The 72089-nt window shown below is 42.4% G+C and overlaps 4 protein-coding genes across 4 annotated transcripts; 1 reads left to right on the top strand and 3 right to left on the bottom strand.

The window, feature by feature from the left end:
* Window positions 1-13027: 13027 nt before the first annotated feature.
* On the top strand, window positions 13028-19741 carry LOC105039306 (coatomer subunit beta-1). The gene is made up of 4 exons (XM_010915414.4): window positions 13028-15270; window positions 17688-18197; window positions 18994-19079; window positions 19245-19741. The coding sequence occupies exons 1-4, from the start codon at window positions 13219-13221 to the stop codon at window positions 19447-19449; spliced, it is 2853 nt and encodes a 950-aa protein (XP_010913716.1). The 5' UTR covers window positions 13028-13218; the 3' UTR covers window positions 19450-19741.
* A 2029-nt stretch (window positions 19742-21770) lies between these two features.
* On the bottom strand, window positions 21771-22727 carry LOC105039305 (uncharacterized). Its single transcript, XM_010915413.4, has 2 exons — window positions 22252-22727; window positions 21771-22125 (listed from the first exon to the last, which is right to left on the bottom strand). The coding sequence occupies exons 1-2, from the start codon at window positions 22633-22635 to the stop codon at window positions 21943-21945; spliced, it is 567 nt and encodes a 188-aa protein (XP_010913715.1). The 5' UTR covers window positions 22636-22727; the 3' UTR covers window positions 21771-21942.
* Window positions 22728-30995: 8268 nt separating this feature from the next.
* LOC105039304 (auxin efflux carrier component 2) lies at window positions 30996-34474 on the bottom strand. The gene is made up of 6 exons (XM_010915412.4): window positions 33029-34474; window positions 32575-32872; window positions 31919-32004; window positions 31587-31744; window positions 31429-31505; window positions 30996-31338 (listed from the first exon to the last, which is right to left on the bottom strand). The coding sequence occupies exons 1-6, from the start codon at window positions 34230-34232 to the stop codon at window positions 31272-31274; spliced, it is 1890 nt and encodes a 629-aa protein (XP_010913714.1). The 5' UTR covers window positions 34233-34474; the 3' UTR covers window positions 30996-31271.
* A 12894-nt stretch (window positions 34475-47368) lies between these two features.
* On the bottom strand, window positions 47369-48791 carry LOC105039302 (WRKY transcription factor WRKY51). The gene is made up of 3 exons (XM_010915411.4): window positions 48011-48791; window positions 47773-47898; window positions 47369-47674 (listed from the first exon to the last, which is right to left on the bottom strand). The coding sequence occupies exons 1-3, from the start codon at window positions 48664-48666 to the stop codon at window positions 47506-47508; spliced, it is 951 nt and encodes a 316-aa protein (XP_010913713.1). The 5' UTR covers window positions 48667-48791; the 3' UTR covers window positions 47369-47505.
* Between the last annotated feature and the right edge of the window lie 23298 nt (window positions 48792-72089).

Here is a 72089-nt window from a genome sequence, read left to right as displayed (position 1 = left end):
TTCATGGCTCTGATACCACAATTGGAATTCGTATGTAGGGACATGCATGTGTGTTTTAAAATTTTTTTTTCTAAACACTATAACAGAATAGTAGATTAAAATATTTTTAATTTATATCATGCATGCATAAAATATAAACCACAAGGATCTATTTCATATGCTAAAATTATATATATACTGAAATTTAACATGTGATCAAATTACATGCCTGTTTCGTAATTTCTTTCTTCAAATCTGGATCTAAAAGAGAAGAGGCTCTCTCCTAGCCACGCAAGTATCTGATCTCTACAGATATCTACTCAGGATCAGTCTGAAATAGTTTTCTTAAGATTAATTTTTTTTTAAAAAAAAATTCAGCCTGCGAATCTGAACGAAGTCTGGATCGTGATCAACTCTTTGATCGCTTTTCTTGATCTTCTTTTTCTCTTCTTCTCTTGCCTTTCTTCTTTGTATATACTGCTATCAAATATCAGGAACCAACACTCAAAGGGGGATGCCAAAGCCCTTATAGGCATGTGAATTTGGGATGCCCAAAGGTGGGGCATGTGGGACGCCCAAGGGAGAAGAGAAAGGGAGGAGAAGAGAGGGTGTGGGGGGTCTTCTTAGCGATGTGTGGGCTGCTAGTTTGGATGCCTAGAGATCTTAGAGAAAGTTTCTTTAAATAGTCATAAGGATTGAATTCTATTCGATCTCATAATACAAGTCCTATTTGCATTAAGTTTCCTAATAACTTATTTATTCAACTTCCTTTAAGAATCCTTTTAGGTGCTAACTCTTGGAGCCCTTGCACTCACATAAACACACCCCAAAGTGTACCCAAGGGACACCCCATAAAAGGTCTACATGCCCTCTAAAGGTGGGACACGCCCAACTTGATCCAATCAAGGTGGCGCCCCAACTAAACTATCAAGAAATATTAATTAAGAACTTGCATCCTTAATTTAATTGATCCAAAATTTTAGACATCCAATAATTAGAGTTTAATGAATCTAATTTATTTAGATTATTAGTAGATAATTAAGTTTAAATTATCTTATCAAATAAAAAATCTAAATATAAAAAAAATTAGGTCCAATCATGTGCTAACAAGATTATCTTGAACCCAATCAGATTTTTTTAAATCTAATTGATACTTCATAAGTCCAATTACTAATTTCAGACCTAATCTTTTTATTGTGTGACTCCATAGATTCAATTTTATCTAATAGTGAGATATACAATGATCTCTATCAAAGTATCATTGAAACTTTTTTCAATAGATCGAAATAATTTCACTCTAACTTATCAAGGATTGTTGATCCAGAACAACCCTAGTGAGCTCTCACAATCCATCAATGATACCTAGCAGTATGTAGTGATAATCTAGCAGAACTGAAATAAACCTCAAGGTGTAGTTAACGCGTGATTTAATCTCTCTATCGTGAGTTCTGACTAGATGGTAGATCATGGATAAATCATCAAATCTCAACATCAATCATATGAGATCCAATCAGCTCAAGTCTAATTATGATTTCTATAAAAGCTCTTTTCTATCAATAACACTACTGTGGTCACAGATTTTCAGACTTAGTATCTCAAATATCGAAATACTCCTTTCTATCAAGATCGATAGATTCCATCTTGATGTGTATCCTACTCCTACAGTGGATCAACTGTCACCAACATCCACTACAAAGGCTCATTGAAACTTATGTTTATATGTCAGTCAAACTCCAGCAGCCTCACTGTGAGCAGTAGTACTATCTCAGATCAAAGGATCATTTACATAACTACAGCATTGAGACAATTACTGACAATCAAGTAGAAATTCAAGTAATCTCTCATATGATCATACTCAGTATCAGTTGTTCTCTAACAACTATCCGCACTCGTCATCCAGTATCTCTATACTGTAGACTAGAGATTCATCCATCCTGAAGGAAGCGATCTGTGCGTCGGTCTATCCGAATTGATCATCATTCTCATGATAATTCTATAATCGAGAGCATTTAAAAATTAAATACATGTCTCTAATTTTCAGCTGTTTGAGAATATATATCGAAAGTTAATTTCATGGATGATTCAAGGACACATCACACTTGAATAAAAAATAAACTTATCCTTTTATTGATCAAATCAATATATTAAGTATAAAATTATGTCCTAGATTTATTACAATGTGTTAGTCATATTGACTTTTAGGACATACAACTAACAATATATATATATATATATATATATATATATATATAGCTTTCTAATCTGATGTTTGCTGAATAATTATAAAAATAGAACCCTCAGCAAAGAATATTATGAAATTAAAGGCCTCTCTTCCATACAAGAGGAAGACTCAAGCCACCAGGATCGAGGGAAAGAAAAAGTCAAAATCTATCGAATTTAGTCGAGAGCCTGCTACTGTCGACCAAACAATTTCTTCTGAGGTCAGAGCAATTTTGTCTATATCTATGATTACTCCAATCCTGACCGTCGACTCACAAAAAGAAATCATCAGACAGCCTCAGCCTTCCAAGATCTTTGCTCGAATTGAGTTTTCCAAGGAGATTGATGATGATGAGGCTCTTCTCGATGATATTCTGGAGGATTTATTTTTTCAAGACTGGAAGGCCGTCTGAGAAGCTGTTGAGAATTCTATAATTCTAGCAGAGTTGGAGCAGATGAACAGGCTGAGTGTTTCTAGTTTGAAGAAACTATCTTTGACTATGGGTCATCAGGTGCAGCATTTATCCTGTCATCCCTCCTTCCTTTTAAACTTTCTCTAACTTAGTCGATTTGAGATGCAGCTGCTTCATATTCTTGTTAATTTGTCGGACCACTCAACCACGGAGGGATAGGCATGAAAGGCTGAGAAGAAAGCTGAGATGGATGCCTAGATAGCTCAGGCAAAAATTAAAGAACTAGAGATTGAGGCCAAAAATCTCTAGGGGGCCCTTGGGCAGGTGGAGGCCGATCTCGCCCTCACCCAAGAGAGAAAAAAAGAGGCGGAGAGAAGGACCTAGGAGCGCATTCAAGATGCAAAGCATTCTTTAGTCAAAAAATTCAAGGCATCACATATCTTCATTGAGGAGATGACTCGAGCAGTGGAGGCATTTAAGGCATCTGAAGAATACCGCAATAGCCATGTGAGCTTCAGCAAAAAAAATTTTTATCAGGCTCTCAAAGAAGGTTGAGTTGACTGTCGAAAGTCGATAGAGGAGGAGCATCTGGAGCTTGATCTCATCTTTCTGGACTATGAAGATGAAGATGATGAGGAAGTTTACACCACCTCCGAGCTTTCCATCTCTAAGAAGGAGAACATTGCTGAGCCGCCCTCCTCTTCAACTGCTAATGCAGGTCTCTCCAAGCCTCCTTCAGATACAACTCCCCATGAGAAAGTCGAAGATTTAATGCTTATACTTTTTGCTCCTTTTTTTAATCTCTATAAGAAATTTTATTTAATGAAATAAAATTATGAGCTTTTTGAATTTGCTATTTTTCAATTATTTGTACAGTCGGTAGATGATGCTTGCGATATTGGCCTGATAGCTGCTGCTCCTTTACTGGCCAGTCCTCTTCCTTCGATGATGGTGGTTAATATCAAAGCTCATATCAAGAGTCTAAAAAAAAAACTTAAATTCTTCGAAGGAGAGGCCGTCGATCGAGAAGAGAGACTTCAAAAAGCTCAAAAGAAACTTGACAAGGCCAAGAAAGAAATTAATAGACTTCAACAAGAAATTTGGAGAGGAGTTGTGGTACACAATGTCGAGAAGGCACAATTGACGGAAGAGATGTGGAGGGTATCCGATGCAGCGGGAATACAATCCTAGGGCGTGGTGGCGAAATTGATAGTATATCATCATCAGCTTGACTCTGCCCATGAAGAAATTTGTCTTGGAGTCCCTGATCAAGTGTAGAGAATTTAGATGGGTGAGGTCTATATGGACACTGCAACTTCAAGATGAACTCCACAATATCAGAGAGGAAATTTTGAAGCTGCAAAGGGCGTTGAGTGGCAACAAGACCGTCGCTGGTCCCAAAAACATAAGCAGCGAGGCATCCAAGTGTCTGCTCCTATTGCCGACGTTGGCTTGAAAGAGCTTCTTTCGATCTCCTATAATGAAAGATCTTGGTCGGGAGAGTGAGAACCAGAAGGTTGATCTCCCATGGGAGGAGAATGAGCTCCTTCTTATCGATCTCATGAGCAACTGATGGACAGCTCTTAATCGATGATCCATATGATATTTGCTGTCGGATGCCATTTCGACTACAGCTTCTATCAGAATACACTTCGAATTTTGTACCCATAATTTGATCTATCCGACCTACCCAACCCCGAGTGGATATGAAAGATGCTTTGATGCAGCTATGCGAAAAGCGAGCGAATACTTACATATTTTCTAAATTTATGATTCTCTGCAGAGCGTGGCATATCGAAGAGGTGCAGCCAACTGATGATACCCCACCAGTCGAATAGCTAATTTTTTCTTTTCTTTATTTTATTTTTTTTATATCTTGTAATGTCAGATAAAGCTGACCTAACTTACAAATGCTTCCTGTTAGAATAAAGTTACTTTTCCAACCATGCGTTTATGTGTGCATTATTATATTATTTTTTATTTTTTATATTATTATTTTTTGAATCATACTGACTCCATATGGTCGCCATAAAATGTAAAGGTTTTAACACCTCGAGGTCGATCAAAAGTTGAGTTCAAATATAAACCAATCTGAGGCTTTTAACATCTTGAGACCGATCAAAGGTCGAGTTTAGATATAAGCCTATATGAGGTTTTTAACATCTCGAGGTCGATCAAAGGTCGAGTTTAGATATAAGCCAGTCAAAATTTTTTAATATCTCAAGGTTAATTAAAGGTTGAGTTTAGATATAAGCCGATCAAAGGCTTTTAACATCTCGAAGTTGATCGATCAAAGGTTGAGTTCAAATATAAGCCGATCAAAAATTTTTAATATCTCGAGATCGATCGATCAAAGGTCGAGTTTAGATATAAGCCGATCAAAGACTTTTAACATCTCGAGATCGATCAAAGATCGAGTTTAGATATAAGTCGATTTGAGACTTTTAACATCTCGAGGTTGATCAAAGATCAAGTTTAGATATAAGCCGATCAAAGACTTTTAATATCTAGAGATCGATCAAAAGTCGAGTTTAGATGTAGGCTGATCTTAGGCTTTTAACATCTCGAAGTCGATCAAAAGCCGAGTTTAGATATAAGCTGATCAAATTCTTTTAACATCTTAAGATCAATTAAAGGCCAAGTTTAGATATAAGTCGATTAAAGACTTTTAACATCTTAAGATCGATCAAAGGTCGAGTTTAAATATAAGCCTATCTGAGACTTTTAACATCTTGAGACTGATCAAAGATCGAGTTTAGAAATAAGCTGATCAAAAATTTTAAATATCTCGAGGCTAATCAAAGACTGAGTTTAGATATAAGTCAATCAAAGATTTTTAACATCTCGAGGCCGATCGATCAAAGGTCGAGTTAAGACATAAACCGATCAAAAGCTTTTAATATCTCGAGGCTTATCAAAGGCTGAGTTTAGATGTAAGCTAATCTGAGACTTTTAACATCTCGAGACTGATCAAAAGTTGAGTTTAGATATAAACCGATCAAAGACTTTTAACATCTTGAGGTCGATTAAAGATCGAGTTTAGATATAAGCCAATCAAAAGCTTTTAACATCTTGAGGTCGATCAAAAGTTAAGTTTAGATATAAACCAATCAAAGACTTTTAATATCTTAAGGCTGATCAAAAATCGAGTTTCAGATATAAATCGATCTAAGACTTTTAATATCTCGAGGCCGATCAAAGATCGAGTTTAGATATAAGCCTATATGAGACTTTTAACATCTCAAGGCCGATCAAAGATCGAGTTTAAATATAAGTCGATCAAAGACTTTTAATATCTCGAGGTTGATCAAAGATCTAGTTTAGATGTAAGCCGATTTGAAGCTTTTAACATCTCGAGGCCAATCAAAGATTGAGTTTAGATTTAAGCCGATCAAAGACTTTTAACATCTCAAGACCGATCAAAAGTCGAGTTTAGATATAAACTGATCAAAGACTTTTAACATCTTGAAGCCAATCAAAGACCAAGTTTAGATATAAGCCGATTAAAGATTTTTAATATCTCGAGGTCAATCAAAAATCGAGTTTCAGATATAAGTCGATCAAAAATTTTTAATATCTCAAGGTCGATCAAAGGTCGAGTTTAGATATAAACCTATCTGAGGCTTTTATATGAGGAAGGACCGATATTAACAAATCGGAGTGTTCATTCATGTATATACTTCAGTAAAATTACAATATCATTGATGATATATGTGAAGATTAGCCGAGTTTCATAGTCTTTAGAGTAGAGTTCTATCAAGCTATTTTAGTTTATAAGTTTCGAAGCATACTACCTCATCCACTTGATAAGGGCCTTCTTAATTAGACGATAGTTTTTCTTGCTTCATAGGTTGTGAGACTTCAGCACGTCGTAGCACCAGATCACCAACTCAAAATTCTTTAGACTTGACTCAAAAATTATAGTAGTTGGCCATTTTTTGTCGATAGGATGCCATTTGCACAGCAACTCGTTCCCTGCTCTCCTCAACCAGATCAAGGTTCGTTCGCAACCATTCAGAGTTGGTATCCTCATTGTACTCCTTAATTCTAAAAGAAAGAAGCTTGATCTCAATCGATAAAACTGCCTCGATCCCAAATGCGAGGTTAAATGAAGTTTCTTTAGTCAGAATTCTCTGAGTTGTCGGTACGCCCACAACACATGATACAGCTCGTCCACCCAGGACCCTCCAGTCTGATTAAGTCTAGCTTTTAAGCTTTGCAAGAGAGTCCTGTTTGATACTTTAGATTCTCTATTTGCTTGTGGGTGTCCGACTGAGGTAAAGCATCATTCAATTCCAAAGTCTTCATAGAATTCTCGAAGCCATGATCCGCTGAATTGCCTGCCATTGTCAGTTACCAGCACCCTCGGAAGATCATAGTAGCAAATAATGGATTTCCAAACAAAGTCTTTAACTCTAGCTTTTGTTATTTGGGTCAGGGGCTCGACCTCCACCCACTTTATAAAATAATCAATGGCCACCAGGAGGAATTTATGCTGACATGAGGTTTGAGAAAAGGGATCCAGGATATCCATTCCCTACTAAACGAAAGATCATAGAGCGACGATAGAAGTAAGGGGCACCACTGGTTGATGCTGAACATTAAAAATTCTCTGACAGTGATCACACCTTCTGACAAAATCGAAGGCATCCTTTTGTATCGAGGGCCAATAATAGTCTTGCCGAAGGATTTTGTAAGAAAGGATCTTTGTGCCCAAATAATTTTCACACATCTCCTCATGGACCTCTCTTAGTGTATAATCTACTTCGAACGGTTGCAGACACCTCAGAAGCGGGAGAGAAAAGGATCGCTTATATAACTTATCATCATGAAGCATATAGCGGACAGTCTGCTTGCAGATTTTTCGAGCCTCTCAATCGTCAAATGGTAATTCGTTCAATCTGAGATACTTTAGCAAGAGGTCAATCCAACAAGGCTCTTCTTCAATTTGCTAAACAGCAAAAGGTTCTTCCAGGCTTGAGTTCTCTAGTACCTTAATGTAAGTTTTTTTTTTGGACTTCGAGCGGTAGAGAGGCTGCTAGCTTTGACAGCACATCCACCCGTATGTTTTGTATCCTGGGTACCTATCGGATATCAAAGTTCAAAAAAGATGTAGTTAGTTCTTTTATTTTTTCGAGGTATCTCTTCATGTTCTCCTCTCAAGCTTCATATTCATCCTTGACTTGCCCCATCACCAGTTGAGAGTCACTGAAGATCTTCAAGTATTTGGCTCTCATATCGTTTGCCAATCTAAGCCCAATAATTAAAGTCTCATACTCTGCCTCATTGTTGGTGGTTGAAAATTCAAACCACAGAGCACACTCCACCACAACACCTTCCAATCTGATTAAGATGACCCCGACTCCAGATCCCAATAAATTGGAAGACCCATCCACATGAAGAATCTATTGATCTTTAGAATTAGGGTCCACATTTATTTGTTCCTCTAGCATCATTGAGTTGTTCTTCATAGCCTCTGAGCCCTTCTCATTGGAGATGGTGCACTCAGAAATGAAGTCCGTCAAGACTTGAGCTTTGATTGAAGGCCTTGGATGGAACTTAATGTTGAACTCAGAGAGTTGCAAGGCCCATTTTGCAACACGTCTCGATGTGTCTAGATAGTGGAGGACTGCCTTGATTGGTTGATCTGTGAGCAGTACCATTGTATGAGCTTGAAAGTAGGACCGGAGCTTCTTCGCCATGACGATCAGAGCAAATATCAATTTTTTCAACTTTATGTACCTGGTCTTAGCATCCTGAAGGATCTTACTTGAGTAATATATCGATTTTTAGATTTGTCCTCCTTTCCAAATAAGAACCGAACTAATTGCTGATGGAGAAATGGCAAGGTAGAGTAACAATTCTTCTCTAAGTCGGGGCTTGGTAAGCAAGGATGCCGAGCTAAGATATTGCTTCAACTTCTCAAATATTTTCTGATACTCAATAGTCCATTGGAAGTCCCTCAGCTGCTTGAGAGTATGAAAAAAAGACAAACATCTCTCAACCGATCTGAAGACAAAACGATTGAGTGAGGCAATCCTTTCGATGAGGCGCTGGACTTCCTTTGCATTTCTTGGTGGAGACATCTCCAAAATCGCCTTAATTTTTTTTAGATTCATCTCGATTCCTCATTGGGAGATCATAAATTTGGAAAATTTTTCGGAGCTAACTCCGAAGGCACACTTTATGGGGTTCAACCGCATTTGAAATTGACATAGGGTGTTGAAGATTTCTTAAAAGTCGACTATGTGATCTAAAGTGGCTCGACTTTTTACCAATATGTCATCCACACAAATCTCTATGTTGCGATCAATTTGATCTTTGAATATCTTATTCATCAGTTGTTGATATGTTGCCCCAACATTCTTTAGCCCAAAGGGCATCACCCTATAACAATAGAGCCCAGAGTCAATAATAAAAGCTATTTTCTTCTCATCCTCAGTGCCATCCGGATTTGATTATAACTGAAGAAGACATCCATAAAAGTGAGGAGCTCATGCTTAGAAGTGACATTCACCAATTGATCTATTCGAGAAAAATGATAGCTATTTTTGAGATAGACTTTATGTAGGTCAGTGAAGTCGATGCACTTGCACCATTTTTCATTCGTCTTCTTGACTAGCATCACATTAGCGAGTCAGTTAAGATATATTGCTTCTCGAATGAAGCCGACCTTGGTCAGCTTGTCCACCTCCTCAACAATTGCCTTCTAGCGCTCTGAGATAAAGGTTGGATCCACTCCCAAGTGATGAGTCATCACCTCTGAGTCAATGCCAGGCATATCCGCTGCCGTCCAAGCGATCAGGTCTGTATTTTCCTATAAAAGAGCAGTTAGTCAAGCTTTGATTACTTGATCTATGGATTATCCGATTTTCACAGTTTGATGGAGATTTTTCTTCCTCAAGGGGACCTCCACTTGATCTTCGGATGGTCGAGCATGCTCCCCAACTAGATCATCATAAGCATCCAAATCTATTGAGGGTTCAGGTTGGGATGCCACCGACTGCTCCTCCACCCGTAGCTTAGCAGCAAAACACTATCGGGCCATGGCCTGATGCCTCAGACTTGCCCCACCCCAGCTTCCTTCAAAAACTTCATCATCAAGTGGTAACTCGACACCACCGCCTTCAGTGCTCCTAGACTTGGTCAGCCAAGTATTGCATTATAAGCTGATGGTAGGTTAAGCACAGGGAAATCAACATGAACAGTCGCCTGCCTGGGTTTCGTTCCCACGATAAGGGGCAGTCTGATTGTCCCCTTCAAAATTACCAAACTTTCAGAGAAATCTTGGATTAGAGTATTAAACTTATTCAACTGTTTGAGAACAAACTCCTTTGCAGTAAAAGCAGCAAAATACAAAATATCAACAGAACTTCCATTATCAATAATAAAAATATGGTATATATTGTAATCAGCTATATTAGCAGTAATAACCACCACATCATTATGCTGGGTTTGTACACTTTCAGCATCTTGTTCTGTGAAGATCATTGGCTCCTCGAGCCGAGGCCTTTTCGCCGCATACGGCTCCACCGACCCAAACGATCCCCCAATTATCATACAAATTTCACCCCATAGGGATCGATCTTCCACTACTGCTTGCCCCTCTCCTCACGGTTGTGCTGGTGCCTGCTGAGGTTGAGGGTGAGGGGACTGGCGCTGTTGTTGCTGAAGCACGGGATGTCTCTGCTACTGCTGTCCGACTCTTGGAGGATATCAATATGGAGGACCTTGTCATCAGATGAATCAATATAGTCTCCCCTCTTGAATCAAATGCTCAATTTCCTCCTTGAATCGATAACAATTTTCAGTATCGTGACCGTGATCATGATGATAGAGGCAATATTTGTCTGGATCGCAGCACCCCAGATTGATCCGGATTTTAGGAGGTAGAGGTAGCTTGGCTCGTATCTCCATCAAGATCTCTCTCCTAGAAGTATTTAAAGGAGTAAGATCACTCATTCGCCTCAGAGGTGAATAATTTCTTCTCGATGAAATATGCCTTCTTCTTGGTGGAGATCTTGAATGGTGGTGATTTTCACCATTCTGTCTGGGCAAGCGAGCCCCACTCTGCTCTTGATTCTCCCTAGTTGGGGTTATTCGGATGGTTTCTTCTGTCAGAGAGTCTTCCAATCGAGTGTACTTCTCTGCTCGAGCCAGTATTTTTGAGAAATCTCGGGAAATGATCTTCAATAGCGACTTTTTGAAGTCGCCCATCAACAATCCATCTTTCAAGGTGGACATTACGATCGAGTGATCTAGGTCATGAACTTCCAACATAATCTTGTTGAATCGAGCTATGTAAGATCGAATGAACTCACCCTCCTTCTATTTGATGGTCTGGAGATAGTCCGAGTGCTTTTGTTATCATCGACTAATGATGAAGTGGGCAATAAAGGCTTGGCTCAGCTGTCAAAAAGAGTGAATAAAAATTGACTTCAGACTGGAGTACCAATGTCGGATCGTCTCCTTTAAAGTGGAGGAGAATACTTGGCACAGGATAGCATCGGAGGCTTCCTGAAGGAGCATGACTACTTGAAAGCTATTGATATGATCGACGAGATCTGTGGTCCCATCATAGCTCTCCAGCTGAGGAACTTTGATGTTTGGTGGGATAGGTTCCTGGAGGATGCTCGCCACGAAAGGCAGTTCAGAATCGAACCTGTCGAATGAGGCTGACGGGTTGCTGCAAATCTGCTGGATCCTTCGATCCATTTTTTAAAGTCTTCTTTCGACTTCTACATCTCTATTAGTATGCATCTCAGAGTGCAGAGGAGATCATTGATCGGAGGTTGAATCATGCTCCGATCAAGGACTCGGAGACCACCATCTCCTTAGTTTTTGGATATGATCCACCACTGGTCACTGGATTTGATTCGTCGGCTGTGAAGCCAGCAGAGGCTGGATCGCTACCTGAATGACAGCTGTTAATTACTGCACCCACTAGAAAAGGTGGTTGAATTACTCCATGGTCACCGCCACGGATTGCTGCACCGATGCAGGAACCTCCACCATCACCGGAGGCATAGGAGCAGAGTGATTTATTTCATTCTGTACCTGTCAGGAGGTGGAGGTGTTGGTTCGCCGAGAGAAAGTCCTGCGTGGAGCCATCTTTGAGAGTTCTAACTTGTCTACTTCTTTCTATAGGACTTGAGATTCGGCCTTTCCTCTATCTATTGCGGCTTGTTTCTAGTTGACGCTGAAAAATCGAGAAGCACAGTGCTGGAGCAACCTACAAAAAAATTCGAGCCGGAGGATTGTACTCCGACGAAGATTCTCAGACACTCAAGTTAGAATGCGCAAACAAAGAAGCAGAGTTTTAGCTCTCTGAGATGAATTACTTATCTGGATCCTCAGGGCTCAAGTATTTATAGAGGAAACGACTGTGTAATCATTTTTGATAGACAAGCTAACCAAATCTAGTGCAGTTATTTGATTGTGATTCTCAAAATCAGATAGTTATATCTGAAAGATTTTCAAGATCAGGCAGTTACGCCCATATAGCATTAACAGCTATGGCCAGATAGTATTGACAGTTATGGCCAGTTAGCGCTTGTCTTTTGGATCTGAGTCCGATCAATCTATTTTTGAGGAGAGAACAGAGAGTGTGGCATGCTGACTAAGGGTTGGATCAAACTTTTTCCATCCAAGAGTTCGGATCAAGAATATATCGATGAAAGATCAAACAGAATAGCCTCCGACCAGCAGTCGGGATAGATACTTGCCGACCAGAGGTCGGGCAAATCACAACAATTAGGCCGCTTGAAAAAAGCTGATATGCACCTGATGCGTCACAATGAGCTTGAATCTTCATACATCACCAATCCATTCTAAATTACTCTTAATATTTCTTAAATCAAATACCTTCTAAATTGATTTCATTGAATGCAAAAATTTTGCCTAAGTACCATGTCGCAGAAGAGAGCTTCAGAGCAACCTCATGGGCGTCCCTGCATGGCTGAATTTGTTATCCGTGAATATAATCTGCTGGGTTGGGTATGTATTGAGAATAGGCGGGCCAAATCTTAATACCGCGTAGGCTTGCGGGTAAAGCGGGCCGGGCGTTCAAGGAAGAACCCGTAACCCATCCATAATACCATAACTACCATGACAAAACGCTTCCGGTTCGTCTTCTTTCCCTGTTTCAGCCTCCCCCGCTTGCGCGCGTCGTTTCCGATAATCCGATCGCTGTGCTCATTCAAAGACACGCGGCACGCCATTCTTCTTCTCTAACCTTTCTTCTCCTTCTCTTCCTCTTTTCTGAGGAAAATGCCAATATTTCCTAGGTTTGATTAACTTGTTATCTCTGTTCCTTCTGACATGCCACGTCGCAGTTGATATCTTTTTTGATCCGAACACAAATGCTTCGATTCTAAAGGCAGGTTTCCCTCTCGAGATCCGGTTCTCACGCAACCTCTTCTTCTCTAATTTCACCGTATTTTTATCCGAAATGCTCCAATTCTAGATTCCTTCCTCCAGATCCGGACCCCATTGGAGCTCTTCTTCATCCCTCTTCTCCTCCTCTTATAAGAATAGATGGTGCCGACTAGTTAGCAGCAGCGAGAGGGAAGGGGTTTGTTGTTTCGAATCGAAACAAGAAAAAAATATGGAGAAGTCTTGTGCGCTGCTGGTCCACTTCGATAAGGGTATGCCGGCGATGGCGAACGAGATCAAGGAGGCCATGGAAAGCAACGACGTCCCGGCGAAGATCGACGCGATGAAGAAGGCCATCATGCTCCTCCTGAACGGCGAGACCCTACCCCAGCTCTTCATCACCATCGTCCGCTACGTGCTCCCCTCGGAGGACCACACCATTCAGAAGCTCCTATTGCTGTACCTGGAGATCATCGACAAGACCGACGCCCGCGGCCGCGTCCTCCCGGAGATGATCCTTATCTGCCAGAACCTCCGCAACAACCTCCAGCACCCAAACGAGTACCTCCGCGGCGTCACCCTCCGCTTCCTCTGCCGCCTCCCCGAGCCGGAGCTCCTCGAGCCGTTGATCCCATCCGTCCTCTCTAACCTGGAGCACCGCCACCCCTTCGTCCGCCGCCACGCCCTCCTTGCCGTCGCTGCCATATACCGTCTCCCCCAGGGCGAGCAGCTCCTCCCTGACGCCCCGGATACCGTGGGGCGCGCCCTCGACTCCGAGCAGGATCTCTCCGCCCGCCGCAACGCCTTCCTGATGCTCTGCCACTGCTCCCAGGACCGCGCCGTCGCCCACCTCCTGGCCCACGTCGACGCCGTCGCCGGCTGGGGCGAGCTCATGCAGATGGTCGCCCTCGACCTCGTCTGCAAGGTCTGCCGCTCCAAACCCGCCGAGAAGGGCCGCTACATTAAGATCATCATCTCCCTCCTCGCCGCCCCCTCCGCCGCCGTCGTCTACGAGTGCGCCGGCGCCCTCGTCTCCCTCTCCTCCGCCCCCACCGCCATCCGCGCCGCCGCCAACACCTACTGCCAGCTCCTCCTCTCTCAGAGCGACAACAATGTCAAGCTCATCATCCTCGACCGCCTCGCCGAGCTCAAGTCCTGCCACCGAGAGACCATGGTCGAGATGATCATGGACGTCCTCCGCGCCCTCGCCAGCCCCAACCTTGACATCCGCCGCAAGACCCTCGACATCGCCCTCGATCTCATCACCCCAAGGAACGTTGACGAGGTCGTCCTCACCCTCAAGAAGGAGGTCGTCAAGACCCAGAGCGCCGAGCATGAGAAGAACGGTGAGTACCGCCAGATGCTCGTCCAGGCCATTCATTCCTGCGCCTTGAAATTCCCAGAGGTCGCCAGCACCGTCGTCCACCTGCTGATGGACTTCTTGGGCGACAGCAACGTTGCCTCTGCGATCGACGTCGTGCTCTTCGTGAGGGAGATCACCGAGACCAACCCGAAGCTCAGGGTGTCCGTAATCACGAGGCTGCTCGACACTTTCTACCAGATTCGGGCTGCCCTCGTCTGCTCGTGTGCTCTCTGGATCATCGGGGAGTACTGTCTCTCCCTCTCCGAAGTAGAGAGTGGGATCGCTACCATCAAGCAATGCCTTGGGGATCTCCCATTCTACACTGCTATAGAGGAGCAGGAGGCAGCCAATTCTTTGAAAAAGCCGCAGCAGATGAACTCTTCGGTCACTGCTGCTTCTAGAAGGCCAGCTGTTCTTGCCGACGGGACCTATGCGACGCAGAGTGCTGCTTCTGAGATTGCTTTCTCAGCCCCCACCTTTGTCCCCGGATCCTTGGCTTCACCTCGGAATCTGAGGTCCCTGATTCTGGCAGGAGACTTCTTCTTAGGGGCAGTCGTGGCATGCACTTTAACGAAACTAGTTTTGAGGTTGGAGGAGGTCCAGCCATCCAAGGCCGAGGTGAACAAAGCATGTGGTGGAGCCCTATTGATAATGGTTTCTATGCTTCAATTAGGGCAGTCTTCAGTTCTTCCCCACCCGATCGATAATGATTCTTATGACAGAATTGTCCTCTGCATAAGGTTACTCTGCAATACTGGTGACAAAGTGAGGAAGATATGGTTACAGTCTTGCCGCCAAAGTTTTGCTAAGATGCTTGCAGATAAGCAGCTCCGGGAGACGGAGGAGATTAAAGCGAAGGCTCAGATATCTCATGCACAACCGGATGATCTTATTGATTTCTACCATTTAAAGAGCAGGAAGGTAAGGAAGTATAGAATTATTCCCTTATTATTATTATTTTTTATATGACATCCTTTAAAACATTAGATCATAAATATCTTGTCATTTGATATTGATGACTATAGATGATATGTAATTGTATGTTTATAATACTCTTTAACATGCCCAAATCACTCAAATTGCAAACTTGCTTACCATTTCATTTTGGATGCCACCATTCATGAAAGTGCGTGTGCTGTACGAGGCTAATTTTAGGGTACAATTGGTTTATATTTTAGCTAAGTGAGCATGCTAATTGATTTTTTAGTGGAGGATTAAACCAGTGGCAGCAGAGAATTTGTCTTTATCAGCTGGGCAATTGCTTGTGATGCTACATGCTAACAGTGCCTTGAAATCAAGGGACCAAAGGCCATGAATAGGATATTGGTGTGGAAGTGAATTAGGAGGAGGAACTTTGTCGTCGATGATCATACCAATGAAAAAGAATGGAGGGGTTCAATGTAAATATTCCAATATTTTGTTGCTTTTTAGCTGCACAGCCAGAGAGAAAGTGAGTTTCAGGATAGGAGTAAAATGTAGGATGAGTGGTAGTAATGTTTGGTTTTTTGTTGTGAGCAGAACATGTTCTTTCCGAGATGGAAAGTTGCTACGCTGCCTATTTGGATGAAGATAATTTTTTGATAACAAAGCAAAGCATAAAATATTGCATTAAAGCATTTCGAAGTAGCCCAGGTTTATGTTTTTAAGAACTATTTCAAGTCTTTTTAGAGTTCTAATATCTACATGGACTTAAGTCCATTTTTCAGTGCAAATGTCAACACCCGATTTGCCGGACCATTAGCTTTTGGAAATGTCCCTACCCAAGTGTAATCCAATCTGTTTCCTATGGCTCTTATCTTGAGTGAGCAATAATGTGCCAGTATCAAGACATCAAATTGTTTTCAACCACTCTCCTGTTGAAGTTGAATCTCCCTCTCAAATAATGTTTTTGGTCTAACAAATTTAAGATACTTCATTACTATCAAGTTTCCATCAGCTCAGCTTGTATCACTAAATTTTGTAGTGAGATGAAGGGATGCAGTCGCAACAGTTTGACCTCCTTTTGATCCAATAAGTAACCAGCACCTGCAATCTTGGATGTTGAGTGGACTGCCCTGTCGAAACTTTTTTTTGTGGAGTGAGGAAGGGAGGTCCCTCTTTCAGGCAGATAAAGTCCATTCTGGCTGAAGCTTTACTGACTTTGCAAAAATTAAAGCAATATCCAATTTATTAGGCTTGCAATTGGACCCAGCCAGATAGGGGCAAGCATAACTAGGACCCATTTTGGTTTTCTTTTATAGACCGGACCCATTGATTAACCTGTCAGGTCATTCCAGATCCATGCAAAATATCTTATATCCATTGGGTCATAATGGTTGGGCCAAGTTTGGCATGACCCAAATTTAATCAGGTACGTTCATGTTTATGTTAGATTAGGTCTAGGCTTGTGCACAATACAAAAGAAAAGAAAAGTACACTATTCTTTTTTTTGTTTAGAAGAAGAACTTAAAAAAGACATTTATGTTATATGTTAAGAACTATGGGTACTAGTGTGGATTGCTACCACCAATGTCATTATCAAGAACATGGTTCAACTATAATTGTGCCTTTAACCTAAAATAAATATCACTAGTACCTAGCCTACAAAGCTAAACATGGTTACAAGGTGAGTCATGGATTTAGAGGTTGTACTGGACCGGGCCTTTTCAGGTCAAGCTGGGTCATCTAATATTTGACCTGGTTAATCTGTAAATTCAGTCAGTATTGTTTAAGGATGCTCTTTTTGTTGCCCTTGGAATTAGCTGTAAAGGTGAAGTTTTGGTAACCAATCATGGTGCAGAGTTCCCTGTAGCTTGGCTGCTGGGATTATTGAGTGATTAGTTGCATTTTTTATTCTATGGTGAGAACACGTGTTATGCCATGATGGAAGTTATATTTCCTGAATTGCTACTAATGTTGTTAATATGTCTAAACTTTCTTGACACTTTGGTGTATATCATGAATGGTTATACTCTTTTTTTTTCTTTAAGAAAAACTATTGATGGTTGAGAACTGAATTGGCTTGTCATACAGGAATTTTGCTCCATGGTTGCCTTTGTTGGGGGTAAATCTGTTAATTTTATGTTAAGAGAATAATTTTAGTTGATGTTTTCATTGCTCAAATTGTTGTAAATCAACTGTTTTGTAAGGCTGTTTCTAATTTTAAATTACCAATGACTTTGTTATCTTCTGTTTTCGGCTTTACAAGAAGGATTAGCACTGCTGTGTGGAATACATGATTTGCTCATTGGCGGTCGCCTGTTTGATGCTATTGAGTCCATAGTCTTTTCTCAGACAACTTGCAATTATAAATGGTTTATTCCTTCAAATATGATCTTGATGACATCCTTTCTTTGTAGGGTATGAGCCAGCTTGAGTTGGAGGATGAGGTTCAAGATGATTTAAAACGAGCAACAGGAGAGTTTACTAAGGATGAGGATGATGCAAATAAACTGAATCGCATTCTTCAACTCACAGGATTTAGTGATCCAGTGTATGCTGAAGCCTACGTGACAGTTCATCATTATGATATTGTCCTTGATGTCACAATTATCAATCGTACAAAGGATACTCTTCAGAACTTGTGTTTGGAACTGGCAACCATGGGAGACCTCAAACTTGTAGAGCGCCCACAGAACTATACACTAGCACCAGAGTCAAGCAAGCAGATCAAGGCCAATATTAAGGTCTCTTCAACAGAAACTGGAGTCGTATTTGGTAACATCGTGTATGAGACTTCAAATGTGCTTGATCGGATGGTGATTGTCCTTAATGACATTCACATTGACATCATGGACTACATTTCTCCTGCTACCTGTGCTGATGTGGCATTTAGAACTATGTGGGCAGAATTTGAGTGGGAAAACAAGGTATTTTTTCCATCCATTGCTTAAGATATGTTTCACAATGTAGTCACCATAGACGCTAATAATGTACATAATTCTAACTGATTCCATGGTGTTACAAATGTTACAGTTAGTTATTCTCCATATGTTTTTTTATTTTTTTTGGTATTTGTCCTATGCTGCACATAGCCTTGACCAAAGTCCAAAGGCAACTAGAACAAGATATGGATATTAATTTGAATATGTGGATTTATATTTGTCTTTTTGTATTTTCTATGTAGGTTTGATCCAACATTATTTTAAGATGGATCCAAACAGAGCTAAACATAGATTGAATAGTCATGTATTGGTATCCATCGGTGGAACAGTTTGTATGCATAAGTTTGGTAGGTCTATTGTAATTCTTTAGTTTACAAGGCTATAATTCTGGTTGAAATCAACAACACTTATGAAGAAAGGGCTTGTGAATATGCTTGTTTAGAAGGCATGATTGTTATTTTGCTTACTTTAGAGCGGGTACATCATATGCTGTATTAGGAAAGCAGCATATGACGTGCATTGCTGACTGTAAACCTATCGTGCTTGTCTTTAAGGAAAGAAGCAAGTGCCAGAGCTAGGTGCACCTTTTTTTTTATCTTCTCATTCTTGATCTAATAGTGCAGCATTCTGGCTTCCTTGATTTTTTTTTTTTTGTTTTTCTTTCATTTATATCTTACCATTTTTTTTATGGCATTCTGGATTTACTTTGTTTATCAAGGGATCATGCATGTCTACTATTTGAATTTATAATGAGTTATCTTTCTCATTCATTCATTTTTAGGTGGCGGTGAACACTACAATTCAGGATGAGAAGGAATTTTTGAATCACATTGTTAAGTCAACAAACATGAAGTGCCTCACCCCACTGTACGTTTCTAATCCTCCAAATTTATTGTTGATCTCTTTCACAAAGATGTTAATAGATTTTATCATTAGCTTAACCACTTCTGGATCCTTTCCTTCTTTATACTCAATCATTGAAATATAAGCTCAATCAAATATCTAATTTCCACTTCAATGGATGTCCTTCAGATCTGCTCTGGATGGGGATTGTGGATTTCTTGCAGCTAATCTGTATGCAAAGAGTGTGTTTGGAGAGGATGCATTGGTGAACGTTAGCATTGAGAAGCAGGCAGAGGGGAAACTGAGTGGCTACATTAGGATAAGGAGCAAGACTCAAGGAATTGCCCTCAGTTTAGGGGACAAGATTACTCTCAAACAGAAGGGAGGCAGTTAATCTGGAATCTTTCCGTTTTGTCAAAGCTAATTTGATTTCCAATTTAAAATTTTGAACTAAATTTTTTCATTTTTATGATTACTTTTTCCGGATTTTCCTCATTCTGGGCACAAATAGTCCTTTCCCGTTTCTTTCCTGGTCTCTTTTGCATTTATGTGGGCATATAGTCTCTTTGCCTGCCTAAATTTGTTCCTTGTTGGCTAGTTGCTTTGTTTTGTTGTCAATAGAAATTGAAATGTAAACACAACCATACATTTGCAATGTTAAGGATCTCCTATCATTGTTTCTTTGACCATGCTTGTGCATGAGACCCTATTTCATGTAAGCAATACGTGTGAAGGTCCTAGAGTAATGCAGTGATGATATGAGATCACATGGCTGTGGATTATGCCTCAGAGTTTCCAAGTTATCTCCACCGAACAGCATAACTTTTGCTTTGTGCGCTTGAAACTGGCAGCATGATTGTGTTGGTTTGGTTATTAACTGCTTTTAACCTTAACGTCTTCTTGATGGTTTTACAAATTCATGATGTTAGAATAGTTTCAGGTACAGCCCTACCATGTGAATTGCAAAATGTTGACCATGGAGACCCAAACCTTTTTTTTTCCCTTCCTTCCTCCCGGTAACGAGAAGGCCCCAAACTTGTACAGCACCTATACTTTTCGTGCTAACCAGTGAATGCTCTCTCCTCTCTCTTTCTCATGCCCGTGTTTTCAGACAAAGCAACTTTTCTTTGAGTCATCTGAAGATGAAGCGACAAGTAGCGAGAATTGGAGCTTTGTGGTTGAAGGCTTGAATCCAAAGTTGCTTATAGGGTATCATGATATGTGCATAATTAGCAATTTAAATATAAAATCTACTAGGCGATGATAAAGCGTGTAATATTGTACGACTTAGAATTTTGAACAACAAAAAGGCTTCAAGAAAACATATTTATGTAAAACAACTAAAAATGATATAGATATGCTGAAAATATAGAAAAGGCAGTGGAAAATGAAAGTATGAGAGATGTTGGAGTTGCCGATCAAATCTATCTTTGCCTGTCTACACTTCTCTTTTTCAACGGGAAGGCGAGTAGTTTAAATTGGAATGGACTTTTCAGGAAAATAAAAAATAAAAAATAAGAATTCCATAAAAAAATTAAATAATATACATCATGTACTACGAAAACCTAAAAGGCAAGGACACCTGAGTTTTCTTAAAGTAATAGCCATAGTCATGGTTAATGTTAGCGCATAGCACGTCAACATGACGAAATATTTAATTCCCCCATCGTCTTTTGTGAGAAATATTACCAATCACAAATTAAAGGATGACCCTTGGGCAAATCTACAATCTATCGTCTTTTATGGGAAATATTATCAGTCACAAAGTAGAGGACGGTGTGGACTTTCTCCAATGGATAGTTGATAGCCGGCTTAAAATCGATTGAGAACTATATCTATTGGTAGACGATGGAAGAGTCAGAAGATGATATACTATTATTGAAGAAGATACACACAATCAAAATCGAGACCGAAGATGATGGGGTTGATAAAAAAAATATAAAATACTGAACTCTGCTCGGCATCATAGAAGAAAAATCTGTAAAACAAATTTTGTTAGAGATGACTTCGACGAAAACCCTCCGATACTTAAATCAGTAAATTAGCTTGAAGAGAAAGAACGGTAAAGTAGATTGCGAAGTAGTGGTGTGCACATCTGGAGAGATTCCGCTTATCTCTATTTATAGAAGGAACAAAATGAATGATAAGAAGATAAATGATCATGTCGATCATGTTCTATCGTACGGTGCCCCATGGGCATCTTTAAATGTTGACGGCGAACATGTCTTCTATTCGGCACGAAGAAGACGATGGACGCTACCGCACGTAGGATATAATAAATAATCCTGTGGACGCATTTAATGAATTTATAGTATCCCATCACGACGCACAACTAGCTGATCAGAATATGACGTGCAAGTGATATGATCTTGACGTTACTTGTCAGGATGACGTGATGGCCATGTTTAATACTTAGCTTAGTCGATAGAGTCCCATATTATCGTAGTCGGCAAAATAAAATTATCGAGATATCCCATCATTAACTGGTATAGTTGGCCGTGTGCCGATTATGAAGGTCTAGTGCCGACTAGAGGTAAGCTGCCCTTAATCGGTTGGATATCCATGATGATAGCCGGCGTCGATCTTGTCGAATGAAACTCGTCAATCTGAATTGGATTGAGTGACAGTAGCTTGATCGATGTAGCTCTTATAGCCGGCTTAGAGTCGAGAAGGCCTGATAGTCGGCCAAACAACGGGATCTACACGAACAAAGGATGACCCTCGGGCAAATATACAAAGTATGCTTTTAAATGTCTATGGAAATTATAAAGCACAATCTCCACGCTTATATTCTTCTCTGAAGCAAGGGAAAAGAATCACAGCAACACCGTGGATTCTCTGTTAAAAGAAACGAGATCAAACAATGGCCGGCCATGCTTTGTTTGGCTCACTTGCAAAGCTTAAGCTTCTTGAAGAAGGAGGCGACTTGGGATTTATGGTATGGCCTGGTGGCAAGACAGGTGGGGAAGTTCTCCGGTTGCTCGATCCACAGCTTATGCCCGATTCCTCCTGCCTCCAGCTTCTCCGACAGGTTCCTTAGCTGCGTTTCCCCCTTCACCTCCAGAGTCACCTAAGCAACACCCAGAAAAAAAAAAAATAATAATAAGTAGAAGAAGAAATGTGGATGCTGTCGGCGTTATTTCTACAAACACTCTCTAGTGCATAAGAATTCTCTGAGGTATTTCGTCGAGCAGACCTTGTGCATGGAGTCGATGTTGGACTCAGAGCAGTAGGCTGCGGTCTCCGGATGGTCGCGGTTGGACCAGATGGCGGCCACGGAGGCGTGGCAGCCCTGGGTCACGACGCTCCCAAGCGGCCACGTGTCGATCAGATCGCGCCGGAGGACCACGTACTGCACAATCACATCGCCCTGCTCTCCGCCGCCGTCGGACGGAGGCGGAGCGGGCTCTCCGGCCGTCGCCGCCACCGCGGTCGAGGTGCTCATCTTCTTGACGAAATTAAGGGTGGAAACCCTAACCGGACGACTGGAATGAGAGCGGCGAGGAAAATAGCTCCGAAGACCGAGACCCGACGGGGTATGGAAGGCCAGGCGAACGGGCAAAGGAAACAATGCTTGCATTTCGGTCCGGGGCTTGCCAATTTGCCACCGTTGGATATCATCAACCACTTGATCATCGGCTTTAGGCCCATTTTCTGCTCATCGCGGAGTCTGACCCTTCATTTGCATGCAGATTGCGGGGGATCATCAAATTGAGTGAGGTTCCCCTCCACTTACAATATGTTTCTCTTCCAATAATAAATGTACACGTGTTGCATAACGGTCATGATTAAATAGATAGGTTTTACATAATGCGATGCACTGCTTTGTATCCTATTTAAAAGCCGTTGATTTAATCACAGCCATCACATTAAATAATATACAGATGACTGCAGTTAGGACATGTTTGGTTGGAGATATTGGATTTTGGAATGGAAATGGAAGTGAGGGATTTTCATTTCAGCTGTTTAGTGGGAAGAAGTTTCACTTCTATTCGAATTTCAAAAAAAAATAAAAATATTTAGATCCCCTAAATTCAATACTAACTCTTTTCTAATGTTCAAATCTAATTTTGATTCTAATTTTAATTTCAATCACAAATCAAACTCATCAGATAATATTGTTATTCTTATTTTTATTCCAATTCGTGTTGCTTTTGATTCCAATTCACCTGTGAAATAAACACACCCTTAGCTGATCGAATCTCTCCTATTCACATCGTTATAGACTCAAACATGGGTCGAGCATCCTGCTTGGCTCGATAGTACCAGCCCGTAATTTGAACAGGTTTGGATTTGGAAATTTATTTGAGGCCTGGCCCAGTCCGACAAATAAATGGAGGTTTAGAAATCTTTAAAGACTTGTTTGGAGAAATTTCTTATTGCTTTTGATTTATAGAGCTATAATGTTGTGTGAGTGGTGTACTTCATGGTCTTTGGCTATTTGCACACAATTATCAATTTTGATTTTTGAATTTGAATTTTTATTAATTACATAAAAATTACTCATGTTTCACTCTGTTTATCTATATGATTTTTTATATAGGATCTTTACTGTTTGAGGAACAAAAAAATAGACGAACCTTTTGAGCGGATTTGGGCAGCCTGTTCATTACTAGGGCCGGGCCTGCGTAGCAAAGATGAGCCTGATGGTTCGATCAGGCCGGGCATAGGTTGAGAAAAATTTTGCTAACATTTTAGCAAGGCACTGCATGAGCCCACTCAGGCCGCCCATTGCTCAGGCCTACATCGGTGTTAGGGTCCATTCCAACTCAAATTTGAATCAAGTCAAATAATAGAAAGTTGATTATTATTGTAAAATGCATATACTAGTGCAAATAGAAGATCAAAGGGCATCAAGGTATTTTTTTTTCCAAAAATGCAATTTTATATGCTAGTCATTCCGGCAAGGTTCACGCTTGTAGCATGTCATAGAGTTCTTAAGTTGACAGATTGATCAATGCAATGTTATAGATTTATAGTATATGATATATTTTTGTTTTATTTATCCGGGTCCAGGCAAATACGTTGTAATGCAATTTTATGTGCCGGTCATTCTGGCATCATTCATGCTTATGGTATGTGAAAGAAGTCTTAACTCACTTTAGAATTATTGGATCATCCAAGAATCAAAAATGATCTTAGATTCCTAGTTTCTTTCTTTTTTTTTTCCTTTTATTTATCAAAGAACTAGAGGGATGTCAATTCTAGTTAATTAGCAATGATTGGCGATAATCTTTTTTGGAGAGAATAATCCAAATGATTTTTACTTTCTTGATCCCAAAGTAATTTTCATTAACTAGTACTATTCTTATGTAAACATCTATTAAATACATTGACTTTTCATTTCAATAAAATATTCACCTATCCTATATATATATATATATATATATATATATATATATATAAGATTTGAAAAAAAGAGGAAGGAGGCAATGCTACCCAAATTTTATTAGGCAATAAGATAGAACATTGTATACGATATATACAAAAAGTTTAAACAAGCTGGAGGGAAGAGAATAGAAATTCAGTCGAAGAGAACAGAAAAAGTCAATTAACTAGCTCAGCCCCAGCACATATAACGACTTATGGACTAAATGGGTGCCTTCTCTTGCATTAGAAGGCTTAGCTACAGCAATGGGTGCGTTAGTATTAGTCACCTGCTGGTGCATCTGGAAGGAATGGAACAAGCGGGTGTTTTGCTTCGAAGCAAAATCGCCCAAATTGTTCGCTGAACAGGCTGCTGTCTTGTTCTTTGAGTGGTCCTCTTCACGTAGCTAGCGAGGGAGCTTCAGTCACCATCTCTACGCCAAGCTCAGCCATTTAAGTGTTCTGACGCGAGGAGTCGGAGAAGGTGTCATTGCCGAGTAAATTTCCTGAAGTACTTTGTCCGGCTGGTGTAAATATAATTTTTTTTTAATCTAAATAATGTTAGTTTGGATTTATTTATTAAATTAATATAAAAACTAAAAATACTATTTGGTATGGTATTTTTTTCAAAAAAAAAAATCATCCCAAATAACGTTTCCTCGAAAAAAAAATGTAATTTCAAATGATGCTTTCTGCCTAATCAGTCCAACCCTTCACAGACAACGTAAAATTCTAACAAAAAAAATAAATAAAAATATCATAATAAATAATATTTTTAAAAGCACTATTTTTAATACCGCTTTTATCGTTATCTTTCTCCTCCATCTTCTCTTTTTCATCGGACGTCAACTCTCCATCCCTCTCCTCCATCCAACGCCCGTCCCTCTTCTCATTCGAAATGCTGCTTTCATTTTATTTTTTTGTGTTTAGATTCTGCGTAGGCTACGAAAGGTTGGACAAAAAATATCATTTAGAATGATATTTATTTTTAAAAAAATATTATTTTAAATAATATTTTTATTTTTTATATTAATTTAATAAATAAATTTAAACGTGCATCATTTAAATAAAAATTTTATATTTATATTATTTAGATAAAATATTCAAATTCCCTTCAGGCCATCTCCTCATCCCTGCCATGCAACTGCTTCAAAGTTGCCACCCATGCAACGCCTCGTAAAGGCATGGGCGGAAAACTCACTCACATAACCATGTATCAGTGTGTCAGTCTTTTACAGACGGTCCACACCTTTCCCCTCATTGTAAATCGCACCCCTGTATAATCTATAACTGAACTTCACCAATAACAATGTGGGAGGCCCACCTCCTTCATTACTTTTCAAAAAAAAAAAAAAAAAAAAACTAGCTCAACGGCAAACAGGTCCAAATGAGAGCAGAACTAACAAAGGGAGTGCGGGGTAACAGCCGAACGAGAGATCAGTAGAACTGAAATGCTATCAGTAAGATTTTCTGTCAGCAACCTAAACCTTGCAGTATAAAGCAGATCACTCAAGAGATTAAGGTCCATGGTAGCAATCACGTCAGTGCAAAAGCAGCCACTGCGAGCACAAAAACAAAATACTGGATAGCTCCAAAGTCATAGGTAAGGCCATTTCAGCTCAGTTCACTGGTAGATACATCTGAAAGGAGCACCAGAAGCATTTAATCTTGGATCAAAGCTTGATGAATCCAGGAAGTTCCTTGTTGCCATAAAGGATAGACCAATCATTTAAACAGTTGTAAAGCACTGAGAGCAGTAGTGGAAACAGAACAACATTTGTTAAGAAAAAGTCTTTGGATTCCTCTCTTTCCAATAGCACCGAAGAATAGTAGTAACTAGCATTAGAGCAGCAGGGTGCTGATCTTTGGGAAAAATTGATTTCATCAAAGAGGAGCACAAGGACATAAATTTTTCCTACGAGTGATTAGTTCCCAACCTACAACAAAGAGCACCCCAAATATGCAGAGTAAAGAAGCAAGAGGAAAATAGATTATCTACTGATTCAAAAGAACACACAGAGAGAGTACACCCTCCCAAGCATCTATTGCATTTTTTCTTAAGCTCTTGTTTGGTATTCAACTCATTGCACAGAGAAAGCCAAATGGAAGTTTTGATTTTAAGAGTTACTAATGCTTTCTAAATCACCTTGGCAGGACTCCAATTGATACCTCCCCAGATCAAGAATTTGTATAAATGGGCAGTAGAGAAGATACCAGACTGCCAGTGTTATCATATGTCTAATCTCTTAAGTTTGTTCATGAAAATCCCTATTGTGCAATCAAACATTTCATTATTGATATGATTTATTTTCTCCTTTCTTCTGATAAATGCTATTGAGATCATAGATCTGTTTATTTCCACATAATTATTTATGGAGTGTTCATGTTAGAGTACTCGTTATGACATAGAACATCCATCTCATGAAGTATGAGTACAGTTTTCAAGTATTCCAAGCAACTACAATTATTTGCCTTGTAGTGTGTTGAAGTAAACTAATATTTCTGTCCCTTACACAGGTGAACATCCGTGGCTACACGCTAAAAGATTCCAGAGGGACAAGGATGACAGTCTAATTAGCTTTTAATACATTGGCTGCAGAATAGTCGGTCTGACTTGATACGAAGTAACCGATGGCATGATTCAAAAAAGAAAAAGATAGAACCTAAAAGGAACCCCCATGGCTGAAGGATGACTCGAGAAACAGGAAACCAAGCTGGAAACAAACAGAGAAACCGGTCAAAACATATTGAAAAGCATCGAAAACATCTGGAAAACACATTTTTAAAAAAAAAAAGAAAAAAAAAAAAAAAAAAAAAAAAAAGAGAAAAAAGGAGAAAAGAAACTTCTGGTAAACACTTGAAAAGCAGCTGTGATCCATTAAGATGCAAGTTCTTCTAATTGTCCTTTGTTTCTTCACCCTCAATCGGTTAACCAAGCTATTGGCGTAATCTTCCATGCAAAAGGGGTCTCATCCATCTTAAACAAGTTTCACACTCCACATTTTAGGTTATACTACTAATCAACTCATAGCTAGGTTTCCATGCTTGATGGTATGAAGGCTAATTGGTTTATAAGAGAATTAATGTTCAAATGTGCAAGTGGGTGCAGATGGATTCAAAAGGTTTCTACAGGATGGTGGAGGGTACTGGTGCAGTAGGCAGGCCATTGTGCAGGTTGTCGTCGGTCCAATTTTTAAACATATAATAGATAAGGTAATTAATTCATGTCATATATTTTGAATCATCAGATTATTTATTCTTCATCTTTTTATTCATATGAAGATAAGACACCACTTCATCATGCATTAACTACTGATAACTCCACACACATTTAAATTTATCTAAAAAAATTACTGGTGACAGAAATCAGGTGATTCTTCTAGCTAAAAATTTCTGAGAGCCAAGCAATTATCTATTAAGCAAGCATGTTAAGCTCTGATCTTATCTCCATCCCTCACCAACTCGTAGAGCTGCCATGTTCTTCCTGTGGTGCAAGCAGGTATGAGCATGATTTGTTGCATCTGCGTCTATTCATACATTTCTCAGTCCAAGTCCCGAAGAAGGTGCGTGCAGGTGGGAGTACACGTGCCCGACAGTGTGAGCAGTGAAACGACAAACTAGATTAGAAGAAGTGGGGAGGACATCAATGTGGATTGGACGTAAGAAGCATGCGTGCCCACTCCAAACTCCTCCCCTGGACCATCCATCCCATTAGCATACAATAGATTCATCATCGGGAATCACACCTAGAAACTGTTCCCCACCGCAAAAAAGAGGGAAAAAAGATCAACGGGTACAACCATATATTCATGAACAGCTTGGGGTAGGACACTAACATCATTTCATTAGAGAATTAACCAATCATCCAAGCTCAACTGACATGTCAATGTCCAACTTTAAACAAGGTAAGTCCAAACAGCTTTTGGAATGTCAAAAAGGAAATAAGATCTTCTCTAATTCATGTTATAAATTGGACAGACCAAGTCAATCGCCCGTTGCCTGCGCGTGATATTAGCAACGTGTGATTGAACAGGGCGAGACATATAATGGAAGTGGCATTGCCTATTATACTTGTCTTCCACGATCATCCAGTTCTAATCAATGCATGAATTATGGGGTGTATGAATGAAAATTTTCGTCTAGTTTAAGTAGCTTCATAGCCTGTCCTCTCCCCCTAGCTATTTCTCCTCTCCTCTTCCTTTAATTTCTCCCCCTCTGCCGGTGAGGTTCCCTCCCTTCTTTGTAATCATTTCATTATCTTGATGAACTGGTGGTGCATTAGCACTGTTTTACGTACAGACACAGGTACAGATACAGAAGCTCAATATCTGAGCTTGAACATTTCTTCCTGATTTACCTTAGGCTCTTCTAGCCAAATTTACACACACCCTTTTCTTTTGCTCATGTCAAGACTATACATAATCCAAGCTAAGCTTGGCACAGTCTTTTTGCAGCTCCAATCTCTTGAGAAATTATTGCCTATACTTCATGCACTATATGGTCATGCATGCAACCAATAACAGCCATTGGTTCTTGTAGGCTTTATTCATCAAGCATGTCTCTCGGTGTATCATTACATGAACCAACAGTCGTGATTGGCCGCGGACATGGCTGCATTAGTGCATGCAGTGTAAGCAATAATTTCTCTATTCTCCTACATCTCAACTCTCGCTCATCAATAAAGATTTAACAAGTCAGCAGAGGAATCAGCTAGTTGCTGTTAGGACACTGTTAGCAGATCAGAAGACCACACAGCTGAGCCCTGCTCTCCAACAACTCTCAAAGAAGCCAGAACTTCGAAAGTTGAGAAGAGAGTTATAACGGTATAGCACATCAAGAAGAGCATTGATTGATCCATGGCAGAAGTCTTGCACAGAGATTATGGAGAATCTGACAATAGACTGAAACATACACTACAAATTAAGCTTACTTTTATATTCACATGTGTTGAAGTCTAGGTGATTTTTTATCCAGCTTCAGATGCCTCTCTTTTTGATGAATTATGTCATTGTTATCTCTCTCCAGTGTCGGCTTTGCGCCATACAGGTTTTCCTCATTTCCTGTCACTGAAAGGGTCCTAGGTCGGCAGAAGCCCTATCTGCCACATAATTCAGCACTCAGTACAATGTGATACTTAATTTCTAGCTTAAAACATAGGCATCTAGATATATTGTTGTTAAACATAATTGGTGACTGATCTGCTATTACTTGGAAAGATGACTACCACATGGAAGTGTCCATCTTGGACATGTAATAGGTCCTTCTCATGAAGTTTGATAATCTGCATTAATTTGGAAGTATGACATACGTATCTGCCTTCATATAACGGGATCGATGGTTTTTGCTTTTGTTTTAAAAAAAAAAAAAAAAAAAAAGATCACTTCCCATGATCAATGTCGTCAGATGGGAGACAGATTAAGGATCAAAGGACAGGTCATCATATCTAAGAACAGCCAAACCTGCATCTTCTATCATGCAAAAAGAACAAAAGATCGAAATACCTAAGATGGAAGTGACGAATAAATGCAGCAAGACTGCTTGCTTATGGGAATTGATCTTGGACGAAGGCGAATGACAAACTAGGATACATAGATGAAACCAAAATTAGTACAGAATGTTTTTTTTAATGAAAAGAGAAGTTAGTTTTAATGATGATGTTTATATTTGTGTATCCTACTGATGCTAATGGAATATGTAATAACCTTTCATCCTTAGATCTTATCAGAATCTGATAATAAATTAACATGGTAGCTTGAAAATTCTATTCATTGCTTTGTTCAGACAAAAGACCATTTCCATCATTCTCTACTTGTAATAGCCGATTGAAGGTCATCATGCTTGTTTTCCCCTCGGTAAAGTTTTCTGTCCCTTTTGCTTCCAAAAATAAAAAATAAAAAAGGGTTTCCTGCCCCTTACCTTAGATCTGATCCCTTCTGTTTATGCTCTGTCCAAATGGACTTCTTCGACTGCATCTAAACAAAACCCAGCCATAGAAAATAACAACAATTAGAAAATATCCTATCATGTGCATTCACTGTATCTCGAACGAAGAGAGGGCCTTGGATTCTTCAATGGGAACTGAGGGGCACTTTTCACACCCATCTACCATTCACATGCACTGCCAATGAACAGACAAAAGAAACCAAATAACAATTAAAGGCGCGGTTCTGGTGTCTGTCCAAAGTTACGAAGTCTCGGGCAGCATAGTGCAGTGAATTACCAACCCTTTCTTCATGATAAAGAAAGGATAGTGCAGTGTACCAACCCTTTCAACTCTTCAAAGTTTTATCCAACAGATCCGCATGGGAGACCATTAAATTAACCGGACCTATTTCTAGGTAGCGTAAACAATCAAAAGATGAGAGCAATCACATGGTTGTAATTTTGAAGGCAAGCTAAACCACGATCTTTCGATTACATGTTAATATATTTTATAGTACGGTTGGAGGTCTCACCAAGTCTTCACTGGAGAAATCAGATGCACGTCTTACCAAGCTAGTTTATGAAAGGGGCTTGACATCAAGAAGCAAGAAAGTCCAGTCTGAAGGGTGGACACATTCACATCCCAATAGATAAACAGATAAAAATCTTAAAAAATTGGAATTTCATATCCCAACATCACATGCTTGAGCTCTAGTGAGAAGTCCTACTTTTAAATTAACACTAGATGCGTGGCACCTGGCCTCCTAATAATAACTAGGAAAAAAGGTACTTTGCTTTACTAAATGCCCCCCACTCCATCCTCCTATTCCTTCTTTGTAGTATTCCCTTTGTCTCGTTTCCTCCTCTCTCTCCTTCAAGGTTGTGTTAATAGGCTTCTCTCTCTCCTCATTAGTTTCTTTAAGCCATCTAGACTCCGAGCAGAACATAGTAGAGAATGGTTATCGGTAGTGCAATAAGCATCCCAAAAATAACTCTGCAGAAGAGAGACTTCAACAACTCAATCATATATTGAAACCATAATAAAAAACTTTGTATAAAGTTGAAGATTTGAATTTTCACGTACGCAGTACTAAGGATGTCAGGGTGGCAATTGTACTCCTTGGCAAATACAAATGGAACAATCCCTTGAGGAAGAGCAGCCTGTCAACAATTGTCTGGCCCATTAGATCGAACTGCGTCCATGGCCTTTAGGTTTAAGGCTTGAGGGTCACAGATGCAAACCTGAACAATGGCAACATGCAAAAAGACTCCACGGACCCCAATGGCAATGGATGTTGCGGCGATCACCGCAGGACCCGTCAAGAACCTAACAGCCATGGAGAACGCCGCAACGGATTTTCCGCATGCAATGATCTTATCTTGCAAAGCCATGAAGAGTCCTATTTTATGTGAAGATGGAAAACATTAGGACGCTCTACCTTTTTCTATAGAAAATCAAACGGTGGGCGCATATGACCACCGTTTCATCGAGGAAACCAAATTATTAAATTATAAGTATGGCATTTCCGAAATTTTCATCCCTATTTGTTTAGATAAACAATAAAAAAAAGTACCTAAGCTGAACATAGCCATCCCCAATCCAGCATCAGATAGTATTGATATGGAGCCTTTTATTATTGTAGGCATCTCGATGTTCCACCTGAAAAATGATACATCATTGCACCATTTTAGCAAAAGTTATTATGAGCTAAATAATTACACAATAAGAATTCAAACCAATTAATGGGGTCAGAAAGCCCAAAAAAAAAGAGAGTGATGGATGTCAGTGGTAATTGAGTAGGTTATTACCGATTAAATGCTGTGCTGAGTAATTAGAAAAAAAAAAAAATTAAAGACCTGAGAGAACATTTATGGAAGTCGTTCAGATTAGATAGAGATGCTATCTGTGATGGATGGTGTAAACGATAACATGACCATACGGCAAAGCAGGATTAAAAATCCAAATAGTTGGAACACAGGTTGTTGGTTACGGAGAAAAGAGAACGCCAACGCTAAATAGCAGAAGCAAGTGCTACATCTTGGTGCTCCACAAGTAGCATGTGCTCCAAGGTGCATGCAGGTATCCAAGATTGTAACCGGAGCATTATATCGAGGTAAAAAAGATCAATTAGATATCCATCAAAAATAAGATTACACTCTAAAAGAACATGTTAATTATAATCCAAAAAACCTACAAGAGAACTAATTGGGGATTAAGTATCTTGTTCACCTGAAAGATACGAGGGACCACACTAGGCCTAAAAGGCTGGAGTATGTGTTAGGGTTTCTGATGAGCTTCCTCCACACCATGATGAGTATGAGCCTAGTCATCACACTGGCTGGTGGCATCCTGTGGTTGCTCTCCACCAGCCCTGCGACTCCCCCCGTGTCTGCCCCCTTCTTCTGGGCCACAAAAGGAGACGCTGGAAACTTCCCTTCCAGGCTCTTGCACCCGTCCTCTATTTCAAGCTCTCCATTAACTCCTGCCTTCCTTATTGGACTAGCATTTCCACTAGGGGCATGCAGTCCTGCAACGCAGGACTTTGATGTTATCTTTGTACTAAAATGGTTACAGAACTTGAAAAAGGAAAAAAATTACCCGCAGATGATCATGGAGATAACTCGATCTGATGGTTTTCTAAAATCCAAGGGAGAAAAATTAATTACTGGTATTATTATTATACCTTTACGAGCAGGGATGTCCTGGTGGAAAGTAGGCTTCGAAGGATCCATATTTCCAAAATCATGAGAGGCAGCCCGGTTCACCGCATTTCTTAGATTAGCCTCCGAGCCCGGCGAAGCACTGGAGCTCCAAACAAACATGTGGAGCTCCTTATTGGAATTGGCACTCATGGCTGAACTCGTGCCACCATCCTTCTTACTGCCGCAAGCCGGGCCGGAAAGCATTAAAGGATTGGGAGCCGGGTAGGTGGAAGACGAAGAGGTGGAGAAGAGCCCCCCATTCATGAAGTCACTGCTCTTGCTCCCAGCTCCCTTGTGCTTCCCCAACCTCGTCCCCGGCTCCTCCTCGAACCCACCACCGCACCCTGTCCTCGGGCTGGTCACCTTGCTAGAGAACATGGCATAGAAGTCCGTCTGGTTGAAGCTCGAAGCCCTCGGGGTTGGCTCTCTCGATGATTGGATGGAATAGATCTCGACTCCGGTGAGGTTCGAAGCCCTTGGAGTCATCGAGGTCATAGAATTAAAACCATGAGACTTGTTATAGGAGGACACCGTGGACCTCCCCGCCGAAGAGCTGGACCTCCTGACTACCACATGGAGCTTCCCGTCCTGCCCGATCTCCGCATCCGCCTGCAGCGGCTCCCGACCATTGAGGGAGACCACGTCGGAGTCGACTCGAAAGGAGGTGATGGATCCAGCGATGTCAGGGGGGAATTGCTCGGAGATCAAGGCCTTGGCACCCCGGTACTCGAAGAGGAAGAGCATGAGGGTGTACCAAATGACGCTCTGCAGCACCACGATCTGGACCATGAGGCTACCGGAGAAGTCACCGTACATGGCGCGGAGGAGGGGGATCCCCATGACGAGGGTGTTGGGGAGAGTGGAGAGGGAGAAGAGGGTGATCGTCCAGTCGAGGTTGCCGCGCTTGGAGAGGTTGTGCCAGAGGAAGAGCGCGAGGAGGATGACCACCTTCTGGAGGGAGTCGGCCGCGATGAAGTGGTAGTTCATGGCATAGGGGTTGTTGGTGGAGATGAAGTGGAAGGAGAGGAGCGGGACGGCGAAAACCGCCACGAAGCGGTTGATGCCGGAGCATTGGTCCTTTGAGAAGATCTTCCACCATCGGACGGAGCCGTAGGCCAAGATCATCGCCACATAGAGGGGTACGATCGCCGCCAGAACTTCATAGATGTCCTTCCCGGTGATCATGATGAAATAGCTAAATGATGCAAGCCGAATACCAGCACTTAAAAGTAGACGGACGGAGGAGACCAGGAGATAAGTAAGCTAGCTAGCAACGAGATACTCTTTGTAACCCTTACTCTTGGTGTTATATATGCTTGGAAAAAATTCCAGAACTCTTACTCTTGGTGTTATATATGTTTGGAAAAAATTCCAGACAAGGATTGGAGCTAAAAAAGATGGCATGAAAGAGATTATGTTTTGGGTGGCTGAGAGATTTTAAGAAGGTAGATATTGTGAGTAGAATATAATAGAGTTTTTTTTTTTTTTTTTTTTTTTTGAAGGGGGTTTGGAGGGTGGAGGGGGATGGCTTTTACCGGGAGGGGCTCCTGGATTGGGGTTGATACGTGCATGGTTGCTGGATTGTCGGGAGTTGGTCGTTAATCTCATCAGCAGTCCGACGTGTCCTTCAGCTTTTGTCAGCCTTGGAATGCTGCCCTCTTCCGCCCCTGTGACTGGCCCCGTGTTTTTTTTTTTTTTTTTTTTTCTATTTTTTTCTGACTCCACCTGTTTTATTATATACGAAGAAGAGATGCAAAAAAAAAAAAAAAAAAAGCAGGACCTGAGAGGAGGTCCGCCATGGATTGTTGGCCAAAGTCCAACACCACATCTTGATTGAGTGATGGAATCACACCAACCACCTCCGGAGTCCTGAATTGATTGTTGTCCCCAAACCGAGGTAATAAATGGTTTATTTTTTCCCATCATAGGAGCACCAGATTCTATCCATATATTCAAGTCAAACTTCTTGGAGTCTGAAACACAGTTCTTTTTGCACATCTAGTAAATATATGTTATTTGTTCGGCAACTAAAAAGATGTGGGGCATAAGAAGTTGAAAACTCATCGAATTTTATGGAGGCTATACATAAGAATAATGACATGAACATTTTCTTCCAACTTAAAAAATAAAAAATAAATATAAATATAAATATACATATAAAATAGAGACGCACAAGGAGAAGCCGACGACAAAAGGCTTCCAAGTTCCAATTTAAGCTGCAAGGATATATTCTTCAAGAGTGATTATCTTCCCAATACCCTAAAACCCCCAACATGCCATGACCAGGGCTGATCTTAAATTGATGGTACAATTTATCAAAAGACTAACACAGGTTAGCAAGCATTTTCAGCTATCCCACTCTTTAAGCAGGCAGCTTGCTTGCACTTAATGCTTCCACGATTTCAAGTAAATAAGCATATTCTGATACATTCTGTATTAGGAACTTTCAACCTATTGTTGGCCTTCTAATTAGGCTCTTTTCAGTTGGACCCAGTGAAAACAATCTGAAACCCAACCGAACCCTTAATTTGGATCCACACTGCCGATCATCATGTCTAAATGGAAGCCAAAAAGGATTGCTTATTTACCTGGATCCAGTCCTCTTGGAGACCTGAAGCTGTTAATGTTTATATATTATTATAGATAAAAAGCATTTCCTTGTAGATTGACAAAAAGCTAAGCCTAGATCTACCTGCTCGTATTGTTTGACACTTACCAGCTTAACTCAAATCTGACAAAGTTGGACTTCAGGCAAAAAGAATAAAAGCCATGGAATATGAAGTGCTAGCTGGCTTCCATTGAACTACATTAATAATTAGTATAGCTCCAAGCATTGAGGTTTTTAACTTCATAAGTTCCTCCCCATGACCCAGCATGACACATGCTTTGCTTAACAAATAACAGTCTTTGAGATCTTAGGACTGAGCTGAACCATATGTTAGCTGTAACGATAAGTACGCAGGAGCGGGACATTGATGGGTTGGAAACTTGTGCTTGAAAACAAGTGTCTCGGTGAAGGCAGACACCAGCCCAAAAGTCTCAACTTATGGAACTAAGCTGAAGGATCGAGTCAAAACTGCTGCTGGAGGTTTGACTTAGTTGGAGATGAATGACCTTGTAATAAAGCATCTCTAACATGGCTGTCCGTGGGCCAATTGTGACCTAAACTGAAGCTCTGCAATAAAAAGAACCAAAAATTAGAATGAGATACCAGATCAAATTCGTTTTAGACCTACTTTATAGGCACTAATTTGAACAATATAAGCCTTCGTGAAAATTAAAATACATATTCTTTCTCAAATCCAATGCCATTCAGACCATATAAGCTAAAAGATCCATAGACTTTGAAAAAAGAAAATAAAAAAAAAAAATATCATGGCTTGAAATATTTATACCCAACGGTAGTCCAATCCCTCCCATCCTCAAACTCCATGAAATCTACTATAAAATATAGACTCTGGCGGTCCATCTCCCCAAGGACATGTGCGTCCCATTTGTTAGTTGGTGTAACTAGAGGCACCATCAACTTGTTACCGGGACAACTAACAGGTCATGGTTTAGGTTGCAGATTCATGCAAATTAATTACCTCTCAATGCATGCCATAAGGTGCCATTGATTAGACCCAACAGCCTATCAGATTCATGTCTGCGTGGGCATCAAGGAAGGCACAATGCACATGGAGCTGTTCGTGTTAGATTGTGCAGTTCTCGGCATGCAGGAGCCTCCAAACCGAACTGTGACTCGAAAAAAAAAAAGAGCTTGTATGTTAGCACATTCTCTATATTCACAGAAAATTAAAATTGATACAGCAGGAGAGAATGAAGAAATAGTTGTCGTTGATATTTCAGTTCACCTTTGCAGTGTATGAACTAATAGGTTCCTGTTTTACTATCAGAGATACTGACATAAGAAAGTATGGACCAAATTAGAAAATTTTGCACCAACAGATTTGAAATTGATGGGGCCAATTCACCTTAGAAAGATATAATTGCATCACAGTAGTCCACATAATCCGGTGTATTAGGCTCGATGTTGTTGTATTTCTGATTGTTCGCCACCTCAGTCAATTGCCACTCCTTGAGTACTCCTTAGAATACTGCTGCAATGAAACAGTCAAAAGAGAAAAACAAAAAGTGTAAATATGAGCCTGAAGGAAAGAACAAAGGTGCCAACCTGCAACAAAGAATAGCATCTTGCTGCTCCTGAGTTGCTGCTTTTGCTCTTTCCCTGTAGGAGATTTCAGCTCCAAATCAAACTTTGCTGCTGTTGAAGGTTTTTTCCTTCCCCCTTTTTTCTCAGAAGAATATTGCAACCATACTAGCAGCTGAAATTTAACTCAGGACCTCTCCCATGTGGACTTGGTGATGTTGTCATCAATATTTCGTTAAGAAAAAGAAATGATAGAAAGGAAACAAAAAAAGAAAGGAAAAAAAGAGATGGGGGAAGAGCAGCAGCAGAGATGTCACAGCCCCTCAAGCCTGGAATAACCTCAAAAGAAAAGATGTAAGAAAAAACCCACAAAGAACAGGTAACAAGAAACAAAAGGTTGTATTCCAACAAGCTCCCAGACCCCTCGCCCAAAAGAAAGCACCAGTCATTTGCCTCCAACATAATAAAAATCCTCAGCAACCAGGGCCGATTACAAAAAAGAAAATGTGGACTTAAAAATTGTAAGTAAAAGATTAAAATATCTACTTTTAGTGACATGAGTTTCCCTTAGAATAAGCATTATTCAGTTTACATGTCCTTGCTTTTCCAGCACAGCACAAAGGATATCACCAAAAATGTTAACCTACATGACGATGCGTATTAGACAAGTTTCAAATAAACATAATCTCACATAACAAATAACATACTCGACAACGATAAGTTTCTATTTTATCTTTCCACAGGTTAAAATAAATGAAATGAGGGAATTAATTTCAATAAATATACTTCACTTTGCCTGTAAGAGTCAAACTTGCAAAAGTTGACACCTTATCCTGCTTTCTTGTAGTCATTATCTAGATGCAAGTCGACACATTGAGAGACCATAAAGGGCTGCGAATGCACGGATTTATGTTCCTGTATTATGATTAACCAAGATATAAGGTTGTAATTGTTTTTCAATTCCCTAAGTCCATAGAGGCAAATATATGCTGGCTATGAAAGCAAGGTGTGTAAACTATGGCTGTGTTATCATTCTAATAATCAAAATGCATGTAAAAAACACATCAGGTTCTGTGGTTCCCAAATTATGTCCATAGAGGCAAATATACACTGGCTACGAAAGCAAGGTGTGTAAACTATGCCTGTGTTATCATTCTAATAATCAAAATGCATGTGAAAAACACATCTGGTTCTGTGGTTCCCAAATTATATATTAGAACAACAGAGGCCATAAGTGAACGGAAGGTTGATACTGAAGAACTGAACATATACCTGATGAGCATTCTAGTAATGATGTATACATTTAATTAGTGAGATAAGCAAGACCACCTCCAGAGAATTCAGGACCCTCTATTCTCTTGAAACAAAGAGGCAGCACAAAAGCTGCATTCCCAGAGAATAATCAGAAAAGAAGGGATATTAGAGCATGTCCCAGAAGAGGTAAATGGTATGCAGATATGGAATTCCAAGTGCTGTGGTTAGTTTCACATGGACAGTTAGGAAGATGGACTCGGATTTGTTTCAAATCATGAATTGTACAAGGTAAGAAATGAAAATTAACCTGGATATAACCTGGATAGCCATTGCAATCTGGTATTTCAATAAGTTTATGCTGATATTAGATGTATATATAAATAGGAAGTCCTAGCGAAGAATTTCAAATGTGAGATAAGATTTATTGCTTATGGTTATAATAACTCTTAAGTCTAAGTGAGTGAAGAATTAAAAATAAATAGAAGTCCTAGCTATGAAACGTATCACGTAAAATTGGAATTAAAAGCCTGAGTGAAGAAAGATGGAAAATGCCTCGAATGCAAGCATTCACCAGTCCACTCAGATGCCAAACCCAGAGGAATGTTATAAGCATGTGATTTTGAGTATCGGCCATAACCGGCAACCGAGATCAATACATTTATGCCATGCAAGCAAACCCTCCAAGGATATGTTGAAGAAACTTCTGGTATTAACTAAATATAGAAGGCAATACGGTTTACTCCTACAAGATGATCCAAAAAAAATAGCATGGCATACACATTAAGAAGAATCTGCATTTAAAGAGGTATCAGTTTGGTCCATGTATGTGAGTCAGATTAGCAGACTATTAGGGGGTGCCAGAAAAAGATCTTTTAGCTATAAAAACAGCTCTGCATCTTGCATAAGTGGAACTTTTTACAGAAAGAACTAAAAGAAGCTAACTGGAAATTCTAGTCAAACAAAAGAAATGAAAATTACAAGTACTGATGTAGCATAAGTTAAAAATTTCTGGAGAGAGAAAAGGTGGGAAGCAGCACAAAGACTAATTGGCTCATGGGCATAAGAGAATGCAAATTATTGATTTGCAGAGGCTCAAAATGACTTGTTAATTATAGGAGTCAACTAACTGGAAAGATAATCATCATATCTTCCTCAGCATGATTTCAAATAAAAGACTGAGAATTTTAAATAAAAAAAGGAGAACGCATTTGGTGAGCAGTGCTAGCTTAAGAAGATTGAAGATTTTGTTATATCATACATTTGACAGAAAAAAGGATGAGATAATTGAGGTATATACGTGGGATTTCCATTACTCCTCTGGAGCATTTTAATGACAACAGTTCTTATTATCCTAGGTTTGTCCAACTAATATTTTTCATTGCACCCTTCTAGACATCAATCCAAAAAAGGACAGGAAATTGAATTTGTATAGATATAAAAACCTATGACCAAGGAGTGGATGGTAAAGAAGATATCGACCAATAATCAAAATAATGTGTGTTGGCAAGTGTATCACCTTCTCTGTTAGAATTTTTTCAAGAAAGTATTCCTCAGAAGCTCTTGATGCACCTGAGTGAATACTTCCATAATCAGGGTAAAGAGAGGCAGATGCAGGTCATCTTCTTGCTTCAAACCCTTACTGATATGGAGAAAACCTTTTGGTGGGTCATGAACCAGGACTTGATGCATTTAAGCACCCACCCATCTACTTGGGCCCAAATCTCATTTGTCATAACAACATACTAGAACAAGAGGACAAGGTATACCCTAGCGTTCAGTTCCATCACTTGCTCTGTCTCTGGGAGGTCTTGTGCAAGTAGTATTCGATTTTTAACATCCTAATCCTTCATCATTTTTATGAAATGATTATTAATATTGTTCCCACCATGATTTGTTTATTAAGAAAAAAAAAAGTAAAAGGAAAATTATCTAACAAGAAAACCTCATTGGTATTTTTATAAGCCATCTCTAGGTCCAATGCTGAATTCCTATAATCAATCCTATCCTAATTCTAGTCAACAAATGATTCTTCCAACATGTAGTCAAAAGCAAAGATATTGTAATAGCAGGGCACATCTTTCATCATATTCTTTGACTAATTACCCTCATCATCAACTTAAAACTCTTCCTCTGCTCATGTAAGCACGAAGCCAGAAGTCTTGCTATATGGCAACATCACAGCAAAAGCAGAAATCCTTTTTCTGTTTCCTCTAATGATTGGTTAAAAGAGATTCTTCTAGACCAATCAAATGAGCTTAATCTCAAAGAGATCACCACATCCAATGGTAGATGATAAGCTAAGAGAAAATTATAAGGGGAGAACTATAGAGATCTGCAACAGAACATTTAATATTAACGCTTGTTATCATTTAACCAGTAATTTTAGTTCAGTTTTAAAGAAAGGTTAGCTAGACAGACCTGAATCCAATTACTATATTATTATATAAAGCACGGTAGAGAATTTGTTGACATGGTTAAAATCAAAATAAAAAGTACAACCCAATTGAAAAAATTGGACCCAGAAAAGAAGAATTTTTATGGAAAAGCAAGCCACGTTTTCCCCTTGGAGTGCATATAAAGAGAAGCTAGAGCATTACCATTCGAAGGAAAGGAGTGGAAAAACTATGGAACAAGACGACTCCGGCGTCGAAGAGCATTAGGGTTTTAAGGGGATTAGGGTTTCATGGAGGGGAATGGAGGCATCGGAACCTTTGCGTGCTTCAAAGGAGGGGCGGAGTTGTAGGTATGAACTTCCCGAGAGAGAGGCGGTAGCCATGGATTCGAGACGAGGTGGGAAGCAGAGGAGGAAGGTTGCAGGGAGCGGGTGAGACATGAAATGGAAAATATTTTTGCAGTCCGTAAAATTATCCATTACCCCCTCAAAAGTCCTTAATTACTTATTTCTTAATTTGCAAATATCCACGAACGCAACTTGGTTGGTACCTAGGATGTGGTTACAGGGAAATTGGGAAAATCATATATAATTTCCTCTATAGTGATTTAATTATTTAAGAGTCTTTTTGCTCATGAGTTCATGGTGTGCAAATTACCCGCACTTCCAAAATTTTCTAGCATAAGGTTAAGGGATATGGAATAAAAGGTAATATTGTTTTATGAAATATGTTACGGGAGCGTGGTATGCAAGTGTTAATGTATGTTTAATTATTTAACACTTCCCTGATTTACAGATGTAATACACGTACACCAAACCTAATAAAGTTTGGAGGAAGGTATGTGCAGAAAATAGTGGTACATATTGTTATAGGCTATGATTAAATACAAAGAGTATACTCATAACAATACTCAAATAAAGTAGTGATTAAGGCTATAAAAGACTCGAGTTAGATTATGACCTGATCCCACCTGCTTGGACTCCACCGGGATCCAATTTAAGGATCTATGGGGCCGGCTCATGTTTCAAATTTGAATCTATTTCACATTTCAGGGTTGATTTTGGGTTTATTAAATTTAGACCTAATTCGGTCTGATTGTTATATAAGTGTAATTTGGGTCTTTTGATCTATTACCTAATCCAATCTGAATTTCGTATACCCGTTAACCTGAGGTCTACAGTCTACCATCCAAAGTTCTGATTAAACATTAATACCATATAATGGTGGCATCCATTGTCAATTAATTGGATTAAAATAAATGATGTCATCATCCCACCAATTCAAACCTTTTGATCTGATTTTATTCACATGGCATAAGGGGATGTTATGGCAAACCAGATACCTATGTGATATTTTTGAATGGGAAGTTTGACTTTTAAACCGTTGATGGATATTGCAAATGATTTGATATTCTATTCATATTCTATTTCTATCTATTAGATATCTGTAAACATAATAATTTATTTAATACGTAGGGAATGCTCAATTTTTGGATTATCTTTTCAGTAGCTTTTCGAGCTTTATTGAAAAAATTATCATGTCAAAAGTTAAGTTTTTTTTAATCCAACTTTAACTTTTTTCACTTTAGAACTCTATACTTGTAACCTAGAGCCGATGCAGATCCAAATTTTAGGGTTGGGATTGAGTTATTCATGAATCTTACCTATTGTAGTTCTAATAACGTGGAAGCACCAATAGCCCTACATCGATTGTGAGTCAAGGACTCGCGCTTATAAAGAAAAAAAAATTCTTCCTACGTGAAACACTTTTTAAAAGACAAAATCGTGAGGTCCATGAATCAGAGCGGATAATACCTCATATGACAGGTTGAGCCCTTGTTTGTAACAATGGTGCGCCAGAAAGGGATCGAGGTCCGCTTCAATTTTCTGGAGCTGAAATCCGTCTCGGCTGACTGTGGGGCTTCTCAGACTGTACACATCGGAGTCTTCCTTGACTGAGAAGCTCTGTTGTAGTTCTAATAATGTGGAGGCACCAATAGTCCTATATCGATTGTAAGTCAAGAAGAACTCGTGTTTATAAAGAGAAAAAAATTCTTCTCACGTGAGGTATCTTTTAAAGGACAAAATCGTAAGATCCATAGATCAGAATGGATAATACCTCACATGACGAGTCGAGCCCTTGTCCACAATACTACCCGATCTGAGTGATCTATTGAGTCAAAAATTTTAACCATAAATCCAACCTGATCTTTTATTAGGTTGGGTCTGGGTCCAACATTAGGATCTGAATAAGAAACTATGTTGGGATCGAGATCGCTCATAATTAAGTCCAACCTAACCCATTTGCATCCCTAGTAGCAATGCATGTTTATTGATTTTGAGAAATTAATGTAGTGTTTGATGATATTTATTTTTTTTATTTTCATAAATAAAAATAAAATTTTTATTTTATTTTATTTTGATTGTTAAAAATATAAATATATTTGGTATAAATAGCTAAAATGATAAAAATAATGACAAAGATATTGAAAGCCGTGGTAGTAATGATGGTGATGACAATAGTTGTGAGGGCACCGATGTGGTGATGGTAGTTATTGTTGTCGATCTTTGAGTTACTGTCATAGATCATCTTTGTTGATCTGTAGAATAATAACAGGCTATAGAATTTGTCAAAGTTAGCTCCAACTTAATCATTCGATACACAAGTTAGAAAAAAAATCCAAATAAATGGTATAGGAAAAGAGATGAATGAGAGTCATAGTATCTTAGAGTTGTGTCTTCGTTGTCTTATCTTTTATGAAGGTTTCTAAATCTATATAGCCACGAGATCCAGAATTCGCGATGTCATAGTCATAATTGCCTTAGGATTGTGCTGTAATTGCATGAGAACATGATATAATTGTGTAGGGCCATTATTTGTTGGTGTGATAAAAGAAATGTGTTCCCACATAGAATGAAGAGGTGTCACCTAACATAAGAGGGCTCAGGTCGCTAAGTTGAATAGCTATTTGTCCAAGATGTGAAATGTTGCACCTTACATGTCAAGTAATTCATGATCTTGAAAGTCGATTGCTTTTAATCTGCTTAGCTAAACTTTTAAGTAAATCGGTGTAAAATTGGTTTGATAATGCATAGTGCTATATTAGTTTTGAGCTGGACAAATCCAATTATGCGACATTATCAGGTTTTTTTTCCACCATATTAATTTTTTGAAAATAATGAATGCATGAATTTCTATCCATTTTTTAGAAATAATATAAGTTATTTTGAAAATATAGAAGATACAAATAGACCCAAACATATTTTTTTCTCATTTTTTATGATTTATCTTTGAAAGAGAGAGAGAGAGAGAGAGAGAGAATGATGCCAACAGATCTTTAATAGTATTATTTTTCCATCAACCCCCTACATCTAAACATTTGATATCTTGCCTAACTTTTTATCACTTGATGTATTAATCTCGACCAACAATATTACTTACTAATAGTTGGTAAAAAGTTCCTACTACATCTATCTGCAGGAAATTAATAGAGTTACGGGAAAAAAAAATTCAGAGAGAGAGAGAGAGAGGGATGTTGTTTATGCAAGGCCTATATCTATGGGTGAGAGAGAGTGCATGATGAGCTTGGCGACGTGGGCCATCGGCTCATCGGTTGTCCATCCAATAAACCGCAAAAGTTAGGAAGTTGTTGCTGTCAAGTTATTCAAACCCTTCATCTTCCAAAGTGAGAAATAGGAGAGAAGTGGACCCTCGAGACGGGGAACAGCCAGGGACCATGGACAGTAGTCTAGACGGGTTAAAGTTATGAAATAGGGTATTCCAACACGGTGGCGGAGCCGACCCCAGTCTATCAAACCAACTTGACCGTGTTCGCATCGAGAGTAATCTCAGGTCAATAGATGAAATTATACGAGAACTAGGGGTCACCTAACTGGGTTGGGAGCTTGTGATGGGAACCTTCTCGTTATATTAGTATGCGGAGCTGACATCTTAGCTGTGTCAGGGTCCAGAATTTGACACCAGAACCAACGTGGCCCACTGTTCGCAATCGATTGGTTCTTCCAACCTCTCTCTGGTGGATTGGAGAACCTTTAGACCGCCTACTTGGTTTGAGTCCGATCACCACAAAGAAAAGTACAAAATATCAAATTTCAGAAAACGAAAGGCAAGGACCAAGTTGAACAATGAACCTTTTATATTAGGTTATTATAATTTGTTTACTCCTGGTTCAAGTCAAATTGCTCCGGGAACAGTGAGAGACAGCTTAGTTTGGTCTGAATGCAACGCCATGCAGGAGAAAATAAATCAAGGGTCCCCTTCACCAAGCACTGACTATATAGCACTTGATCAAGCCATGATGTATTAAAAATATATAGGTGGTGGAAGACTTCAGCTCCGAGCTGCGCTGAGAAAATAATATTCTGGGTCCGCGGTCCATTATGAATTCTTCCTTCCAGAAATTCGAGTAATATTTTACTATGTTGCTCCCAAGTTTCTCCGAAAGACCGTATTAATTTCCTTCCACTTGGAATAATATAATTTTGGACGCAAACGTGAATCCTAACTTCAATCTTCTGTTCGGCGTTATAAGATTCTCCCATATCGTGTTTTACGTCAGACTCCCGGTAGGCCTATCGAAAGGTCCAATTAGCAGCTCATTGATAGATGTTTCTTGAATAAATGATGACAAATTAATACAATTGTTTAAGCTAATGTCTTGTAATGGACCATATGTCATATTACTATGCTTAGTTGACTATTCACGTAGAGTCTAAAGCTACCGTCATTTAAACTTTCCTAAGCTGAGTTGACCTACCCTTGCATGTTTGTTGATAATTATATTACCATGTTTTGGAACTACGATTGTAATGTAATCCCCTCCCACTCTATTTTTCTATCTCTATAAATAGCATAGGTTTACAAAACCTACAAAGTCTACGGTGTTAATAGTTGACTAGTCAGTTACGAGTCTAGTAGAAAAGTATTTTAGATTTTTTTTTTTTTATTTGAATCTGACCTGTCCTCACATGGTAGTTGATGACCATGTTACTTATTTTGGAGCTAATTTAGTACTGCAATCTCCCCTGCAGCCCTTCATTCCCTCTCAAAAGGCATTGGTTTATAAATCTACGTACTTTTTGAGTTGTCACGGCATGTTCATCAGTGTTTGACATTTGCAATGCTATCAATAATACAGTAACATATTGGCCTATTTCAGGTAAGTCCTTGATAGTGTTTGGTTATTCTTTTCGTATTTCTAAAATAAAAATACAAATCCTTAGGGAATAGTTATTTATTAAATTTATTTTAAATTTTTGTTTGGTTGAAAATCTGCTATTCTATCCAAAATAAAGTGTAATTAATGTAATATTATTCTATATAACTTAAAATAAGATACAATTAATGCTCATAAAAAATCTAAAATAAGTTATTTCATGATCCACCATGAAATAACTGAACCAAGATAGATGAGAATAAGATACTATTAATACAAGATTGATCGAAATTGCTAAACTTATGAAGCCCACCATCACTTCTTTTAGTGTTTGGAAAAATAAGATAGAATAAATTCTTATTCTATCTAAAATAAAAACATCCAAACACTACCTAAAGTCCGTTTGCACGTAAATGAAATAGTTTCCCCAATCAGCCGCTTGCACAAGACAGACGTACAACACCACTTGTAGTGCTCACCTGGATTGGTTCAATTTGCAGTTCTCCCCATCACTAATTTGTTGCAGGAAGACATGCCAACAAGGTATGAACTCATGTTATCCTAAATATATATCTACCTACCAAGTATAGTCGTGTTATCCTAAATATATATCTACCATCCAAGTATGGTCGTTTTTATAAACATGACAATGAAAGCGATAAGCTGAATGTTATTCACATTAAAATCAGTGGAACAATCAATAGAGCTGAGACGTTATTTCTCAGCAACTGGCCAACTGTTTGAGGAACAATTTTGCCAAAGTCTAAATTTGTTGTTTTTGTTGTTTTCTTCTTCTTCTTTTTTTGGCGCATGAGATTCGAAAGTTTGAATTTAAAATCCCCTTCATCTTTCTCAAAAATAACCTAAGGACTTTTCCAAAATCCAAGTTATCCAAACAAATTGCCACTGGAAACCGGAAAAAATACTCAAACTGACAGTTTCCTAACAGATGAAGATCGGCATATCCGCTTATTATTGCCGCAAGATTCCGCCCCAAACTCTCGAATCTTAACGGCCTAATACTGCCATCCCATTTGGCCCCGTCCAACGCTATATTGCGGAATACAAGTCAAGATGGGGGAAGATAAGTGAGCCTTTGGTCAACGATGACAGACAAGTAACCGGACAGCGGGCCCCACTGCCCACAACCACCACCACCCCGACCTTTGACCGCTTCCGCACCCCATCGCGGGGCCCCGATACCAGATCTTTTTGACCCAGGCTCGGGAAACGACACCGGACTTCAAAGCTAAGCATTAAATCCGCTTCAATCACAGAACACAAAAGGACAAAGTCCTTAATCCCACGGTCCCCTTCCCAACCGTTCCTTAGTCAACAAATACTCGAATTTCCTAAAAACCTTACTTTATCTCCTCAAAAATTTTTACAACATCAAAAAAAAAAAAAAAACAGAGCCACAAGAGCTACATCACGGTGACGGGAACACGAGATGGACGGTCTTGATCACGCAACCCGAAAGTCCCTTCAAGGAGAAGACTCCATCATGAGTTTATCGGTGGACAGCGGCACAGGATTCTGGGTGTGCCGATGCTCCCCCTCGTACGTCACGATCAGCATCGATGGGTCGTCCGGCGCCCTCTCCACGTGCTTCCTCGCCGGACACCCCCTCACGCTGCTGCACTTGTAATAGCCCCTGCAAGAACAACGAGAACGAACGAACGAACGGATCGGATCAAGCCCAGGTCAGAGGATAAAAAAGATCAGACGGCTCAGAATGGGGGAGATAGCAACCTCGGATAAGGGGAGCCCTTGATCGGCTTCTGCCCGTACTTCCGCCACGAGAACTCGTCCGGCGGGATATCGGCCATCCTCGAACTTATCGCCGGGACTCGGATCGTCCTCTTCACTCGAGATTTCCTGAAAACCGTTACGCGTAGATTAGCCTAGAGGGCAGGTGTTTGATAACGTGCGCGGCTCAAGGCGGTTCCTATCGTGCGCGGGAGGGGGGCGAGGGCTCAGTCTGTGTTACCTTCTCTTCGAGCAATGGCAGCGGCCACCGGAAGCGGCGTACTTGCCACCGGCGACCTCGGAGTGGGCGTGGCCGTGGCATTTCTTCTTGGAGGAGGACGAGAGCGGTGGCTTGCCCGCGGAGGCGGCAGGGGCGACCAGAGGGAGGAGGGACGAGCCCTGCTTACCGTTCGAGACGCTGCCGTCGCCGGTGATCGACGAGAGGAAGGAGGAGCTCGCCGATGAAAGTGGGGCCGAGATGCTGAAGCTCTCCTTGGAGTACTGAACGGCAGCAGTCTCACGGCACGGAGTCGGATCGGGCTTTGTGAAGTCCAGGGTTAGGGCATGCGGCGCCGCAGGAGGCGGCGGCGGAGGGAGGGACTGGGTCTGGCGCACCTGCAGCGGCGCCGAGGCCAGGTTGAGGGTCGGCGCAGCGACCGGAGTGGCTGCGGCCGGCGGCCCACGGCGGAAGCGGGCGTGGCCTGTCCGGTTGAGGATGGAGATGACCTTCTTAAACTTGGAGACCGTCTGATCGGCAATATCCCTGCAATCGGACGGCGACTTCTGGTGGGTAAGCTGGAAGACCAGGTGTTCCAAGCTCCGGAGGCCCGCGGAGGCGGCCTCCTGGATCGCGATCTGGTCGTCCACCTTCGCGTAGCCCATCAGATCAACGGCCATCTGCGACCGACGAGATCCTAATCACCTTACGAAATGGAAATCGGAAACCTAAGAGCGCTAAGCGACCATTAGAGACGGGCGAAAGAGGGGAGAGATTGGATTGGAGACGGGGGAGAGGAACCGTGGAAGGGGAGGGGATTATAAAGGGAAGAGGGGCGACCGGAGAAACCGGCTATAAGATTCTTAGTCAAATGCGTCTTTAGATCGGACGGTTCTGATGAAATCAACTTCGCGTGCTTTTTCTTGTGATCATCATGCACCCGCGTTCCACAAGAGTAGCTGGCGGGAGGCGTCAGTCATAAGGCGGACTCCTCTGTTTAAAAGACGTTCTAATAATCGTGACAGGATCTTGATACAGTAGCGAGATATCGCAGTTTATCGTGACTCCATCCTTCGGTTGCTGCTGCTTGGACTATTGGATGTCTTCCGGCCATTTTGGTGTGTGCACTTTCTTAATACCATGGCGTGCATATAAAAAAGAAATTAAAAAAAAAAAAAAAAAAAGGCTCGAGCATCCGAGTCAGTTTTTTTTATTTTGGTATTGCTTGAGTAAAAAAAAATCAACTAAAACTATCGATGTGTACAAAATTTGATTTAATATCCACAATTTAATTCAACCATCTTCTGAGTAATTCAATTTAATTCACTTTATGATTACCAATTCAAGCTGACTTAGCTAACTTGACCTAATTTGAATTTAATTTATGATGAAATTTCAAATTTAGAAGCTGGATTGGATTATCGTCCATGCTGTGTGCCATCAAACTCGACTCAACCCCGTTGTGGGTTGTCACATGTAGGCGAAATTGTAGAAGATTCCCATGGTTGCAGGCTTCTAGAGGGACCGAGCAGTTGTGTTAGAGATGACCAGTAAGCCAACGAAAAAACCAAAACTTATATACGGCGAGAAAATGATCGAGAAAAAGCGGATAAGGCACACACGAGGCATTCGCATTTGAAACCGCCCTGTTGACCAAAGGGAAGCGTCTCCGAGACCGGGATTTGCCGGTAAGCTAGGGTGATCGTCGGATAGTCGCCAGATCGATCGGACGGTCGCGGGACAAAGGAACGGTTGACTGGGAGGAGGCCTGGGTGATAATAATTGTTTCGGTGGCCGCTCGTCTGGGTCCCCGCTCCAGCAGATGACCGACGCGTGGCAGAGATTTGATCTCCGCGAGGCATCATAGCTATTAGTTGTCAATAAATTATTACTAATTTTCTTGGCGACTTTCGTTTACTTTTACTTTTTTATGCTCTCGAGAAAGAGGAAAGGTAAAAAGTCAACGAAGGAATAGTGGTGGATAGGAGAATCGCGTGTTGACGTTAAAGATAAGACTGAGAACGAGTCGTAGGACGAAGGCAATCAATATTCAACGGTGGATGAGTACGAAGAGCACCATGGTTTCGGGCCGTTGGATTGATGGGCCTGAACGAATAAAGGTGGTAGGATTTTATGCCGGTGTTACAGATTATACTACGGACGGACCTTAGTTTATATCCTAGGGTTTTGAACGAGACGCGTCCATGGACCCCGGTGGACTTTAACAGGAGGAAGGTGCGGTGTCTTTGTTGGTATTTTGTCAAGGCACCTGGCAATCAAAGTCCTGGGGAAGATTGGAAGCAAACAAAGGCCTTTGGAGGACTTGGCCGGTAGGTTTGATCTGGCACCTTCTCATTCGTTACCTCAAGGAACTAGACCCATACTTGTGGCTGGGAGTTTGGATATATTTCACAGGCCGGTGGACAGCATTCTTCAAATAGTGATTGGTCATCCATGTATGATACCTGATGCGGATGGTCCAGAATGCACGCCATCTGTCTCAGTGTGAAATCTCTCCAATCAGTGGAGAGGTCCGATTCAATCACCTGATGTACATGCATAACTCATTTAATTATAATAAATTTTCATATGATTATTCTTTTCTTAATAATTCACGCAACAAGGATTGAGGCCTCTGTCTTAGGTGGAGGAGAATACAAGCTAATCTGCAATATTCTATCAACGAACATGTGTGACACATAAACCAACTATGATAAGTCATGTCATTTCGAGGTTGCATATGACATATGAAAATATGCTTGTTTATGACCATGGAATTCACTTTTAGCTAAGCAGTTTGATCTTCGCATCACTCAATTTTTCTTTTTATTAGAAGGCAAAATTCTCAAAAGTGGCTCGAATAGTCCTTCTGCAGTCTGCGTAGATTGGTTTTATTCAAGTTGACATATGCTTGTTTTGCTTAAAAGAAAGAAGAAGAAAAACAAGGCTGGGATACGCACTTGAAATGGACATCTTATGCATGATATTTAATAAACAGAATTTGTATGATGGGTTCGCTCCAAGCGTGACCATCTATTAGAGAATTTCTGAATCAGTGGCAACAGTTTGACATAGAATGGCTCAAGCAAGTCAAGTGTCTCGCCAGGACATGTAATGTCCCAACAATAGGACAAGATGAGTCCCTTGGTGAATGCCAATACCATGTCAATAGACAATTAGATACACAATGGCCTTGGATTCCATTTATCCTGGATACTTCGTAGAATATGCTCATATTTTTAGAAGTTCTCGCTAATTTTTCCAAATCTTATCATTTACCAAGTCCTTTTCAGAGTAATCCTTTTAGTCTACCTTCTCGCCGTTCTTTACAGATTTCACCTAAAATTTCAAAAACAAGAAGCTTCAGTCATACACATTGTATATTTATTACAGAGGTATATCCTGAAATGGGTTTTTGCTGTGGCATACATATGCTGATATGATTGGGCACGACTAAAAGAAACAAAGGGAAAGTCCAATCTAAAAGAAACAATCCAGCGTCTGCCCGAGCTTTAGTCAACACAGAATCTGGAAAGTTGTGAAACAAGAAAGATGGAGGCAGTTGAGAGAGCAATTGCGATACCCCAGTTTTCAAGCTCAAGGATTTGATCCGGGGTCGAGAGCAGTAAATAACTCCTCTGCGAGGGCTAAAGCTTGGCGAACTACAGCAACAACCGGAGAGGACAAAAATTTCGTGATATTATTCCTTTCGTTCTCTTTAGCATCAGCAGATCCGAAAGCCATGGATGATAGACGGTAAACAAGGCCAGTACCAAGAAATCAAACCATTGAGCCACCTCCTGCGCCATCTATAAACTAATTGAAAGCTGAGATGCTTTTGGGTATTGAATAAACATATGCTGAATATATTCGACCACTCCACGGCATCTACTGCCATCTGGTTGTGCGAACCTACGAGCTTCGTATACTGCTCTTCATATACTTGATGGAGGGTTGCCGTTTATGTGATGCTTGGTTTCAATATTGGATCTGTTGGGGAATACCCACCGACCGACCGACCGATGGTCGGAGAAACCGACCGACCGACTTACGATCGAAGAGACCGACCGACCGACTGCCGGGGGGACCGATCGACCAACGGTCGAGCGGACCGACCGACCGACTGACGGCCAGAGCGACCGACTGACGGACGCCACCACCGGCTAATTATCGGCTCACGACCGACTGAGGATATGTCGGGCACACCTTCCCCGACCGACTGAACCCAGAGGTCTGATGGCCGACTCACGTAAGACTCCCCGACTAATGGAGGGGTCCGACGCCACTCAGCTGGCCACCGACTCAGGGTCGGTCGACTCCTCCTATCGCCGTACAGCCGCCAGACCTTGTCAGTTCTGACAGCAACATGCGGCGCGGCTATCTAGGGGCATTGTCCCGCCAAGGGCATTGTCAACCCTGGTGATTTGACAGCCCCACGGCGACGTGACGTTTTCACGGCGACTCTGACAGTCTACAGTGAGTTGACAGTTCCTCACTCATCTGCGCCATTAATGACGGCGCCATACCGTGCTCTACTATATAAACCGGGGAAGGCAACAGTGCAAGGGATCCGCTCCATCTCTCCACTTCTCGACTTCGAAACCACAGGCTCGCTCCTCTCCCCCTCTCCCCCTCTCGACCGAGCTCTCTTCATTTCACTGTTGCCCAGTCACCTCTCTGACTTGACCGTCGGAGGATCCCCGCCGGAGCCGCCTCTGGTCAGTGCGGACTTCTCGTTTTTGCAGGTGCACGCTCCCCGACGATCGGACGACGAGGCGATTGGCCGCAACAGATTGACGCGCCAGGTAGGGGACAGCATGACAAAGACAAGAGCTCAACGATCAAGGATCACCGGATCGGCAAGGCGCTCTTCCCACCGGGAAGAGGCCTCTCCGCCACCACCGACGGCGGAGCCCAGCTCTCCACACCCCGCGGTGACCACGGAGGCGCAGATCGCGGCCATCGTACGGCAGATGACCGTACTGACGGACGCAGTCAAGAGCCTCCAGCAGCAACCGGCGGCCCGTCCGATGCCCTCCAGGAGCAGCCGCCGACGACCGCGCCGATCTCCGTCGCCTCCGCGCGAGCGCCCTCAACAGCACTCCCACGGAGAAGAGGAGGAGCGGCCCTGGCGCGACGACCGACGGTCCCAGCGGCCCTCCCTTTCCCCGCTGAAACGGGCAAGGAAGGAAAAACGATCGCGCACGCCGTCGGCCTCCCTCTCGAAATCTTCTGGAGACTCCACTCTCGGGGTCTCCCAGCATCGACGAGCGGATGACTACGAGCGCCGGTTCGAGGAAATCGACCGCCGACTCGCCCAGTTGCAGATGGACGGCCAGAAGTCTTCGAACGACGTCGACTTCCAGACCGCCCAACCTCTCTTCCGATTGGTCCTCGACGAGCCGATTCCCAGTCGGTTCAAAATGCCGCACGTGGAGCCATACGACGGCTCCACCGACCCAGTCGACCACCTCGAGGGCTATAAAGCTCTCATGACGATTCAAGGGGCAACCGACGCTCTTTTTTGCATCGGCTTCCTCGCTACGCTCCGCAAGGCTGCCAGGGCCTGATACTCCGGCCTTCGGTCGGAAAGTATCCACTCCTTCGGGCAGCTCGAGCACTCGTTCGTGGCCCATTTCAGCACCAGCCGAAAGCCGCCGCGAACGTCGGACAGCCTTTTCTCCCTCAAGCAGGGAGAAAATGAGACGCTCCGACACTTCGTGGCGCGATTCAACACGGCCACGCTTGAGGTCCGGGACCTCAACGAAGACATTGCTGTCTCAGCCATGAAGCGGGGCCTGAGGGCGTCCCGATTCACCTATTCTCTGGACAAGACCCTCCCCCGGACATACGCCGAGCTGCTGGAGCGCGCATACAAGTATATGCGCGCGGACGAAGGAGCGTCCGACCGACGCTTGGCCGAGCCCAGAGGCCCGAAAGAGAAGCGGAGGAAAGGTCGGGAGCCCGCCGAACCCAGCAGGCCCCCAACCGATAGTCGGGTCTCGCCACCCCGACGAATCCAAAAGTCACCCCGACAACAGACTCCGAGGCCGGCACGCCCCAGGTATGACTCCTACACTCCTCTCTCCGCTCCTCGTGCGCAGATTCTAATGGAGATCGAGGGGAAGGAATACCTGCGACGGCCTCCACCTCTGAAGGCAAAAGACCTCGACCGTCGGAAGTACTGTCGATTTCACCGAAGCCACGGCCACGACACCGAGCAGTGCATCCAGCTGAAGGATGAGATCGAAGCTCTCATCCGTCGGGGGTATCTCGGCAAATTTCGGAAGGGTCCGCCGACCCAACCAGTTGCCGATCGACGATCCTAGCCGACTGAAGAAGCGACGAACAATCAGCCGACGGCCGGAGTCATCAACATGATCTCCAAGCGGCTGGGCCCGGGGACGTCTGCGGGAGGGGAACCGACGAAAAAGCCGCGCCCGGACGACGTAATCACCTTTACGGAGGATGACGTTCGGGGCATCCAAACTCCCCACGACGATGCTGTTGTTGTGTCGGCGACAATAGCAAATTATGATGTAAAATAAATTTTTGTTGATAATGGAAGTTCGACAAATATTTTGTTTTACTCGACCTTCTCCCGAATGCAACTGTCAACTGACCGACTTAAGAGGGTCTCCATGCCCTTGATCGGCTTTGCCGGAGACGCCGTCACGACAGAGGGAGAAATCACCCTGCCCGTGACGGTCGGCACCGAACCACGGCAAAGCACGGTCCACCTAACTTTCGCGGTCGTCCAAGTTCCTTCGGCTTACAACGCCATACTTGGACGACCCGGATTGAACGCCCTCAAGGCAATCGTCTCGACGTACCATCTTCTTGTTCGGTTCCCGACCAAAAACGGAATCGGAGAGATGCGCGGAGATCAACAGCTCGCCCGACGATGCTTCCAAATCTCCGCTCAAGACGACGAGTCGAAGGGCTCCCTGACAATCGACAAGTTGGACCAGCGGGAGGAGAAAGAGCGAGGTTCGCCGGCCGAGCAGCTCGAGGCGATCCCGATAGGAGAAAATCCCGACAGGAAAGTTTGGGTCGGGTCTCAATTGCCCGACACCGAACGACGCCGACTGACGGAGCTGCTGACGGCCAATGCCGACATATTTGGTTGGTCGGCAGCAGATATGTCGGGCATCCCCCCGAAAACTGTAACCCACCGACTCAACATCGACCCGACGATGAGGCCGGTGAGGCAGAAGAAAAGGTCCTTCGCTCCAGAAAGACAGAGGGCCATCGACGAAGAAGTGGACAAGCTACTCGAAGCAGGCTTCATCCGAGAATCCACGTATCCCGATTGGCTCGCCAATGTTGTCATGGTCAAAAAAGCCAACGGAAAGTGGAGGATCTGCATCGACTACACCGACCTCAACCGGGCCTGCCCAAAGGATAGCTTCCCACTTCCCAAGATCGACCAGCTGGTGGACGCGACGTCCGGATTTTGACTGCTCAGCTTCATGGACGCCTTCGCCGGATACAACCAGATCCGGATGGCGTCGGAAGACGAGGAGCACACCACGTTCGTGACTCCCAAGGGCCTCTACTGTTATCGGGTGAGTGCCAACAGGCCTTTGAGGACCTGAAGAAGTACTTGGCTTCCCCACCGCTGCTCGTAAAGCCGCAGGATGGGGAGACCCTGTATCTCTACTTGGCCACATCTTCTGAGGCGATCAGTTCGGTGCTCGTCCGAAAAAATGAGTGCCGAACCCATCAGCCTATCTACTACACCAGCAAAGTACTCCACGGTGCCGAGGCCAGATACTCGGAGACGGAAAAGATGATTTTCGCCCTGACCGTCTCCGCGCAACGACTCCGTCCATACTTCCAGGCCCACGCCATAGTGGTGCTCACCAACCAGCCCTTGAGGGCGATATTGCGCCGACCCGACACATCTGGGTGACTCACGAAGTGGGCGATGAAGCTCAGCGAGTTCGACATTCAGTATCGACCAAGGCCTGCCCTGAAAGCTCAGGTCTTGGCCGACTTCATCGCCGAATGCCCGACAACCGACCAAGGGTCGGGAGCTGAAGACCCAGGATGAGATGTGGTCTCTGAGCCAGACCCGATCTCCACCTGGGTACTCCACATCGACGGAGCCTCAAACGCTCAGGGAAGCGGGGCCGGGCTCCTGCTCACGAATTCGGAGGGGGTGGTCACCGAGTACGCCCTCCGGTTCGACTTCAAGGCCTCCAACAATCAAGCCGAATACGAGGCACTCCTCGCCGGCTTGAGGATGGCAAGGGAGCTGGGCGTCGACAGCCTCCGGGCATTCTCCGACTCTCAGCTGATCGTAGGGCAGGTCAAGGGTGAATTCGAGGCGCGAGACCCGACCATGGTCAAGTACCTTCAGAAAGTGAAGGACCTCGTGGCACGCCTCAAGTATTTCGAAATTTCCCACATCCCTAGGTCGGAGAACGCCCGTGCCGATGCACTCTCCAGACTGGCGACTTCGGCCTTCGACTCCTTGGGTCGAACGTTCATGGAGAACCTCGAGCAGCCGAGCATCGATCGGGTCGAAGGGGTACAGCAGCTAACATCCGAACCAAGTTGGATGGACCCGATCGTCCGGTATCTGACCGACGGGATCAGTCCCGAAGATCCCACGGAGGCCAAGCGACTCTGATGGTCGGCCTCACAATATGTCATCATGGACGGCCGACTCTACAAGAGGTCGTTCTCCCTTCCCCTGCTTAGGTATTTGGGACCGACCGACGCCGACTACGCTCTCCGAGAGGTTCACGAAGGAATTTGCGAGAATCACTTGGGGGGCAAGTCCGTGGCCTACAAAGTCCTGCGACAAGGTTATTACTGGCCTACCATGAAGAGGGATGCAGCCGAGTTGGTCCGGAGGTGCGAGCCATGTCAAAAGTACGCCAATGTTCAACACCAACCGGCCAGCCAAATTGCCCCTATTGTCGCTCCGTGGCCCTTCGCCCAGTGGGAGGTCGACATTCTCGGTCCTTTTCCACCAGCGTCGGGCCAGAGGAAGTTCATCGTTGTCGCCATCGACTATTTCACTAAGTGGGTGGAGGCCGAACCATTGGCGCAGATCACCGAGCGGAAGATGGAGGACTTTATCCAGAAATCCGTCATCTTCAGGTTCGGATTGCCGCACACCATCATCACCGACAACGGACGGCAATTCGACAACTAGGACTTCAGAGACTTCTGCGCCAGGTTCCACATCAGGCACCGACTGACTTCAGTCGGGCACCCCCAGTCCAACGGCGAGGTCGAGGTGACCAACCGAACCTTGCTCCACGGGCTCAAGACCCGACTAAACGAAGCCAAAGGCCTCTGGGTCGACGAGCTAGGCTCCGTTTTGTGGGCTTACCGAACGACCCCCCGCGTTCCGACCGGGGAGTCGCCTTTCAGTTTGGCCTATGGAACGGAGGCCATGATCCCGCTCGAGATTGGACTGCCATCTTCAAGGGTCGAGCGGTATCAAGAGCCGGACAACTTCGAGAATCGGAGGGCCGACCTAGACCTCCTCCCTGAACTGCGGGACGAGGCCCAAATTCGCATGGCTTCGTACCGACAGAGGGTCGCCCGGTATTACAACGCCAAGGTCAGACCGAAGCTTTTCAGGCCTGGCGACTTGGTCTTGAGGAAGGCAGAAGTGTCGAAGCCCTTGGACCAAGGGAAGCTGGCTCCCAATTGGGAAGGACCCTACAAGGTAGCAGACACCTACGGACCGAGAGCCTACCGACTGGAGATCCTTGACGGGAGATCCATTCCCCGAACTTGGAACGTCGACAACCTGAAGCTGTATTACCAATGAACTTTGTAATTCGATAGTCGAAATACAAATTCAGTTTGAAAGTTCGGAGTTTTAACTCTTCGACTGATGATCGGTGCTCATCAAGGTCAAGCCCCGACATGCTAATGTGGACTTAGTATCCTCTTGGAACCAACGGTCTTATCGCCGGTGATCCATCGGACTCTTGCGAGGACCGACTCATCAACATGGTCGGGAGTTGACACTCCTTCGACGATACATCGGACCCTTACAAGGACCGATGAACCCTTATTGACGGGAGTTGACACTCCTTCGACGATCGACGATACATCGGACCCTTACAAGGACCGATGCACCCTTACGGACGGGAGTTAACACTCCTTCTACGGTTGAACTTTCGGGCCAAACCATCGGCTGACAAGCCGATCGGGCCCCGACCAAAGAGAGGCAAAAAGCCTACGCGACTGACGTCGCGACCTCCGACCCAGGCTACGACCGGTCGAGGGATATTCGGCTTGCCACTGTCTATCGCACAACGCGACCTTAGTCGCATCCACGACTTGCCGACCGACCTACGGCCGGCTGAACGATATTCGGCTTACTACCGTATATCGAAAGATACAGGACGAATACCCGACGCAAGAGCATAGGGATCCGACTTATTGTCGTTCCCCCGACACTGCGCCGGACGACATTCGACTAAATGCGTCCATGGAAGCCCGACTACCGAACCTTTACCAGGTTCGGTCGGCTCCCAACTCAACAAGACGCGCCCGACTGACGAGCTCGACTATCAGAAGCCGACCCAAAGTCGGGACTTACCCCTTCTTCGTAGCGGCACGAGTTGCCGAACGTCTTACCGACTTAAGTGAGTTGGCGACTTACATAAGTTAATGACTCACTAAGGCATTCAACCATACATTTGGAAGAAGGAGACAAAGGGAGAGCAGAAGAAGTTTTCATTCAAAATTTTCATTCAAAGTGTACAAAGTTGGGTCGAAGCCCGATTACAAGTATTTCAAAGAAAATAGGAAAAGCAAAAGAAAGTCGGTAAACCCCGATCACCCGTCTGAGTCGATCTCCTCGACCGACGGGGGATCGGGGATGACTGGTGTGTCGGCCACGATCGGGGCTGGGTCGACGGCTGGAGCTGGTCCTTCGGTCGGCGGGGGACTGGCAGTCGACGCCGCTTCCTCCGGGATGACTTCCTCCGCAGCAACTACGCCTCCCGATGGCTGGTCGGCCATCTCCTCGGTGGCTTCCTCCTCGGCCCCCGGTGGGACGATGCTGCTAAGGTCCAGCTCCGGATACAAGGCCCGGACTGCCTCCCGACCGTCCTCGTACCCCACCCGATACGAGGCGAAACCCGACTCGAGCATCTCCTCCCGATATTGGTCGGAGACACGGAAGTCTTCAACCGCCCGGTCGGCCGACTCCCTCGCCGACCTTGCCTCTTCCTCCGCCCGGCCGAGCGACTCCTTCGCCGACTCCGCCTCCGCCTTTGCTATGTCGGCGTCGGCTTGGGCGATCGAAAGTTCCTCCTCGGCCTTGGCGAGCTTCTCCAGGCTCACCCGGAGCTGCTCGCGCTCGCCTTGGAGTTCAGCGGCAACACCGTCCCGTTCGTGCCGAAGACGACGCACGGCTCGACCCTTGTGTCTGGCCTCCTTCTTGGCCGACTTAAGTTCGGACCCAAGCCGGGAGACCTCGTCCACTAACTTGGCCTCCCGGTCGGCCGACTGCTGAAGATGGTCGACCAACATCGCCTTCTCGGCTTCGGCCGCCGCCGACCTCTCCTTATAGGCGGCCCGGACGTTACCGAACCTCCGATACCCGGCCTCCAGTTCCGACATTGTATAGATCAGCTGCCGATTGCAAATGCTTCGTCAGGATCACATAATGAGAAAAATCTCTAAGGAAAAGAGAAGGTGATGCGAAGCTTACCTCGACCATAGTCGGGTAGAACTTTGACAGCATCTCGGTTACCTGCCGAGATCTCAGCGACTCCACGTCGGTCGGAAGGAGGATCCTCTGGCACAACCTTCTCGCCAGGTTATGGTCGGCCAACGCCGATGCACCCTCAGGGAACTGTGCGCTGGGTGGCACAGATCGGCTCCCCGACCTTGTTTCGTCCGCGGGGTCCATCGGGGCCTTCCCTCGATCGGTCGCCCCGACCGACGGAACCGGCAGCGAGGGGATGCTCGAAGTAGAACCAGCACCCCCCGCTGCGGCCACAGACGCTGCCGGATGGTGTTCGGTTTCCCGAACTACATCCGGCTCCACCGCCTCCGGTGATGCCGCCGACGTTCCTTCAGTCGCTTCACCCATCGGCCTCTCCTCCGAACGCATCGCCGGAGCCGTGAGCGCGATGACGGGCTCGGATTGATCGGTCACCGACGCTTCGATGATCGGCGCCGCTGGAGCAGGCTTCTTCGGCGGACATGAAGGTCCGGCCTCCGATGCTGGCCTCTTTCTTGTCGCGAATTGCCGAATCTCCGCGTCTGTCGGCCGCATTCTCGGAGGTGTCCCTGCAATACCGACGAAGGTGTTAACTAAAGAACCGAACTAAGGGTCGGATGAAAAGGAGACCGAGAAATCGGACGATACCTAGTCGGGGGACCAAGCTTAAGCCGGCGTCATAGAGAGCTTGTTCGGTAACAAGCTCCCTCTGCTTCGGGACCGACATATCTTTGAGTCGGTGGAAGTCCTCCCGGTCGTCCGCTTCCACCCGACTGTTGTCATTGGCTTCGGTTCGGGGCACACCCCAATGAGAAGGAAAGCCCCAAGAAGATGGAGAAGAAACAAAGAAGAATTAGTTCTTCCACCCATGAATGGATGATGGAAGACCGGTGATAAAGGAAAGACCCTTCCGGGGGTTAAAGAGCCACCACCCTCGGGCTTTAGGGTGGGGTCGGAGCACAAAGAAGGCCCGGAAGAGAGAAATGTGAGGGTTGGTCGGCAAAAGCTGACACAACAAAGCAAAACTGATTATGAGACGGACTGAGTTCGGCGCTAGTTGCGCCGGACAGAGTCTGTAATAGTTCAGAAGATTTCGGACGAACTTCGAAATCGGGAGCCGAAGACCTGCGCGGAGGTCCTCGACATACAGCGCCAGCTGACCAGGCAGAGGGCTGTTAACTCGACCGCCGGCCCCTGGGGCGGACAGTTGAAACTGCTCCGGGATGCAATATTGCTCCCGAAACCGATCAACATTCGGCCCCGAAAGCGAGGAGACCTCATCTTTCGGAGTCGACCGGGAGTCATCGGTCGGGTTCCCCGACCGAGCTTCCTGAGTCGGATTCCTGGCCATTGTACCGGAACCGAATGAGAAAGAAACGGAGAAGAAGGAGATGAGAAGGATGAAGAGGAGACCACGAACCGGAGGAGCTCTTCTGGAAGCAAGAAAGCTCTGCCTGCGATGACTGAGAAATCGCCCGGACAGAGTTTCGGCAGCAAAATAGCAATGGTGGGGTCTTAGGTCCGAGAGGTCCTATATATATAGGCCCGACCGATGGCCAAGATGACTCCGCACCGACCGAAGCTCCATGGATGCGCGACACGTGGCGGTCTCCGGGTGGCTGAGGATTCGGCGCGCCCTGTCCCGGGACGGCCGCACCGCCCATATTAAATGCGGGGGGCGCCGGCCAACCACCTTCGACACGCGGCATGCGGGGACGCGGTTCCGCATTTATGCGCCCGCGCCGATTCGCGTTCCCGATGGGACGCCTGCCAGCGCCCCACGCTCCCACGATCGGCGCCGGATATCCGGTCGTCAGACACCGTATCGTCCGGCGCCCGATCTCCTGACACCGATGTAACGTCTGACGATGACAAGACGCGACGTCTGACACCTGACGCCGACGTGACATCTGACACCGACTAGACGCCCAAATTGCTCGGCATTTATGAGGCGCCTGACATCGGATCAACCGGCGGTACGGTCGGATCTGTGCATGCGACAAATCCACTCCTGGTCGCCCAAGATTGCTGCCCGAATAAAAGCATCCGACAGCTCACCATCCGACTCAGGAGTGGAGGGGGGCAACTGTTGGAGAATACCCACCGACCGACCGACCGATGGCCGGAGGAACCGACCGACCGACTTACGGTCGAAGGGACCGACCGACCGACTGCCGGGGGGACCGACCGACCAACGGTCGAGCGGACCGACCGATCGACTGACGGCCGGAGCGACCGACTGACGGACGCCACCACCGGCTAATTATCGGCTCACGACCGACTGAGGATATGTCGGGCACACCTTCCCCGACCGACTGAACCCAGAGGTCTGATGGCCGACTCACGTAAGACTCCCCGACTAACGGTGGGGTCCGACGCCACTCAGCTGGTCACCGACTCAGGGTCGGTCGACTCCTCCTATCGCCGTACAGCCGCCAGACCTTGTCAGTTCTGACAGCAACATGCGGCGCGGCTATCTAGGGGCATTGTCCCGCCAAGGACATTGTCAACCCTGGTGATTTGACAGCCACACGGCGACGTGATGTTTTCACGGCGACTCTGACAGTCTACAGTGAGTTGACAGTTCCTCACTCGTCTGCGCCATTAATGACGGCGCCATACCGTGCTCCACTATATAAACCGGGGAAGGCAACAGTGCAAGGGATCCGCTCCATCTCTCCACTTCTCGACTTCAAAACCACAGGCTCGCTCCTCTTCTCCTCTCCCCCTCTCGACCGAGCTCTCTTCATTTCACTGTTGCCCAGTCACCTCTCTGACTTGACCGTCGGAGGGTCCCCGCCGGAGCCGCCTCCGATCAGTGTGGACTTCTCGTTTTTGCAGGTGCACACTCTCCGGCGATCGAACGACGAGGCGATTGGCCGCAACAGGGTCATACTCCACCAAAAATCATGTGACCGCCGTCTGATCATCAGCCATCGAAATGCCTCTTTTATGGCTCAGGGGAATTTTGTTCGGTGGATCGGGCACGCTCAGGCCAAGGATCTTCCCAGGAGGGCTGAATAAGAATAATAATAATCAGAAAAAGAAAGGAAAAAAAAGAAAAAGGAGAGACAAATTAGTCTATATGGTAGAGTGAGTTACTTAATACATACATAAAAAGACAAATAACCATATAAGCAATATATACCTAAGGAATTGACACGGAAGGAAGGTGGAGACCACTACTACTCCCCGGCTCCACCTAATAAAACCATACAATGAAAATTTCAATCAGATGCTAACAACCAGGAAAATATAGTCTCCCATCCTATTTGTGTCACCTTAATTATTATCCCTCTCATTTTCCTATAAATATCCCCTCTCTTCTTCCAAAGAATAATAAAAAATAATAAGAAAAAAATTTTAAATTATGCTAGAATGCAAAAAGTCCCAAGGATTCGGCAAACTCTAACTCTCTTCAACCTCTTCAAATCCTGGCCATTTTTCTCATCACCCTCCTCTACCCTATCATCACTAGCCACTCATCAAGAAAGAAAAAATGGAGCTTCAAAAATGCATTAACCGCCTACATCTCTCTCCTCTTCCTATTCTCTGCCTCTCTTCTTTTCGTTTTCTTTTCTTTTGCCATGTATGCATGGAACCCTAAGAACGGATTAGGAATCCACCTAGCTCAAGGGCCTTCTTCTAGGATGGGTGGTGAAATTGCACCCATAAGCACTACCCCACTATGAAACCAGATCCTCAATTGTAATCTTATCCATTAGATAGGTTCCTAGCACCTTAACTAGATGAGATTCTATAATTAGATTATGACTTCATAATAAATCCTAGGTCCTAGAGGAAGCCCCGAACACATCTTCTCATTTAAGCAGGTCCTAAATTGCAGTTGAAGTTCCCAATCCAAATTTTTGGATGATGCCGCTGGAGAGCTCGAGGCAATTCTTCCCGTCGAAGCCCACATGTGCTGACATCTATAGCACCCAAAAGCAATGAGTAGGTGTTAGTTGCAGCAATAATACCAAACAAGGCTTGATCAGAATCATAAACAAAATCCTATTCCAAAATTTGATTTCAACAATGACTATAAGACCGCTGGACCTTCCATTAATTAGATGGGATTGTTTTAATCAACCATTCCATAGTCCATGGGAAGATGGTGATACTTCTTTATCCATGAAAGCAGAAAGTTACACATACCAAGGGGATGAAATAACAGCAATGGATGACACTTATCTATGAAAGCAGGTATCGTGCTCCCTTCGCATTCCAAACAGTGATATTCATCACAAGGAGAAGCTCACCACCAGCTCTTCCTTCTTTTTTCATCTTCTCCAGCAACTGAAGATGACCTCCTCCAACAGCGGTGAACGACTTACCCAAATGCCAATCCGCCATACGATCAGAGTGGAAGAGGTCCTAACTGCTGGTCTAGGTCTCGACATCACCGTCATCCAGTCTTGGTTAAGGAAGCAACCATCGGAGACGGATTTCTTGGTCTTAGAATATGGATGAGTTGGGCTGCAGACCCCCAAATGGCTGGACTCACGGTTAGAATTGTTGATTAGAATTGTTCAGATGGCTCAGGTTCTTCTATCACAGGAACGTTGGATGGGTCCGATGAACTAGATCCACGTAACTCGTTGACCTCCGGTTCGGATGAGATCTTTTTCCATTCCCTTTTGCTGGAAGGTGATAAGGGTCTCTTCAAATCGTCTATTGTCATCTGGATTGTCCTCGTGATTCAGTCGTGCTATCTATTTGACATGTTTTTCAGAGAGACGGGCAGCATGGTATGTTAGATTACATCTTATATTATTAAGCATTCTAAATATTGGATTTGATGACGGAACGAGACATACCCGCTGATTCTATGAAATTTTTTATTCTCTAATTTTATAAATTATACTCGTACAAGAATAATGTGATCATCTACTTAAAAAAAAAAAAAAAAATCATCTATTATAACTAGAGGTGTAAATGGACCGGATTGAATTGAATTATATTTAAATCTAACTCCTATCCGAAATATTTTGAATTTGAAAATTTGACTTCAAAATTGAATCAAATACTTTACTAGTTCAATCCAATCCAATTCGAAAAGTTCAGATTGAATTGGATTTTTGAACTTTTACATATATTAACTGTAATTTGGATCGTAATTCAAAAATAAATTATATGAATTCGAAATATATACTATTTATAGATACTCTATAATATCACCTTATATCTAATAACTAATATTATAATAGTAATGGATAAGAAATAAAAAATATAAATTTTAATACTAAAAGTCTTAACAAATCGTGCTATAATAGCATCATGTCAAAAATATAAGTTCTAGATTTTCAAAAAAAATTATATTATTTAAATATAATACATTTTTTAATATTTAAAAAAAATTAAACTTGAAACACATATAAAATTTAAAAATCTAAATTAGAAAAATAAATTAAATTTTGTTTGAATAAATAGTTTGGACTGTGGATTAGATTTGAATTTTATAACATTAAATCTAAATCTAAATCTAAATTCAAATTCAAAGTTCAAAATTTTTAAAAATTAATTTTAAATCTAAAATTAAAATCTAAAAATCTGATCCAACCTTCTTGAATCTATTTAGATGTTGAATTTTCTTCGATCCACTTGCGTCCTTCGGAGACATGGAATATATAATCTCTCCATTAATCCCATCCGGCAACGAGTAAACGCTTCGAGCCATTTGTGCTTCGTCACCGCATGAGCATTAATGGCTACTCGGTTGGCGACAAAACCAGGGGCGAAACAAAAACCATGTGCGTTTGGCAACATGTCCGATCCTCCAACGTGAAAAACAAATTCTTATGCTGGAGGTCTTTGTGATTTGGACAGATTCAGATACCTACAGGTTTCATTGGATTAGTGATGCCTGCCTAACAGCATGTGCGAGTGGACCATCACTTCCTCAGATGTTGAGAAATCCAGTAGGTGGGGGCCATTGGATTCATGGAGTGGATACTCTATTTGACTAGGCCCATATCAGTCCAAAATCTCTCTTGCCCAAAAATTCTTTGTGCACTGCAGATGATGCACAATATATGTATTATCTACGATGATTGACTCACATACAAAATCAAAATACAATATGTAAATTTTTTTTTTTCTTTCAATCCCATTCTTGAGCCAATCACCGTGGACGATGTGTACAGTTCTACACCACTCGCAGTACACAAAAAAATTTACAAATTTTATACGATAAGAAAAATCTGTCAGAGATTCTTTTCCTCTTCAATCATATAGATGGGATTTAGGCTAAGATTATGACGGGCCTCTGAAAAAAATATGCACCGGGCATATCAATATGCCCAATATCTGTAGAAAATCAAGCCTAATGCTATTGGATTTCTCAAACAAGCCGTATATTTAGAGGTTTTTTCCCTGCAGTAGTTGCAATACTAGATGCTCTTCTTGATCTCAAAATCCATAGGAAGATCTGATAGTCAGCATGGCAAATTGCATTTTTCTTTGATTGGAAGTTCGTGGCCAATCCTCCAGCCGCAACCCATGGACTTCGTCAACAGCAGTTGTGCCTCATCTTCTTCCTTCTAAAAACAGAGAAAAATCCCATGAGACAAAGTCAACACCAGGAAGTTTCGTGGCAAATTCAACCTTTAACTATTTTGCTACAAACTTTGTAGAAAATTCTTTCCCAAGAAACTTTTCAATGAGCTGCATCAACACACGTTGCCCTGGCCTTGTCAACTTTTCCATTAGAATATTTTCCGTAAATCTCCCTTGCAACATAATATCATCATCTATGACCTGTGCGAGTTCTACCGTTGTATTCTTCTTCATGAACAAACTTAAGCTTAAAGGTGCAATTGGTTTGGGTTGGATCGTGTTTTCTCAATCAAGCCGAATATGGAAGAATCAAAAATCCAACAATTCAAATTTAGCCTCATTTATTAAATATATAAAAATCCCAACTCAAATCAGATTGTTTTATTAAACAAGTAATGCGATCTCACTTGCAAAACCTATATGATAAAATGAGTCGAATTGGATTACACAAGTTAGGTGGGTCTTAAATGGATTTTTTTTCTTTTTGGTAACAATCTTAAATGGATTTAAAACAGATTAAGAGGGTCTTAAACATATTAAGTAGATCTAAATAGCTAAGCTTGTTTTTTAAAATGGGTTAGATGAGTTGGGTCATGACCAAAGATCCAGGTCCAAACGAATTTAACAGGCCAGAGACTTGTTTATTCATTGAAACAAGATGGATGGTCCCAATCTATACAAATGCATTGAAGGAGAAGTCACTACTCTCCCAGCGACAAGAATCATACGTACATACTGCGATATGTCCACCGTATGGTGGTGTTGGGAATCCAACAGCCCACAGATTGAAGATTGCGGCTATACCCAGCCAGCCCGACAGATAATTTAAAATAAAAAACGAATGATAAGCAAGATTGCAGCTGCAGTCATTAGCTTCAGTGGATAATAAAAAAATGAAAGAAATGATGGGAAAAAATTGCGACTGAAGGGACTTTTATTTCACTATATATTTTTTTAAAAAAAACTCATCAGTCTGTATATGGATGATTGTTGCATATGTTACCGTCGCAGTCCATTCCCCTTGATGCATCATCTGAAAAAGAAAGGCCTTCAAAACAAACCAAGTTGGACTTCTCCGTGTTTACCATCAAAAGTAGGGGGTTACTGCATGTTTCAGCAGCCCTCCTCCTATCCATATTGCATCATGTGGGAGGTATCAATACGGTTGTGTGGCCGCTATTGATTGCCGTTTGGGAAGATTGCTGCATGTAGCAGCCTTCCATTCTCAAAAAAAAAAAACCATAGGCTTTTTTGGGGTATACTTCCACGGCCCTATGGAGGGAAGACAAGGAATGAGAGGTGGGGCACGGGGATATTTATTGCTGGGGTTCAGCAGCTCCCCCCCCCCACACACACACACCGATCCCTTAGATGGATCAGCCTTTTGGGTCGGGTTACGATCCAATAATTTTATATGAGGGTTTCAGGTTCAGAAAGGATATGATTCGATGGACTTGAAAAAAAAAATTTGTTTTCAGATTCAGATAGGTTTAATAAAGGGTTTTGGGTCCAAACAGAACATTTTGGATTCTGTTAATTGGTCTAATGGATTCAGGTCGATGGGCCCAGGTTGCAGAAAATTAATTAGGTTTGGATTAGAATGGTTTGGATGGGTTTGGGTTAATCTGGATAGTTGAACTAGGATTGGGTTTGCCCATGGGGTTTGGTTTAGCCTTGGGTTTTGATTGGGTTCATGATTGGATTTGCAATTGCGGCTAGGTCGGTTGGGCTTGTGTTAGGGTTCGGGTTTTGACAACGGGGGCGGAAAGTGTGGCAGAGAGAACCCAGATTTTTGGCTAGGAAGTGGCAAGGATGGTGGAGGTTCCGATTATGTGGGATTAGGATGGTGGTGGATGGGGTGATGGGTTGGTGGTGGGGTCTTGGGTTGTGATTAGGGTTTGGCCCAAGGAAAGTGGCGATAGCGACAGACTAGGGTTTCGATAAATATTCGGTTTAGGGTTTCGAGGATAGAGGTCGGCACGACGGAGGGACATGTTGGGGATAAAAGGGAGCCCTTCTTAGGGTTAGGATTTGGGATCAAGATGGTGGTGGGAGGGGCTAGGGTTAGCATTGGGGTTTGAGTTAGGATTAGGATTTGGTCCACAAACGGCTGGGAGGAATGAAGGAAAGGGTTAGAGTTAGGGTTAGGGTCAATAGGGCCATGGTGAGGGAGAGGGCTGGGAGGAATGGAGGGGGGAGAGAATGAAAAAAGAAAGAATCATGACCGGCCAAGTGTAAGAGGGGAAAAGTAACGACACAAGAGATGATACCGAAGATAAAGAACCCAGTAACGAGTCAACATCGGCGATGGACGGTGGGAGTTGATCCGATGCACGGTGGAGAGAATGGTGGCTCCACGGCAAAGAGGACGATGGCTCCACGCTCGGGATCCCTCCTCTCGGGTGCACGTCTTGAAGCGGTGAAGTCGGTCCATGGTGGAGAGATCTGACTGACGGGGGATGCCTGGTCCTGATCGAACGATAAAGTAGGCCATAGATGAGAGAAGGGGGAGGAGAATTGGAGAGAAATCGAGAGGTGAGGGGTAATGGGGGAATTGACGGAGCGGATGAGTCGAGAAAGCGAGGGATGAGTTGTTTAAAAGGGTAGGCACATAGATCACTCTATTGATTTGTCACGCATAACATCTCCATGCATTTTTTTTTATGTGGGCATCCACATAATAAGTGTACGCGAAAATTATAAAAAATAGGGTCACCCTTTATCTGGTTTGTTTATTTAAAAAAAATGATAACTCTTTTTGGGATAATAATTCTAGGAGCATTATATATATAATATTCTCATAGATTAGTAAAAAAAATTCACTTAAAAAAATCAATGTTAGTTAGCATAATAATTTAAATATTTTTTAAAATAATTTAAATTCTTTTACATGTACCGATATGTGACCTTAAATTCAACCTAAAAAAAACTTTTTTAAAAAAATTTTATGGATAAGGGTCATCTATTTAATACAATCTATTTTATTTTTAAATTTTATTAAAATAGAATACACAGATCTAAACATACAATCTTACATCTAATACTACAATATTTTTTTAAAAATCTATGTCGATTAGTATACATTATAATGGTTAAAAAAATCTTAAAAAATAAAATAATAATATATTTTTAATGGTTTAAACAAATTTTAAAAATAAGATGATATAATATGTTTATTAAATTTTTCATCAAATTTAGTTAGTTTATAATTGAATTAATACATCATCATGATTGTAAATCCATTTTTTTAAAATTTTTGAATATTTTTTTTGTATATTATAAATCAATATATTTTACACATTCACACATAACCTCTTCAAATTTTTCTTCAAAAATTATATTAAAATGCAATGCATAGACCTAACGATGGAACCCAAAAGGTTTTTTAGTCCTAAGCAAAATAATTTCAATTAAAAAATTATTATTTCTTTTCGATTATCATTATACACTTATCGAATTTTGTTTCATTGTTTAATTCCATCTAGCCATATAGCGCGTGTTAGGTTATGTGAAACTATCTTTTTTGAACATACCATTTTTGTAAATCTCGATAAGATAATGTATAAAAGAGCTCAACATTTAGATCTTCACATACAGCATGAATTTTTGAGGAGCTTACGCCTTCACAACTCTTGAAAAAGAAATTCAGCAAGAACATTCTCTGAAATTTACTCCCACAAAATGATTACCAAACACAATCCGATAACATTTATTTTTTAATGTATCATTTTTTTTTTAAACTAGAAAAAAATATTAATCACATCACATCATATGAATAGAAAGATGCTAGCAATCTCATCCTCCAAAAAAAATTAGGACGAGGTATTCTAATTTTGATAATTATATATGCTTTTTTTTCCTCTATTTGGGTTTTATTGCATTACAAAATTTTTGTACTTGAATAATATTCCAACAAAATTTATGTATACTCTTTATGCAGGTCGGATAAAGAAGCCCTTACGGATGGAGATTGACGATGTATTTTCTGTTTTTGTACTTTACAACAAACAAAACCAGCCGTATGTAGTGATGTTCGATGTATCGTGACCAAGGTCTAAAATTGTTTACCATAATATCGGATGCTATTATCCATTGTTCATTGAAGGATCGTTCTTTTATGGGTAAATATTATAAAAAAATTAGTCAATTTTTTTATTGATCAACTTACATATATTCTCGTACTTTTCAAGATGGATACGTTACTTTACCATAAACAATATTTATTTATAAAATGGGAAAAAATTTTATCCATCCAGAGGGTGGCTAAATTATATTTTTATCAGTCAGTAAAGTAGGTATTTAATGCTGTACCTAAAATATCTATCCTCATATCCAATGTCTACATTATTCAATACTTAATAACTTAGTCAAATCTAAAAGGCATAAGAGATAGCATGAGAAGTATAGATAAATTTTACTAACTTATCCAAAAAAGTAGTAATATAAAAAAACATGAGTAAGAAATTTTGAAGCTATTTTCCTATGTGTAAAATAATGTAAGTAAATTATTTTTCTATCTAAATATTGTCTGAAAAATATTTATCGAAGAAAGTATGGATTCTCAGGCAAATCTTTTACCTGCAAAAGAACGGGCCCTGAATGCTTTTATGCTACCAGAAAAGTAGATAGAAACCATTTTTTTTTTATTACTAAAAAATATAATTTCATCTTAAAATTGTTATTCTTTTTACTTGATTATTGTTATGATGGTATCATGGATGCCTCGAATTCATATCTAGAACATAGATTTGGAGGTATGCTGAGCCATACACTTACTGTGAAGAGACATGCGAACCATACGCTTACTGTGAAGAGCTATATCTATGCTGAGATGAGCTATCCTAATATGAGCTATTCTAATATGAGCTGAGGTATCTTGAGCTATGTTCTGAGCTGAGCTATCCTGAACTATGTGCTGAGAAGAGCTATCTATCCTGATATGAGCTGAGCTATCCTGAGCTATATATTGAGCCGAGCTATCTTGAACTATGTGCTGAAAAGAGCTATCTATCCTGATATGAGCTGAACTATCCTGAGCTATATGCTGAGCCGAACTATCTTGAACTATATGCTGAAAAGAGCTATCTATGCTAATATGAGCTATCCTGATATGAGCTGAGCTATCTTGAGCCTTATTTATACTGATAAGAGGTATCCTGAGCCTCATTTACGCTGATAAGAGGTATCTTGAGCCTCATTTATGCTGAGAAGAGCTATCCTAAGCCTCATTTACGCTGAGAAGAGCTATCTTGAGCCTTATTTATGCTGAGCTGAGATATGCTTGTCCATTTTCATACCAAACTGAGGTATTCTATACTTAACCATTTTTATGTTATGACAACCATCCACACTATGCAGAAAAGATCCAAAATAATAAATACCTCCACATAGGAGCATATGAAGGCTAAAATCTCGTCACACTCTCAACTCCTGATTGACAGCTTATACAATTAATAAGTGAGACCCTCATGTACCATGAGGTGATATCGTCACCCAACTCAAGAAGGTCAAAAGATCAGGCACGGTCTTCAAGGATATTCAATGAGAATATTTAAATCCCCCACTCAATATATTGTTAGTAACGGCCTCCTCACTCCACGAGAGCGATTAAGGACTAGATTATCTCATCTATAATGGCATGTGCAACGTCTCTACAATCTCGAGATCATACGATCATATAGCTAACTGATCAGCTGTTCGGCAGCCTTCTATATAAGAGGTCTAAGGTAAGTTAATCAATTTCTCTCAGAAATTCATTGCTGTCGGAGCGAAAATCTCTAATTTGAAATTATTTTGTAGGTCACTTCAGCGTCAGCATCTCTGCACGAGGTTCCA

The sequence above is a fragment of the Elaeis guineensis genome, chromosome 1, assembly GCF_000442705.2.
Source record: "Elaeis guineensis isolate ETL-2024a chromosome 1, EG11, whole genome shotgun sequence".
Classification (NCBI taxonomy): Eukaryota; Viridiplantae; Streptophyta; class Magnoliopsida; order Arecales; family Arecaceae; genus Elaeis; species Elaeis guineensis.
This window is presented reverse-complemented; position numbering and strand designations above follow the sequence as displayed.

Bases quoted from the DNA above. Each gene is read 5' to 3' on its own strand.
- LOC105039304 (XM_010915412.4), bottom strand. From the start codon at position 34,232: ATGATCACCGGGAAGGACATCTATGAAGTTCTGGCGGCGATCGTACCC. The intron at 31,745-31,918 runs GTACTTTTTTTT...CACATAAAATAG, and splicing joins GATGGCTATGTTCAGCTTAG to GACTCTTCATGGCTTTGCAA. The intron at 31,339-31,428 runs GTACGTGAAAAT...TCTCTTCTGCAG, and splicing joins CCTGACATCCTTAGTACTGC to AGTTATTTTTGGGATGCTTA.
- LOC105039306 (XM_010915414.4), top strand. From the start codon at position 13,219: ATGGAGAAGTCTTGTGCGCTGCTGGTCCACTTCGATAAGGGTATGCCG. The intron at 15,271-17,687 runs GTAAGGAAGTAT...CTTTCTTTGTAG, and splicing joins ACCATTTAAAGAGCAGGAAG to GGTATGAGCCAGCTTGAGTT. The intron at 18,198-18,993 runs GTATTTTTTCCA...ATTCATTTTTAG, and splicing joins AATTTGAGTGGGAAAACAAG to GTGGCGGTGAACACTACAAT.
- LOC105039302 (XM_010915411.4), bottom strand. From the start codon at position 48,666: ATGGCCGTTGATCTGATGGGCTACGCGAAGGTGGACGACCAGATCGCG. The intron at 47,899-48,010 runs GTAACACAGACT...AACGGTTTTCAG, and splicing joins TGCCATTGCTCGAAGAGAAG to GAAATCTCGAGTGAAGAGGA. The intron at 47,675-47,772 runs GTTGCTATCTCC...TTGTTCTTGCAG, and splicing joins AAGGGCTCCCCTTATCCGAG to GGGCTATTACAAGTGCAGCA.
- LOC105039305 (XM_010915413.4), bottom strand. From the start codon at position 22,635: ATGCAAGCATTGTTTCCTTTGCCCGTTCGCCTGGCCTTCCATACCCCG. The intron at 22,126-22,251 runs GTCTGCTCGACG...GGTGTTGCTTAG, and splicing joins ACATCGACTCCATGCACAAG to GTGACTCTGGAGGTGAAGGG.